This window comes from Mustelus asterias, chromosome 17 (assembly GCF_964213995.1).
Source record: "Mustelus asterias chromosome 17, sMusAst1.hap1.1, whole genome shotgun sequence".
Taxonomy (NCBI): domain Eukaryota; kingdom Metazoa; phylum Chordata; class Chondrichthyes; order Carcharhiniformes; family Triakidae; genus Mustelus; species Mustelus asterias.
In genome coordinates, this window is record NC_135817.1 from 12298393 (window position 1) to 12370481 (window position 72089).

The 72089-nt window shown below is 44.4% G+C and overlaps 2 protein-coding genes across 4 annotated transcripts in view; both read right to left on the bottom strand.

Moving 5' to 3' along the window:
- Positions 1 to 4592: 4592 nt before the first annotated feature.
- LOC144506130 (tumor necrosis factor ligand superfamily member 11-like) lies at positions 4593 to 56158 on the bottom strand. Its single transcript, XM_078231956.1, has 5 exons — positions 55911 to 56158; positions 44089 to 44241; positions 15425 to 15461; positions 8840 to 8932; positions 4593 to 5233 (listed from the first exon to the last, which is right to left on the bottom strand). Exons 1-5 carry the CDS (start codon positions 56055 to 56057, stop codon positions 4812 to 4814), a joined length of 852 nt encoding a protein of 283 aa, XP_078088082.1. The 5' UTR covers positions 56058 to 56158; the 3' UTR covers positions 4593 to 4811.
- Positions 56159 to 70401: 14243 nt separating this feature from the next.
- The window catches only part of akap11 (A kinase (PRKA) anchor protein 11), a 92254-nt gene continuing 90566 nt past the window's right edge, over positions 70402 to 72089 (bottom strand). For all 3 annotated transcript variants that reach the window (XM_078232297.1, XM_078232294.1, XM_078232296.1), the window contains one exon: positions 70402 to 72089. This exon is cut by the window's right edge and continues 1820 nt beyond it. The gene's annotated coding sequence lies outside the window, so the exon portion shown is untranslated.

Consider the following 72089-nt stretch of genomic DNA (forward strand, 5'->3'; position numbering starts at 1 on the left):
CAACCTTTCACTGCCTCTGATTTGTCATGCTGCTTGTCCCATATCTAGTACTGAATTAGCAGAAATTTCCTCCAAAATAAAATATAGGGAAGACCGAAGCCATTGTCTTCAGGCTCTGCTACAAACTCCGTTCCCTGGTGACCGACTGCATCCCTCACCCCAGACACAGTGTCTGGCTGACCAGACTGTTTGTAGCCTGTGTGAACCAGAGATGAGCTTCTGAATCTGTGTCATTTTTGTTATGGTGTTGCACTGAATGATCTTTCTTCAATTACAGCTCAGAATTTGTATTCTCTCCTCCCAGTTTGACGTGTTGGGGGTCTGCGCTGGTATAAAAGTACCATCAAAACCACATGATGTATTCAAAAGTGCAGTTTATTATGTTTTACAACAAACCTTTTGATTATCTCCAAGTTAAAAATATTAAGACATATTCTGAAAAAAAACCCCAAATAATATACAACAGATATTGCAGGGTAACATTGAAAACTCCTCTCAAACAACTTTATACAATGATGAGAACGACATTACACACACTCATTTTCAATAATATTGATAAGGACAAATAGAACATAGAACATTACAGCGCAGTACAGGCCCTTCGGCCCTCGATGTGGCGCCGACCTGTGAAACCAATCTAAAGCCCATCTAACCTACACTATTCCAATATCATCCATATGTTTATCCAATGACCATTTAAATGCCCTTAATGTTGGCGAGTCCACTACTGCTGCAGGCAGGGCATTCCACGCCCTTGCCACTCTCTGAGTGAAGAACCTACCTCTGACATCTGTCCTATATCTATCACCCCTCAATTTAAAGCTATGTCCCCTCATGCTAGCTATCACCACCCGAGGAAAAAGGCTCTCACTATCCACCCTATCTAGTCCTCTGATCATCTTGTATGCCTCTATTAAGTCACCTCTTAACCTTCTTCTCTCCAACGAAAACAACCTCAAGTCCCTCAGCCTTTCCTCATAAGACCTCCCCACCATACCAGGCAACATCCTGGTAAATCTCCTCTGCACCCTTTCCAATGCTTCCGCATCCTTCCTATAATGCGGCGACCAGAACTGGACGCAATACTCCAAGTGCGGCCGCACCAGAGTTTTGTACAGCTGCAACATGACCTCCTGGCTCCGAAACTCAATCCCTCTACCAATAAAAGCTAACGCTCCGTACGCCTTCTTAACAACCCTATCAACCTGGGTGCCAACTTGCAGGGATCTATGCACATGGACACCGCGATCTCTCTGTTCATCCACACTACCAAGTATCTTACCATTAGCCCAGTACTCTGTAATCCTGTTCCTCCTTCCAAAGTGAATCACCTCACACTTTTCCGCATTGAACTCCATTTGCCACCTCTCAGCCCAGCTCTGCAGCTTATCTATGTCCCTCTGTAACCTGCAACAACCTTCTGCACTGTCCACAACTCCACTGACTTTAGTGTCATCCGCAAATTTACAAACCCATCCTTCTACGCCCTCATCCAGGTCATTTATAAAAATGACAAACAGCAGTGGCCCCAAAACAGATCTTTGCGGTACACCACTAGTAACTGAACTCCAGGATGAACATTTCCCATCAACCACCACCCTCTGATCCAAACTGCTAAATCACCCTCAATCCCATGCGTCCGTATTTTCTGCAATAGCTTACCGTGGGGAACCTTATCAAACGCTTTACTGAAATAATCTCAGTAAATAGATAGATTTTTATGTATAACAAGTCTCAACCACAGTTGTGTTGCCATCCCTCTCTTTTCCTATTTTAGTCGGGAGCTGCATTTTCCTCGGCCGACCTTCCATCTCAGGCTGGGTGAGAAATGTGCAGTGTAGCGAATTCCCGAGACCTTCCGTGGAGAGCTCAGAGTCAGACGAAAGAAAGCCACACTCCCTTTCTATGGCACTGACCACCATAAAGCTGTTAAGTGTACAGGTCCCATTTTGAGAAGCCAGGGAAAAGGCAAGTATGGAAGGTAAATGTCTGGGATGGATTTGGTGGGGGGGGCGGGTTTGGGGTGCTGTGAGAGATCAGTCAAGCAAGTTGGGTGGTGAATGGGGGGGGGGGTGTTGAGAGGATTGTCAGGGGAGTGTAGGACAGTCGGGGTTAGAAGGTGGGTGTAGTTAGGGGGTGGGGGATAGTTGGGATCTGGGGGGATGTTGGGGAAATGGGGACGTTACTCAGGGGGTTCCCATTGTGGAGGAGTCTCAATACTATCATTACTCAGTAGTTAGAAGTGGTCTTAGTTCTTCCAGTTTTTCTTGGGTAACTATTCCTGGCCTTGCATAGGGATTTCCAGGGGACCCCCCCCCCCCACCCCGTGAATGGAAATTATGGGCCAATATTAACAATTGTACCATAGAAACCCTACAGTGCAGAAAAAGGCCATTCGGCCCATCGAGTCTGCACCGACAACAATCCCACCCAGGCCCTATCCCCGTATCCCTACATATTTACCTGTTAATCCCTCTAACCCTCATATTTACCCGCTAATCCCTCTAATCTACGCATCCTGGGACACTAAGGGGCAATTTAGCTTGGCCAATCAACCTAACCCGCACATCTTTGGACTGTGGGAGGAAACCGGAGCACCCGGAGGAAACCCACGCAGACACGAGGAGAATGTGCAAACTCCGCACAGACAGTGACCCGAGCTGGGAATCGAACCCAGGTCCCTGGAGCTGTGAAGCAGCAGTGCTAACCACTGTGCTACCGTGCTGACCACTATGCTACCGTGTACACCATAATATTTTTTATATTCATATTTAAATTAACAAAATCTGCTTTGCTGTTTGATACTATATATTTTTATATTATTAATAATAATACTTTTTTGAGTATTGCTGAAGAAAGGATATCATGTTGAAGCTTTTCATCTTGCACTCATCAGGACAGACACAAGAATGCTAAATTTCAAAGGGCGCAACAATATACACTGCATTTAAAAAGGGGTGCAAGTGGGCTGGCAAATCATAGAATCCCTACAGTGCAGAAGGAGGTCATTCAGCCCATCGAGTCTGCACCGACTCTCCAACAGAGCAGTTTACCCAGACCCTATCCCTGTAACCCCACATATCCATTCTGCTAATCCCCCTAACCTGCACATCTTGGGACACCAAAGGGCAATTTAGCATGGCCAATCCACCTAGCCTGTACATCTTTGGACTATGGGAGGAAACAGAGCACCCGGAGGAAACCTCCCCTTCCCCACCCCCACACACACACACGAAGAATGTGCAAACCTGGGTAAGGTACGTCAATGCAGACTTGACGGGCGACTGGCCTTCTTCTGCACTGTAGGGATTCTATGATATTTTGGCTCAGTCAGTGCTGTCTTCATCTTTCAATGATTTCAGGGATAGATCCTTCAAGGAATCATGGAATTGAATTTTTCAGATTGGTAATTAGAACGCTCTCTATCTTCATCCATTGGAGGTGGGAGCTCTACTGAGAATCAGGGACGCCCAGTACACAAGGGGGAGACCAGGATTAAATCCTGAACCAGAAGCAACAGGAGTTAGGCCATTTTCAGATTGGAATGTGGTCAGTTTCAGGTATTGGACGTATCTGTTACTTTAAAAGCCGTACAGGGTCACATGTTAAAGTGCCTGAAACACAACCCATTTCAGTCGACGATTGTGCTTCACAGTCATGCAATTTGTCTTCTGCTCCAAGGGGAAGGAGTGTTTTGTCTCGTTGCTTAAATCTGTGTCTCATCACGAATAAGCTTGTGTTACAACTTCAGTTTAGCTTTGATCCCTAACCTCTTCATCATTTGCAGGACCAGAATTTAAATTAAAAATCCTCCATTGGTGGGTTGGCTAATTGCCCAGAGCGACAAACCAGTAAGACTGGTACCAGGGGAAAACCAACTTAACGTGGATTTTGGTCACCAATTTCAACTGGTATCAGAGCTCTCAAAGCCACAACACTGGTAATGTATGGTTTCCCACCCAGTTAAGACTGGTATAGGCAAGTGGAGATTGTAGGCTTTGAATCATGGCTTTGGGCGGCACGGTAGCACAGTGGTTAGCACTGCTGCTTCACAGCTCCAGAGACCTGGGTTCGATTCCCGCCTTGGGTCACTGTCTGTGTGGAGTTTGCACATTCTCCTCGTGTCTGCGTGGGTTTCCTCCGGGTGCTCCGGTTTCCTCCCACAGTCCAAAGATGTGCGGGTTAGGTTGATTGGCCATGCTAAAATTGCCCCTTAGTGTCCTGAGATGCATAGGTTAGAGGGATTAGCGGGTAAATATGTAGGGATATGGGGGTAGGGCCTGGGTGGGATTGTGGTCGGTGCAGACTTGATGGGCCAGATGGCCTCTTTCTGCACTGTAGGGTTTCTGTGATTTCTATGATTGTATGAATGCTCTCCTCACTGCTTCATTATGCTGGTCATAAGTGCTTCCTTTTTTTGTTGTTTTTACTTTATTTTTTTCTTATTTTATTTTGATTTATTTTGTGTTACATTATTTATGATCAGTCAGATTTCAATATCATGATGATGCTGTTATCTGTGAGTTGAGACTGTCCCGGTTCTGTGGGTGCAGGTACTGAGGCTGAAACATATTGAGGCAGAGGAATGCTTTAGGTTTGAAACATTATCTTTATTAATGAAACAGTGATAGAAGATTCTCAGTCATCAGTCTTAACTGACACACATCCACTATTTTCTTATCCTATTTAAGCAATGGAATGATTGAACTCAGAGCCTTGATGGTGTCAGGATTAAGTTGTTCCCTGCTCACTCTTCGAGTATTCGGAGTGGGGAGGTGTTAAACCTCAACAATGCACAAGTGACACTTAATTCAACCCATTTTGAATGCTCCCAAGTAACTGGATGCCTCATCAACATCTACTAAAGAGACGTTTGACACACTCACAAAGATTTTATCACCGCTGAGTAGATTGAAGACCCCTCCTTGATAGACTGAATACAAGTTATGGTTACCTGAGCACCAAGTGCTGGCACCCCTCAGGATCAAAGTTGGCTTTGGGTATTTGGCCATCTTCCTGTAGACGTACTGAATCAGCTGATACTCTCTTGTGCTCATGGGATGGTCTGCATGATATCGGAATAAAATCTGGGCATAAATATAATACAGGCCTTGGTGCTTGATTCTCAAGGATCCTTGGCTGTAGCGCATCTCTCTGAGATGTGCCAGTCCCACCTTCTCTTCCCAAGATGTTATGAGGGTCCCTTTCAACCCAGGAAAGCTGGTCTGGAGATCTGAATGATAAGACAAGGCAGAAGATTTGAAAGAGACCATTTAACAGGAAGGCATGGCCCGATCTGCTTCGTCCCTCCCCAGCACATTCCACCACCACTTATATTAATCTATTGTTCAGGCAAATTAGAAAATTTTGTAACAAAACATGATGTGACGCTCTCAGTGAGTAAGTGGAGAGAGAATTTATATGAATGTTATTGAGGAAGGGATTGATTGAAAAGAGCATTCCATATTGTGGTTTTATTCTTTAATATGGAAATTTGTGAGAAAGTGAAATTTTAGCAGTAACTTGGTGCTGACTTTGTGATAATTGTAGAACAGAGTGATAATGAGACAGTGAGAATTCAAATAGTGTGTGGCTAGTTATGGAAGTGCTACATCCTAGCTGGAGATGGAAAAGGTGAGGAAGAATTCAGATAGAGCGTTGTTTCAGGTATGGAGAGTGAAGATCCTGGAGGAGAAGTTAATGATGGTTGAGAGGGTTTAGAATAGAGGAGATGCAAAAAGCAACGCCTCATTCAGGGCAGGAATTGTCAACTTTACTTCCAACTATTGATACGAAAAGTTTTCCAGCAAACGAGAGACGGCCGAGAGGGGCAGGGGGAGCTATACCAGGAATGCATAAATTATACAGAAGTGGGAGGCAGCAGTGACCTGGTGACCAAGGTTTGTAGGGCGGGGTTGCGGGGAAGTCAAAGATTCATAAGGCTTGGGGAGGATAAAGGGTAGCATTAAGAAATAAATGAGCGTCATCTATAGAGAAAGGTGGCCAAGAGGAGGGGATAGCTGCAGTTGATGTTTCCACGCTTGTGGAGAACCAGGCTGAATATAGCAGGTTTGGAGGGGAAGTGAAAAAACAAAGGGCGGGATTTTCTGGGACCCACCTGATGTCAATGGACTTTTGGCTTGTCCATCATATTTATCGTCCCATCCACGACGATTCCCACAGTGGGCAGGACCAGAAGATTTAGGCCAGAGTGTGAAAAGAGACTAGTAATTTACGAAAAGGGAATCCCAAAATGTTCTATAGGCATATAAATAAGAAGTGGTAAAAGGAGGGCTGAATAGGGAACAAAAAGGGGGATTTATGCACAGAGCCGGGGTAGTAAATCTGTCTTCATCAAGGAAGAAGATGCTGCACAGATCATGGTGAAATTCAGACATTTGAAAGATTTAAAATTGATAAGGGGGAGGAATTGGGTCGGCTGTCTAGAGTTAAGAGTTGATAAGGAACCAGGACCAGATGAGATGCATCCAAGGATATTGAGGGAAGTGAAAGTGGCAATTGCAGAGTAATTGGCTATCATTATCCAGTCTTACTTAGACTCAGGGGGTGATGATGCCAGAGGATTGGAGAATTATACATCTTACACCCATATTCAAAAAGTTGTACAGGCAGTCCTTGACTCAACATTTGAGTTATGACAAACAGCACTGTGGTAGCATGGCTCCTTTAAGGGACGAGCCATCGTGGGCCACATGATCCGGTGGGCCTATTGCAGCGGAGCATGTGTGGAGCAGGCTGTCCCCTATTTGGAACCCGATGTACTCTATGTCCCATTAATACAGCTTAGGATACTGTTCTGTTCAATGATTTATGCACATATACACCCAGGTCCTTCTGTCCTTTAGAATTACACCCTTTATTTTGTATTGTCTCTCTGTGTTCTTCCTATCAATATGAATCACTTCACATTTCTCTATGTAAATTTCATCTGCCACTTATCCACCCATTCCACTTACTTGTCTATGTCCTTTTGGAGTTCTACATTATCCTTATCATAGTTCACATATTTTTGGGCTTATCTGCAAATGTTAAAACTGTTCCCTGTACATCAAGGTCTAGATCATTAATATATATCATGAAGAGCAACGATCTCAAAGTTAACCGCTGGGAAACTCCACTTGAAACTTTCAACCCAGAAAATATCCATTAACCGTTACTCTGTTTCCTGTCACTCAGCCAATGACCTAGACATTGGTGTAAGAGTCCACTTGGTGTAAGGTTTAAAATCCCTTTATATGGAGGGACCTCCTGGCTGCTGAATGTAGTTTGAGTTGTGTGAGATTAACTGACGGTGTTCACTCAAGTGTTGTAGGAAATGATCAATTGATAATGCAACGTGCAGAGAGTTGTATAATCTCAGCTGGATAATAACAATGATGTCAATTGGGTTATTTTAAAATACGATAGACACCTTATTAATCCGAGGATTATGAGGATTTTAGACCTCAATGCACAAATGACTGTATCAAGTCAAAGTTACACGTTTACTGGCAGATAGGAAGGAAATTTTTCCCCTTAGAGGGATCAATAACCTGGGGTATGGCAAGGGACAGAAGCTTAGAGGGGATTTGAGGAAAAGCTTTTTCACCCAGAGGAGGGTGGGGGTCTGGAATGCGCTGCCTGAAAGGGTGGTAAAGGCAGGAACCCTCACGACATTTAAGAAGCAGTTAGATGAGCACTTGAATCGCCATAGCAAACAAGGCCAAAGACCAAGTGCTGGAAAATGGGATTAGAATAGATAGGTACTTGATGGCTGGCACAGACATGGTGGGCCGAAGGGCCTCTTTTTGTGTTGTAAGCCTCTGTAACTCTGTGACCATCTGCCTCCTTTGCACACATATGCTGCTGTTTCTAACAGGCCCTCATCAAAACGGCATTAGACACTGTCCATATCAGAACTGTACATGTATGGTGCAGATGGCATTTTACATCAAAAACAGCATCTGCAGCATTGAAAAGAGACAACTATGAAGCCAAATTCTGCAACTACAAACTCCACTTGGTACCTCCCTATTATGTGAAGCTCAGATCAGGAAGTGGACGGAGAGGCAGATGATGGAGGGGGAGACGGCAGAGGAGGTGGGGTTGCCAATCTTCTAGGTTTGCCCTGGAGTCTCCAGAAATTAACACTTACGAGTAATCCTGGAAAACGATTCTCCCAATGTTGGAAAGATTCTGTCCTTTGAACACTTTGATCCACTCATTGTAACAATATTGCAGATGAAACAGAATAGGCTGTTTGTCAGTGACCATGTCTAAATAGGATTGATGAACTCCTGTTCCAGATACTATTGAATGGAAGGACACACACAACATACCGTGGGGTGGCATGGTAGCACAGTGGTTAGCACTGCTGCTTCACAGCTCCAGGGACCTGGGTTCGATTCCCAGCTTGGGTCACTGTCTGTGTGGAGTTTGCACGTTCTCCCCATGTCTGCATGGGTTTCCTCCGGGTGCTCCGGTTTCCTCCCGCCGTCCAAAGATGTGAGGGTTAGGTTGATTGGCTGTGCTAAAAATGCCCCTTAGTGTCCTGAGATGAGTAGGTTAGAGGGATTAGCAGGTGGATATGGGGGTAGGGCCTGGGTGGGATTGTGGTCGGTGCAGACTCAATGGGCCGAATGGCCTCTTTCTGCACTGTAGGGTTTCTATGATTTCATTTCTTGTCTAACAACAAGCTGAATATGTTGGAAGATGTTTCAAAGGGAAAATGAAATAGCCCTAGTTTGCATGTAAAAGGGAGGTGGGTTAAATTCCTGCTTCAGCTGTAGTCTCAAGGATTGAACGGGATTCTACTTTATTAATGCTAAATGGAACTTACCAGAGGGATTTTTGGTTGGTTTCTTTACAGTGAGATGAGCATAGGGAGTCAGCCCTGAATTCTTCCTCTTGCGGTTGGACGCTTTCGACAAATCTGAAAAGCAAATGTGTTGCAAGTGAAAACTGCCGACAATAATCCGCTCGTCTGTAGGATCTGAACATGCCAACACTCTCGGCCTAAAGTCAGGATGTGATATACAGCAGGAAGGTCCAACTCTACAGTCTTGGGAGGAGACAAATGAGAGGAAATCTTCCAAAGATATCCAAGGCACTGAGGGCAACTGAACAGTTAATCCAGAGCAATGTGCATGAACCCAAGGCAGGAGAAGTGGGAGGCCAAGGGCACACAGGTAGAAGCTGAGTAGAAGGGTTGATATCAGGAAGCTCTTCCTCACGCTGAAGGGGTAAAATATGAAGTGGTCACAAGATACGAATGGAACTGGAAACTCTGGAGTCTTCTGATAGGCTGTGGAGAATTTGATCATTTTTAATGGGGTGGCAATTCTGCCTCAAAGTGCCAGGGACACGGGTTCAATTCTGGCCTTGGGTGACTGTATGGAGTTTGCAAGTTCTCCCTGTGTCTGTGTGGGATTCCTCCAGGTATTCCATTTTTATCCCCACAGTCCAAAGACGTACAGGTTAAGTGGATTGGCCATGCTAAATTGCCCCTTAATGTCTAATGATGTGTGGGGTAAATGTGTGAGGTTACAGGGATAGGGCAGAGGTGGGCCGAATGGCCTCCTTCTGCACTGGAGGTTTCTAAGATTCTATGACCAAGTGACTTCCGTTATCTTGACCTATCTTCATGAGTATCTGGAGATTTATGAAGGTTAGGCTCCGCCTTTCCTTCATCAAAAGCAAAAAAGCAGTTTGGACCAGTAATCTTATTTTTACATGGAGGGGAATACCAACATGGATAGTTTGGGCCAAATACTCTGTTTTCATGATCTAACTTCTATGTACTTCTAAGCTTGGAAACTCAGTATCATAGAAGCCCTACAGTGCAGAAGAAGGCCATTCGGCCCATCAAGTCTGCACCAACTCTCCGACAGACTGTTTTACCCAGACCCGCCCCTGCCCTATCCCTGTAACCTCACGCATTTACCCCACACATCATTAGACATTAAGGGGCAATTTATCATGGCCAATCCACCTAACCTGTACTTTAGAAGGATGAGGGGGGATCTTATGGAGACTTATAAGATAATGCGGGGGCTGGATAGGGTGGAGGCGGAGAGATTCTTTCCACTTAGTAAGGAAGTTAAAACTAGAGGACACAGCCTCAAAATAAAGGGGGGTCGGTTTAAGACAGAGTTGAGGAGGAACTTCTTCTCCCAGAGGGTGGTGAATCTCTGGAATTCTCTGCCCACTGAGGTGGTGGAGGCTACCTCGCTGAATATGTTTAAAGCGCGGATGGATGGATTCCTGATCGGTAAGGGAATTAAGGGTTATGGGGATCAGGCGGGTAAGTGGTACTGATCCACGTCAGATCAGCCATGATCTTATTGAATGGCGGGGCAGGCTCGAGGGGCTAGATGGCCTACTCCTGCTCCTATTTCTTATGTTCTTATGTTCTTATGTACGTCTTTGGACTGTGGGGAAAAAAACAAGAGTACCTGGAGGAATCCTCCCCCAGGCCCTATCCCCATAACCCCATACATTTACCCCGCTAATCCCTCTAACCTACACAGTACATGGATATAAATTTCTCATTAAGGAACTCAAACTCTCGCTAAATGGTAATCAAATGAAATAACTTGTCTTTTTATTTCATCGTCACAATATCCAAAAACACCTCACAGCTTACTTTTCAAATGTAGTTACTGTTTTAAAGTAAGGAGACATGGCAGCCAATGAGTATACAAAAATGCCCAGAAGCAGCAGGTGATCATCTTTTTAAAATTAATTTAAAGAATGTCACAGACCGGGCTAGCATTTACTCCCGTCCTTAATTGCCCCTTGAACTCTTAAGGTTAATTTGCTGATTGACTTTGTAGTTAGGAAAACAAATAGAGTCATAGAGGTTTACAGCACGGAGACAGGCCCTTCGGCCCAACTTGTCCATGCCACCCTTATTTTTTTAAAAACTCCTAAGTTAATCCCAATTGCCCGCATTTGGCCCACATCCCTCTATACCTATCGTATGCATGTAACTATCTAAATGCTTTTTAAAAGATAAAATTGTACCTGCCTCTACTACTACCTCAGGCAGCTTGTTCCAGACACTCACCACCCTCTGCGTGAAAAAATTGCCCCTCTGGACCCTTTTGTATCTCTCCCCTTAAACCTATGCCCTCTAGTTTTAGACTCCCCTATCTTTGGGAAAATATATTGACTATCTACCTTGTCTATGCCCCTCATTATTTTATAGACTTCTATGAGGTCACCCTTCAGCCTCCTACACTCCAGAGAAAAAAGTCCCAGTCTATTCAGCCTCTCCGTATAACTCAATCCATCAAGTCCTGGTAGCATCCTAGTAAATCTTTTCTGCACTCTTTCTAGTTTAATAATATCCTTTCTATAATAGGGTGACTAGAATTGCACACAGTATTCCAGGTGTGGCCTTACCAATGTCTTGTACAACTTCAACAAGACGTCCCAACTCCTGTATTCAATGTTCTGACCGATGAAACCAAGCATGCCGAATGCCTTCTTCACCACCCGTCCACCTGTGACTCCACTTTCAAGGAGCTATGAACATGTACCCCTGGATCTCTTTGTTCTGTAACTCTCCCCAACGCACTACCATTAACTGAGTAAATCCTGCCCTGGTTCAATCTACCAAAATGCATTACCTCGCATTTGTCTAAATTAAACTCCATCTGCCATTCGTCAGCCCACTGGCCCAATTGATCAAGATCCCGCAGCAATTGGAGATAACCTTCCTCACTGTCCACTATGCCACTAATCTTGGTGTCATCTGCAAACTTACTAACCATGTCCCCTATATTCTCATCCAAATCATTAATATAAATGACAAATAACAGTGGGCCCAGCACCGATCCCTGAGGCACACCGCTGGTCACAGGCCTCCAGTTTGAAAAACAACTCTCTACAACCACCCTCTGGCTTCTGTCAAGAAGCCAATTTTGTATCCATTTAGATCCCTCACCCTGGATCCCATGAGATTTAACTTTATGCAACAACCTACCATGCGGTACCTTGTCAAAGGCCTTGCTAAAGTCCACGTAAACAACATCAACTGCACTGGCTCCGATTTCCTCCACACTCCAAAGATGTATACGTTAGGTGGATTGGCCATGCTCAATTGCCCCTTAGTGTCCAAAATGTGTAGGTTAGGGGGAATTGCTGTGGTAATGTGTGGGATTACTGGGATAGGGTAGAGGGGAGGACCTGTGTAGAATGTTCTTTCGGAGAGTTGGTACAGGCTCAATGGGCTGCCTAGCCTCTTTCTGCACTGTAGAGATTCTATAATTCTATGGATTGGTCCTTAATCGGCCTGATTTAGCACAGAGCTAAGATGGAGAAGGTTTATCTTCACCAAGAATGTGGTGGCCACATTTCTCAATGCTATTGTAAACACAGACAGATCTATGATGGGTAGGAGAGTCAGGGAAAGATCAGGTAGAATGCCTCACCATTTGATGCAGTCTTCGTCCAGACAATATGACATCAGGACTCAACAATCTCAAGTAATATCATCCATCCTACGATGACACAATGATTTCCATCCAGATTCTGTGCCTTTGCTTCCCACCAACGTGACATAAACATGGAACTGTGCTGATTCAGTGATAGGCTCACTAGCTGATCATCAACAAACCCCTTTAGCATTGAATTCAAAATTAATGGGTGGTGGGGAATTTTCCACTCACATTTTTCCTGTAGCAATTGTTCCCCACTCCACACCAATGACATAACGGGAATATCAATGTTCAACGTTGGGATCCCTATTACGGTTCATTTAAATGTAAGTATCAATACTTCTACGCCTGATATTCCCCTCCCCCACCCCCTCCCTGTTAAGGATGGGGGGTGGGGGGGGGGGGAGGGGGGCAAGGTGGCCCATTGGTTAGCACTGCCGCCTCACAACACCAGGGACCTGGGTTTGATTCCCAGCTTGGGTCACTGTCTGTGTGGAGTCTGCACGTTCTCCCCATGTCTGCATGGATTTCCTTCGGGTGCTCTGGTTTCCTTCCACAGTCCAAAAGATTGCTGGTTAGGTACATTGGCCATGATAAATTCTCCCTCAGTGTATCCGAACAGGCGCCGGAGTGTGACGACTAGGGGATTTTCACAGTAACTTTATTGCAATGTTAATGTAAGCCTACTTGTGAAACTAATAAATAAAATTTAGATTGTTTATTCACATCAGCATGAGCACACACCGACATGAATCACAACAGGCCTCCCATGGCTTGCACCTGGTGAGCAGAACACAAGTTGTTCAGGTGAGTGTTTGGCTCAGGAAGAGACGGTCATGCCTAGGGTACTTCCTCCTGGCATTGCCCAGGCAGTGCTCTCCGGAGAAGTAAATTCCAAAGAAATGTTCCCCTGGGAGAATAACTCATCCTCAACTCTCTTAATTGGGAGACCCCTTATTTCTAATCTCCACCCCCTGGTTCTAGATTCCCCCATAAGGGGAAACATCCTCTTGTTACCTACCCTGTCAAGCCCTCTCAGAATCTCATTTGCATCGATAAGATCATCTCCAATGAGTACAGGCCCAACCTGTTCAACCTTTCCACAGAAAACCCCCTTCTTCTCAGTGTAGTGAACCTTCTCTGAACTGCCACCAATGCGAAATAAGGTTCACAGGACTCCAGGTGCAATGTCACCAATGTCCTGTGCAGCTGTAGCAACATTTCCATCCCCTTTGCCTTCCTAATTAGTTGCTATAGCTGGATGCTAACTTTTTGAGATCCAAGTACAAGGACACCCACATCCCACTGTACCACAGCATTCCGCAGCCTCTCTCCACTTCAAAGACTCTGCTTTTCCATTCTGCCTGCTATCTATATTTGACCTATCTATATCCCTTTGCAAAGTTTTAGTGTTCTTCTTGCAACTTTCTCTCCTCCTACCTTTGTAATATCAGCAAATTTGCCTCCAATACATGCTGATTCTTCATACAAGTCATCACAGAAACCCTACAGTACAGAAGGAGGCCATTCAGCCCATCGAGTCTGTACCTACAACACTCCCACCCAGGCCCTATCCCTGCAACCCCACATATTTACCCTGCTAATCCTTCTAACCTACACATTTGGACACTATGGGGCAATTTAACATGGCCAATCAACCTAATTAATAGCAATGGTGAATAGTTGAGGCCTCAGCACTCCATTAGTCACAGGTTACCAACCTGAAAATGACCTATTTATCTGGACTCTCTGTTAGCTAGTTAATCCTCTATCCCAATGTCAATATATCATTCCCCCACACCATGAGCTCCATGTGTTCTAAAGAAAAATGATATTGGACTCAAAATGTTAACTCTGTTTCTCTCTCCACAGATGCTGCCACACCTGCTAAGTTTTTCTCCATCACTTTTTAATTTCAGATACCCAGCATCCGCAGATATTTTGCTTTTATTAACCTGAGCATTTAACTCGGGTGGCACCTTATCAAATGCCTTTTGGAAATCCAAGTACACTACCATTGGAATCTTGCTGCCATTCACGCCGGCGGGATCTTACAATCCTGTCGAAACACACCCCCACCCCAGGCGGCGAGGGGTATGTTCAACAGGAAACCCCATTGAGGACAGCAAGCACCATAAGATCCCACCGCTAGCGAGCTGTGTGCCACTTCCAATAGCCATGAAACATGGCACAGAGGAGGAAGAAAATCCTGCCCTACATCTACTGATTCCCCTTTATCCAGCCTGCTTGTTATATCCTTAAAGAACTCTAATAAATTTCCCTTTCACAAAACTATGTTCATTCTGCCTGATTGTAATATGATTTTCTAACAGTCCTGCTACTACCTCCTTAATAATGGATTCTAACATTGACCCAATGACAGATCTGAGACTCACTGGCCTATAGTTTCCTGCTTTCTGAGTCCCTCCTTTTTTGAAATGTGATATATGGAAAACATGTGGAGTGGACCAGGACTCCTGATTTTTCATTCTAAATTCCAGAATTTTGAGAGGGAAAGAAAGTAAAGAATGGAGAGGAAGAGGGTATGAGTGTGAGAGAGTAATGGGGTTGGGGGTGGGGGTTGGATTATAGGAGCAAGAGACAACGAGAGGAAAAGAAAGTGAGTCAGAGAGTGAGATTGTGTGTAAAGGCAGGTGAGTGTCCAGGTGCAGGGGAGCAAGAGCAAGAAGAGAAAATGAGCTGAAGGCATGGAAGAGATCCAGATCGTGGATAAAGAGGGAAAGAAGCGAAGTGGAAACAATGAGCGTTAGAATGAAAACGGGACTAGGTTTGATTCCTTCAATTACCAATTTACTGGATAATACTCAATATCCTGACTCCATATGGAATGGCCACCTCCAAGCTACTGATCCATTGGAATTATCCCTGCGAGAGGCTCAGATTCTGTGGGGAACACAAACGTCTCACTGAATTAACAAACATTCTTACTCCTCGACCAAAATGCGGTTACAAAGTCTTACCTCTGTGTTGCTGTTTGCCTGCAGCACTGTGAGCCACCTAAATAAAGAGAAGAAACAGTTGATCTTTCTATTTGCATCAAACACAGTCACCTGTTCCAGTGGAATCTGATTGGCTCAGTACACAAACAGGTTTCTTTTCACATATCTTCAAGTCCACACAGGTTTGTCCCTTTGGGGAATAGTGAGAAAGGAGTCCATGCTGATTATCAGCCCGTTGAACTGTATTATGAACGATCCTTCCATGGGCAGCAAGTCCTGGCTTTGGACTTGAACCCGGAACTTCTAGTCCAGAGATAGGGACACTACTGCTGTGCCACAAGACCTCCTACAGACAGGGGGTTGGTGCCTCCTGTTCTAGTGGAATCTGATTGGCTGAGTACGCAGACAAGAGGTAGGTATCACCTGTTCTAGTGGAATCTGATTGGCTCAGTACACAGACAAGTGGTTGATGTCTCCTGTTCTAGTGGAATCTGATTGGCTCAGTACACAGACAAGTGGTTGATGTCTCCTGTTCTAGTGGAATCTGATTGGCTCAGTACACAGACAAGTGGTTGATGTCTCCTGTTCTAGTGGAATCTGATTGGCTCAGTACACAGACAAGGGGCTGGTGCTATCTGGCACTTTGTGTCAATCAGAAAAATTAAGGCGGATTAAGGGATCATGGGAAATTCTTGCTAAGACCGACAGTGACTCCCTACCCCGTATTTTCTCTAGTGAAAACATCAATGAAAGACTTACAGACCGGGAATAGTGAGCATCACAAAACACCTGACACACTCTGTTGGAAAGGGACTGGCTGGGTATATACCAGAGTGAGTACAGTGGGGTCACAATGCCAGTACACAGATTACTGAGGCAGAATGCCGCTCGCTTTAAGGTGACAACATTGCAGTGCTAACTTCCCACACCGCAGGAGCCTGATGATGAGCCTTATCAAAATTGTTTGGCACATGCTGTCTCTAACTTGGAGAAACCGGCCTCGCAGATATTGTTCATGAAAAACTTTGTTTGGCTTATAAAAAAACGATTTTGCTTGCATTGTACCCTTCAAAAATGCAGTCAATTGTCCAGCTAACTCAGCATGCCTTCTGAGTTTTAAGATGTAGTCAAGTTAAAGCTGAGTTAGTTAATTTTTTAAGCTTATCAGAGTTAGTTACACAGGCAGAAATATCTTAAAATGAAGTCTTTGCATAAAGGATGCAAACCATACAGAGGCTCAATACCTTCCGACGGACAAAAAGGGTGGAGAGGCCTGCCTGTCTCTTCTGAAAATCGGCACCTCAGAGAGTGCAGCACTGCCCAGAGGTATGTGCTGCCATTCCATGCTCAAGACCTGGAGTGGGTCTTGAACTCTTGAACTCTTGAGTGGTGAGCGCCGCCCAGTGAGCCAGGGCTGACAGAGAGACAATAATCACAAAAGCAGGAGAAGATCAAAAAATAAATAAAGGGAGGGAATTTCCAATTCCTCCTGCCAGCAGGATCTTCTGCTGGGTAGGCAAACCACCCAAAATGCTGTCAACTTTGGCAGGACCAGAACATTCCACCAGCAGACAATGGCAAACCACCTCCACAGCCAGAAAACACGCCACGGGGGGTGAAAAATGCCGATCAAAGATTAAACATTAAGGATCAATAAATAGAATCAATAAACAGTGGGTCAGATAGGAAAGAAGTAAAACAGGAAGGGAATTAGAAAGTGAATGACAAATTAAACATTAAAAATGAATCAGATGCGGTGAAGAGAAAACAATAAGTTGCAGATTGAAAAACGAGAGTGAGTTCACAGACTGCTGAAATTTCACTCTGAAATTTCATTTCCTGGTTGTGGATGCTCCATCACTGAATATATTTAAGGCTGAGATAGACAGATTTTGGGGCCACATTCTCTGACTTTGCCTGCGGCTGGGATTCTCCAGTCCCGCTGCTCTGAACAGAGATTTGCCAAATTCTCCATTCTGGCTGGCAGTGGTAGCGAGGTGTGTGAGACTGGAGAATTCCGGCCTTGGACTCTCAGGGAATTAAGGGGTATGGGGAAACAGGTGAGAAAATGGAATCATAGAATCCCTACAGCACAGAAGGAGGCCATTCGGCCCATCGAGTCTGCACCGACCACAATCCCACCCAGGCCCTACCCCCATATCCCTACATATTTACCCACTAATCCCTCTAACCTACGCATCTCAGGACACTAAGGGGCAATTTTAGCGTGGCCAATCAACCCAACCCGCACATCTTTGGACTGTGGGAGGAAACCGGAGCACCCGGAGGAAACCCACGCAGACACGAGGAGAATGTGCAAACTCCACACAGACAGTGACCCAAGCCGGGAATTGAACCCAGGTCCCTGGAGCTGTGAAGCAGCAGTGCTAACCACTGTGGAGTTGAAGCCCAAGATTCGTCATGATATTGAATGGTGGAGCAGGTTCAATGGGCCTTGTGGTCTACTCCTGCTTTTATTTCTTATGTTTTGTGCAAAACACAATGAAACTCATTTCTATATTTGACATGTTTGATGGGACAACAATCACCATCCATTAATGGGTTGGGTAAGCTCATTATAATAAGGAGCACAAACCTGCTGACTCACGCATTGGTGATCTGTGGTTATCACAGTCGGGTGTTCAAGCATGAATTCTAACCAGAGTGTGAGCAGAAAAGTGACCGTTTGCTGTAAAGTGTTAACTTCACTGCCTAAGCCACAGCTGTGTGGGTTGGTGCATTCTCATTCTATTGGGCATGTTTAAGTTTTATTAGCTGTGCTGAATGGTAGTGAGGTGTAGCGAGTGGCCAAGAAGTTAAACCCACACAGTTTAAACTCAGGCACCATTTAACTATTTTCACCATCAACCCATATAGAAAGTTCAAATCAGATACTACAGCTGGTTGGATCACAACTGTACAGTTGATCCCTAAATCTGGCTAGGATTATCCTCAATAAACAATATTTATTTAATATTATTTATGTCATTTAATGTTATGTTATCCAAATAGAGATTGTACAACTTTTAAGTACAGAGGGATCTTGGAGTCTGGTACTTAGAATCATAGAATCCCTACAGTGCAGAAGGAGGCTATTCAGCCCCATCGAGTCTGCACCGACCACAGTCCCACCCAGCCCCTATTCCTGTAATCCCACATGTTTACCCTGCTAATCCCCTGACACTAGGATCAATTTAGCATGGCCAATCAAGCTAACCCGCACATCTTTGGACTGTGGGAGGAAACCGGCACCCGGAGGGAACCCACACAGACATGGGGAGAATGTGCAAACTCTACACAGACAGTGACCCGAGGCCAGAATTGAACCTGAGGGTCCCTGGGACTGTGAGGCAGCAGTGCTTGCCACCGTGCCGCCCCATGAATTATGAAAAGTTAGTACTCAGGTAGGGCAAGTGATTAGGAACACAAATGGAATGTTATTGCTTATTGCTAAAGGGAATGGAATATAGAAGTAGGGATATTTTGCTACAGTTGGAAGAGGTATTGGTGAGACCACATCTAGAGTACTGTATACAGTTTTAGTCTCCTTATTAAGGAAGGGTATAAATGCATTAGCAGCAATTAAGAGAAGGTTCACTCAATTAATTCCTGGGATGGGAGGGTAGGGGTATCTTACGAGTGAAGGTTGGACAGGTTGGGCCTATATCCATTGCAGTTTTGAAGACCGAGTGGTGATCTTAACTGAAACATAAGATTATGAGAGGACTTGACTTGGTGGATGCTGACATAGGGGACAGAGTTTAAAATAAGGGGTCACCCATATAAGATGGAGATTAGAAGATTTTTTTTTCTCTCAGAGGCTCATGAACCTTTGGAACTTTCTTCCCCAGTGAGCTGTGGAGGCAGGGTGAATGAATATTTTTAAGGCAGAGATAGTCAGATTCTTGACTAAGAGAGCCAAAGGTCATCGGGGTAGGCAGAATGTGGAGTTGAGGCCACAATCAGATCAGCCGAATAACCTATTCCATATGTTCATATATTCATATATTCACATGTTCATACGAAGCGGTACAGCAAAGGTTCACAAACAGAAAGAAATGTCAATGTACTATTAATCACCCTGTCTGGCAATTATTTTGTCAGGGGAATTGCTACTTCAACATGTAACATCAATTTCCCCATATATAGAGACTGGCTATACCAGACCTGGTATTGTACAATGAGGTTGGGATTGATTAATGATCTCTTAATGAACGCACCCCGAGGTAGCAATAACCACAATCTGATTGAATTTTGCATTAGTTTTGAGGGAGAGAGGAGGGGTCCGAAACTATGTTTTTAAGCTTAAATATGTGCAATTATGAAGGGTATGGAAGCAGAGTTGGCTAAAGTGAACAAGCAAATTAGATAAGGGATAGGTCAATAGAGATGCAGTGGCCGACATTTACTGAAGATTGGAGAGCGGCAAATGTTGTGCCTTTGTTTAAAAAGGGCTGCAGGGAAAAGCCTGGGAACTACAGGCCAATGAGCCTCACATCTATGGTGGGTAGAACATAGAACATAGAACAGTACAGCACAGTACAGGCCCTTTGGCCCTCGATGTTGTGCCGAGCTTTGTCCGAAACCAAGATCAAGCTATCCCACTCCCTATCATTCTGGTGTGCTCCATGTGCCTATCCAATAACCGTTTGAAAGTTCCTAAAGTGTCCGACTCCACTATCACAGCAGGCAGTCCATTCCACACCCCAACCACTCTCTGAGTAAAGAACCTACCTTGGACATCCCTTCTATGGGCGGCACGGTAGCACAGTGGTTAGCACTGTTGCTTCACAGCTCCAGGGTCCCGGGTTCGATTCCTGGCTCGGGTCACTGTCTGTGTGGAGTTTGCACATTCTCCTCGTGTCTGCGTGGGTTTCCTCCGGGTGCTCCGGTTTCCTCCCACAGTCCAAAGATGTGCGGGTTAGGTTGATTGGCCAGGTTAAAAAAATTGCCCCTTAGAGTCCTGGGATGCGTAGGTTAGAGGGATTAGCGGGTAAAATATGTGGGGGTAGGGCCTGGGTGGGATTGTGGTCGGTGCAGACTCGATGGGCCGAATGGCCTTCTTCTGCACTGTAGGGTTTCTATCTTTCTATCTTTCTATATCTCCCACCATGAACCTTATAGTTATGCCCCCTAGTAACAGCTACATTCACCCGAGGAAATAGTCTTTGAACGTCCACTCTATCTATCCCGCTCATCATCTTATCAACCTCTATTAAGTCACCTCTCATCCTCCTCCGCTCTAAAGAGAAAAGCCCTAGCGCCCTCAACCTTTCCTCATAAGACCTACCCTCCAAACCAGGTAGCATCCCGGTAAATCTCCTCTGCACTCTCTCCAATGCTTCCATAGTGAGGTGACCAGAACTGCACACAATATTCCAAATGTGGTCTCACCAAGGTCCTGTACAGTTGCAGCATAACCCCACGGCTCTTAAACTCAAACCCCCTGTGAATAAACGCTAACACACTATAGGCCTTCTTCACGGCTCTATCCACCTGAGTGGCAACCTTCAGAGATCTGTGGATATGAACCCCAAGATCTCTCTGTTCCTCCACATTCCTCAGAACCCTGCCATTGACCCTGTAATCCGCATTCAAATTTGTCCTACCAAAATGAGTCACCTTGCACTTATCAGTGTTAAACTCCATCTGCAATTTTTCGGCCCAGGTCTGCATCCTATCAATGTCTCTTTGCAGCCTACAACAGCCCTCCACCTCACCCACTACTCCACCAATCTTGGTGTCATCAGCAAATTTACTGACCCATCCTTCAGCCCTCTCGTCCAAGTCATTGATAAAAATCACAAATAGCAGAGGACCCAGCACTGATCCCTGTGGTACACCGCTGGTAATTGGTCTCCAGTCTGAAAATTTTCCATCCACCACCACCCTCTGTCTTCTATGAGATACAGTAAGAGTTTTAACAACACCAGGTTAAAGTCCAACAGGTTTATTTGGGTAGCAAATACCATTAGCTTTCGGAGCGCTGCTCCTTCATCAGATGGAGTGGAAATGTACTCTCACATTTCCACTCCATTTGACGAAGGAGCAGCGCTCCGAAAACTAATGGTATTTGCTACCAAATAAACCTGTTGGACTTTAACCTGGTGTTGTTAAAACTCTTACTGTGTTCACCCCAGTCCAACGCCGGCATCTCCACTTCTATGAGATAGCCAGTTACTTATCCAATCGGCCAAATTTCCCTCTATCCCACACCTCCTTACTTTCTTCATGAGCCTACCATGGGGAACCTTATCAAACGCCTTACTAAAATCCATGTATACAACATCAACTGCTCTACCTTCATCTACACACAGGGTAAGTTGTTGGAAGGTATTTTGAGAGACAGGATCTACAGGCATTTAGAGATGCAAGGACTGATTAGGGTCAGTCAGCATGGCTTTGTGAGTGGAAAATCATGTCTCACAAATTTGATTGAGTTTTTTGAAGGGGTAATCAAGAAAGTAGATGAGGGCAGTGCAGTTGATGTTGTCTACATGGACTTTAGTAAGGCCTTTGACAAGGTACCGCATGGTAGGTTGTTGCATAAGGTTATATCTCATGGGATCCAGGGTGGGTTATCTAAATGGATACAAAATTGGCTTCTTGACAGAAGCCAGAGGGTGGTTGTAGAGGGTTGTTTTTCAAACTGGAGGCCTGTGACCAGCGGTGTGCCTCAAGGATCAGTGCTGGGTCCACTGTTATTTGTCATTTATATTAATGATTTGGATGAGAATATAGGTGGCATGGTTAGTAAGTTTGCAGATGACACCAAGATTGGTGGCATAGCGGACAGTGAAGAAAGTTATCTCCGATTGCAATGAGATCTTGATCAATTGGGCCAGTGGGTTGATGAATGGCAGATGAAGTTTAATTTAGACAAATGCGAGGTGATGCATTTTGGTAGATTGAACCAGGGCAGGCCTTACTCAGTTAATGGTAGGGCGTTGGGGAGAGTTACAGAACAAAGAGATGTAGGGATACATGTTCATAGCTCCTTGAAAGTGGAGTCACAGGTGGACAGAGTGGTGAAGAAGGCATTCGGCATGCTTGGTTTCATCGGTCAGAGCATTGAATACAGGAGTTGGACGTCTTGTTGAAGTTGTACAAGACATTGATAAAGCCACACTTGGAATACTGTGTACAATTCTAGTCACCCTATTATAGAAAGGATATTATTAAACTAGAAAGAGTGCAGAAAAGATTTATCAGGATGCTACCAGGACTTGATGGTTTGGGTTATAAGGAGAGGCTGGATAGACTGGGACTTTTTTCTCTGGAGCGTAGGAGGCTGAGGGGTGATCTTATAGAGGTCTATAAAATAATGAGGGGCACAGATCAGCTAGATAGTCAATATCTTTTCCCAAAAGTAGGGGAGTCTAAAACTAGAGGGCATAGATTTAAGATGAGGGGGAGAGATATAAAAGTATCCAGAAGGGCAATTTCTTCACACAAAGGATGGTGAGTGTCTGGAACAAGCTGCCAGAGGTAGTAGTAGAGGCGGGTACAATGTTATCTTTTAAAAAGCATTTAGATAGTTACATGGATAAGATGGTGAAGGGGACAACTTTTATGCTTAATATCATGGACATTTTTATGCGTTTATATCGAATTTATTTTGCCCGGCAATGAATGATGGAAAATATTGTCGGCAGCTCACAGCAATGCGATGACTCATGGAGAGGTTCCTTGCACCCTCTAATCACTACAGACAGTTTTAATCACTTTAGACTCCAGGCAGGGAAACATGGACAATAGCTCAACTGATTAGATTATGCAAGGAGTTCAAATCACAAAGGGAGCTCTCCAGAAAGAGATCGGCCCAGGGGAAATAGGATCACTTCACCATTAGCCACAGACCAACCACACCTATCTATAATGGCTTTTCAATACTTCACTATTGTGTCACCGCTTTGTGTTAATTGCTGATTGTTTTAGTAGATACTGATCACGTCACTTGTAGTAAATGACAATAACCCACGTGGGTCCCATTCATGCTATCAGCAACCGCTTGAATGAGCCCATTACCATATGTTTGGCGCGAAGTTCAAAACCCTATAAATTGTAAAGCGCACAGGGGCCAGGGGAAGCAGTTGGCGAGCAGCTGTCTTCCCCCAGGCCTGTGGTTTGTTATTTTGGACAGGGAATGAAGCTTGTGTTGCCTTTTGTACTGTACTCATGTCTGCTTGTCTTTTATGCTGGTAGGAAGCAAAAACCTCCCCTTACAGATGGGTATAGAGGGATATGGGCCAAATGTGGGCAATTGGGATTAGCTTAGGGGTTTAAAAAAAGGGCGGCATGGACAAGTTGGGCCGAAGGGCCTGTTTCCATGCTGTAAACCTCTATGACTCTGACATTTAAGAGGATATTTCAGAATACACAGTGTAGATATATTCCAATAAGTAAGAAAACATCCAAGGGACGGACAAACCATCAGTGGTTAACTAGAAAGATTGAAGATGGTATCAAACTTATAAAGTTCATAATTGTGCAAAGCTGGAAGGTCAGCTTTTAATTAAAATATATTTTAAATAGCATTAGCGGGCCCGGGACTGAAATCTGTAGGCCTGCTAGCCTCTTCCCCTCCCCCTGCTTGGTTCACTCCAGCAGGGTTTACTCCAACAGGGTTTACTCCAGCAGCTCTCCACATACTGGGAGCTGGCAGAACCGACCCTGCTGGAGTGAAGGGGAGAGGGCAATCGAGGCCCCCCAGAGAGTTGGCCGCCGGGGGTGCCCCCGGGCATTGCCACCTTGGCAATGCCAGCCTGGGCCTCCCTGGCACTGTTCAAGGAGCAAAGTCCCAAAACCCAGGGGGGATCTTGCCACAGCCCATCTGGCGTGGGGCAGTGCCAAGGGGAGCAGGGCCTATGGGGGCAATCGGTGGGGGGGGGGGGTCCCACTGCCACTCTGCACTCAGACTGAGTGACAGGGAGGGAGGCCAGCGATCGGGGCTGACCAACGGGGTGGGGGTGGGGGTGGGGGGGCTGGGGGTCAAGGCTGACCCGGGCTTGTTTGGGGTCCAGCGATCGGGCCATGGGGAGGGCAGCGATGGGGGATCGTGGGGCTGGCCAGAATTTGGGAGGCCGGCGGACAGGGGCCTCTGCGCATGCACTAATCCCAGCGTTGACAGATCAGCACATGCGCAGTTCCCGCTCAGCTCTATGCTGCCAGCCTCTCCAGCATTTTAACATGATTCATGCTCGGGCACTCTGCAGTGCACAGGGTGTGGGAAATTCATTTTTAAATTCCCACTGAAAAAACCAGCAGGATTTACTCCAGTTTTTACACAAATTCAATACATAAAAATGTTTTTGGAGAATCGCCCCCAATATTCTTCTTATCTTGTGTTATACTGCACTTGTTGGATAAATGAATATAAAGTGATGGCACGTGAGGTTGGGTGAAAACAACAACACAGCTTTATTGATAAGTTGTTTGCTGAGGCTTGATCTGGATGAGGCAAAAGCCCATGAAGCAGCCAATGACATCACGAACCATACATGGGACTCGATTCTTTAAGTGACAGCGCAACAACCTAACAACTGCCCCAACTATACAACAAAAGAGAGGCAATCTCATTAAAACCTACAAAAGGTGTGATAACGGATAGGATCTACAAATATTTGGAGAGACAGGGACTTATTAGGGAGAGTCAACATGGCTTTGTGCATGGTAGGTCATGTTTGAACAATCTATTAGAGTTTTTCGAGGAGGTTACCAGGAAAGTGGATGAAGGGAAGGCGGTGGATGTTGTCTACCTGAATTTCAGCAAGGCCTTTGACAAGGTCCCTCATGGGAGGTTAGTTAGGAAGGTTCAGTCGCTGGGTATACATGCAGAGGTAGTAAATTGGATTAGACACTGGCTCAATTGGAAGAAGCCAGAAAGTGGTTGTGGAGGATTGCTTCTCTGAGTGGAGGCCTGTGACTAGTGGTGTGCCGCAGGGATCGGTGTTGGGTCCATTGTTGTTTGTCATCTATATCAATGATCTGGATGATAATGTGGTAAATTGGATCAGCAAATTTGCTGATGATACAAAGATTTCTTGTGTTCTCTCAAAGGACTCAAGGCAGCCAGTCGCTTCTTCATAAGGGAATGAGCTCCAGCCCAACTATTAGACTGCAGTCTGAAATATGTCACAGAACAACAGAATAACAGAACAAAATATAAGTTGCAGCTTTTAAGATTAAATTTTCCAGGGTGAGTGACCAAGTAAATTGGGAAAATAGTTTAGTTACTTTCAAATCACTTTGGGATTTGGGGATAAATTTCATAGAAATGTTCCTCAGGAAATTGAGCAGGGCCATGTTTGGGTCAGAACCAGTGATGATTAACAAAAACCAGAAATTTCCTCAAAGCTGTTAATGATCCTAGTCAGTGAAAGTACCCCACATGGAGGAGAGATCACCAGTAGCCACAATGAACTTCCAGCTGTGGAAGGTGAACACCCAGGAACATCCCGGTCTGAATGTCCTGGGTGTTAGTTACAGGTATTGTTAACTATGCAGGATTGATCTGAAATTTCCAGACACGAGATATGAAGATCCAGGACATCACTGTGATCATGCATAGGAAAGAACTCCATGGGAGAAATCTAACAAACTGTACCTTGGCTTTGAGCACTTGCAGTTCCTGCTTATATAAATATTGGAGATGAAAAAATGGCTTGTCTGACTGATAATCAACAGTTATCCAGCCAAGTAACAAAGGCTTTGATTTTGACTGAGGTGTTTTTTTGTGAGCGGTAGTGACAGAGAATCATAGAATCATAGAAACCCTACAGTACAGAAAGAGGCCATTTTGGCCCATCGAGTCTGCACCGACCACAATCCCACCCAGGCCCTACCCCCATATCCCTACATATTTTACCTGCTAATCCACGCATCCCAGGACACTAAGGGGCAATTTTAGCATGGCCAATCAACCTAACCCGCACATCTTTGGAGAGAAGAACTTAATTTGGGTTTAGACTCCACAGAGTGTGAGTTTTATTTTGCAACTGGATTTCTGCCCGGAATTTCGGCTGGCAGATTGACAAGTTTGGTTCGGTGCCAGACACTAGGCAGATTGCCAGCCGGTAAGATAGTGATAGAATTGGAGGAAGTTCAGATTTTTTGCGGGGGGTGTGGAGTCTGATGAATGGTCACCAATCTCTGTAGGGAGTAGGGCGGCGATCTGATTGCTGGGTGAAGGGTTGACATTGCTGATTTGGGTGAGGGTGTTCCATCCTCCATCTCAATGGGAGTGGGGCAGGAATACAGTTCCCATTTCCCCGGAGTTATTTACATTGCAGTAAATGGATAACTGCGGGGCAGGGAAGCAGGTTAGTTTGTGGGGGGAGGGCTGGAAGGGAAGCATTCCTGCTCCTCTTGGCCTAGCAGCAGTGCTGGAAAGGCATTGAGCTCTCCTGGAAAGCAGTCCTCTCCTTCCTTCATCTGCCTGGTTTCCTGAGGGCCAGAAAATTCAACCCGTGTACGATTTAAATGGGACACCCCACCTTCTGGGAGCAAGTTAGTTTACCAGCTCCCACACCACCCCCATCACGTCTCCTTTCTAAAATTGAAAGTCGGTAGATTAGAGGAGGACTTCACATTTTATAAAGTATTAACATCCTACTCAACGCCAACCTGGCTTTCTTTGAGGTTAGAACGACCTCCAAAGAGTTTGTTCTCTTTCTGCCTCATTTGGGAAGATGCTGTGTCCTAAAGGCAGATGTGTTGGGGTTGGGTTGGGTAGGGGGAGGTAGCGAGGAGATTGGCGCTGGGCAATCATGTGATAAATTCCTGAGCTCTAGGTGCATCTAGCTGTCAGAGCATGAGACATTGTGCTAACAGAGTGAAAAGACAACACACCCATTCTTTATTGTGATTCTCAAAATACTGTTAAACCACAACTGTGAACCTATGTTTAGTGGAATCTACCCAGGCCATATCGAAGCTGATGGTCAAAGTTTAGTGTCAGAGGCGTTTGCTATCCTAAGTGTAAAGCGGATGCTGAGCAGAGATCTGCTGGGGAGATCTGAAGTTTGAACCAAGGTGGTGGAAACCATATTCATTCCATCACACATGGGTGTGAACCATTGCAATCAATTGTGAAACCATTCAAATCAACCACAGTGCTGCTTTCCTTCTTCATTAATCTACCCTTACTTTTGTTTCAAGCGCCTTTCATTCCCCTACTGAAACCAATCACTTTTTGTGGGTGGGCACTTACCATTGCTTAGTGGTTATCTCAGTGACCACTGGATGTATGGAGTCACATGCTGCTTCCTTAAACAATTCTATTTTCAAGGCAGTAGGTTTGCAATCAAAATGTTTAACATATTCCTTTTACTGTACACCTATTTAAGCAGAGAGGTTGATGTCCTGTTTGCACATCAATATAAATGGTGTAGCACATTAACCAGCTGCTAAAGGAAGAATTCAAAGCCAGCTTTTTATCTGCAATTGATTTATTAATAGAGTGAAGCATTACCGATTAATCTCCTGATTCCACTCTACTCTTAATGTGTGCTCAAGTAGCCATCCAATCAATGCCCGCCATTTGTATGTACTTAATTTCAACTGATTTAATTAATAGATCCCGTCTTCCTCTTATCAAGCGCAGATCAAGCCTAAGATGCCTTATCCTGTCAGCTTGGATCTTTTGCGGGAACCATGAATTGGATTCTATTGGAATCTGAATTTATTTTTTGGAGCAAGCAAGGAATGGATTTGGGTTTGCCTTTCCAAAAAAATTCTAAACAGTTCACGTGCTAAAACAATATTTCAAAATCAAGCTGGTCACTGACCATAGTGCACGAAGGACCAGAGGCATGGTAACAAGAGAGACAAGTAATTTACAGCTTGGGACACACTCAGCATCACCACCAGCATCAACCAAGCCTCCCCCAGTACTCCTTACTGTGCCTACCCCCATCCAGCACCGGCAGCTCCATATCATGTCCACCACCGACACCACAAACTGCCGGTTCAAAGTGGAGAGGATCTCCAAGAAGATCGCGCATATCGACACAGACATCAAGTTTCTACAAAGATACAAGAAAGCAGACAAGATACCAAAAGGGCTACAGATCATGAACCTACTCAGGTCAACCTATAGCACAGACTACGCTGAGAGACTTTGCCGTCGCACCTCTCTTACACTCCTCAACCACCTCATACACCAGCTCTACAGCAAACTCCGCAACCTGGAAACCAAGATAGAATCCATATTCTCAACTTGCGCTTAGGACGCAGACCAGCTGCGAAACACTGCCAAGCAGACGAGACAACAGAACTACGCCACCTACATGCACACCAAGAACAGGAAACTTGACAAACTCAGCATCACCACCAGCATCAACCAAGCCTCCCCTGGTACTTCTTACTGCGCATTTCACATCAAGCAAGGGACATGAGCGACCATAGCCAACATGGTTATTGAACTCATGCTGTTGGTGTCTGCACCACAGACTAGCTATCTGAGCTATCTGATCCCAAATTGTAAAGAATAGACATTTTTTTTCATATTCTCAGACACCCAACAATTTCTTAATACAAGAAACTCTTTTCATGAAAAATTGGGTAATTGATGACTTGCATCACCTCAGTTAATCTTGCAGATTTCCTTTCTCTTCAGCAAGGTCTATCCATTTTTTTTCACTCACTTTTTGCCAGCTATTCGGTTTCCCACAAAGAACAATTATCAACACAACTTTCAATAGGAAAATTATCTTCAGTAAACTCTTTGTATATTTTACAAATAGGATCACAGATCCATTGTTTTCTGCAGCTAAAGTACATTTAACAACCCTTTTTATTTTCTTAGCTTCCCAAGTTTAATTTCCCATTTCCATCCACTTAAAAAACTATGAAATCAGCTTCACTCGAATACCCATCATGGAGATTAACATACGAAGCATCACTGAAAATAATTCAATTCATGTTCTTTGGGTCACCCAAGGACTGAAACGTTTATTTGCCCTTAAAACATCCTCGACTTTAAGGTTTCATTGTTGTACTTAATTCCAACACATCAAAGTGAGAATCTAGTCTTGCCTGAGCTCAGGATCAATTTAACTGACCAATCAGTTTTTTGGAACTGCTCTAGGCTGGGATTCTCTGACCTCGTCTGTGGCTGGGATTCTCCAGTCCCACTGCTGTGAATGTAGATTTGGTTGAGTGCCAAATTCTGCACTGTCGGGTTTCTATGATTTCTATGATTTCTCCATTCTCGCTAGCAGCAGTGGCAGAGCATATGGCATCAGAGAATGCTGGCCTTAATATCTCAACCAATATATTTAAAAGCCCCTAAATCCTGACTCCCAATCTGAAATCCCTCTTTAATCCTATTAATAACACATTTCTCAAATTCTGCAATTGATTAGAAATCATCAACATGCATCATAAAGAAACCTATAATTTTCCCTATATGGTATTAATAAAACATTGCAGGATCTGCATTTAGTTGAACACACCATTGAAAAGCATCACACCCTTGAGCCATCATTCAGATCATAAGCGCATTTGTTTAGTTTTCATAATTCCCCATCTACATTGCTTGCCTCTTTAGTTGGTTTCAGAAACGTTTCTCTCTGAAATTTTTCAACATGCAGAAATCTAGTTTTCATGTCAATTGACCCACACTCCCATAAATATGTGGCCAAAAGAACAAAGAAGATTCTCCCTTTATGTAGAACATTCAAATGTGCAGAAAAAGTCAAACTAAGTGTAGAACTTTCTGGAACAGGAGGATCATCACACAGCACAGAAGGCAATCTGGATTTCTCCCATTGACCATTTAACAGAGACTACGTGCTCCAACCATCTGAAGCAAATTCTGTGTGTGTACTGTCCATGCCAGAACAGTTGTCAACTTGCAGTTTGGTTGCTCTTCTAGAATGTTATGCTCATTCATCACCTCATGATTCCAGTCACAGAGTCCTGTGCTGAAAAGACTTTCAGATGTGATATTCATGACCATAAAGTTCATGTCTTCCCATGTCTCTAAACTCATCATTAGCAAATTCCCATTCATTATCTTTCAGAACCTTAGCTGGTGCCCAAAGCCAATTCCATAGCCACAATCACCCCTTTGTCCTTGCCATGCCCTGGAAATATTTCTCAGAGACTCATCTGTCCGTGGAATTCTCTTCCCCATTCTCTGGCTCATTGAATACATTCAAGGCTGAATTGGACTGATTTTTGATTGAGAAGAGAGTCGAGGGTTATGGGGACAGACAGGAAGTAGGGTTGAGGCCGCAATCAGACCAGTCATGATTCTACTGAAAAGTGGAGCAGACTCGAGGGGCTGAATGGCCTATTCCTGTTCCTGGTTCTTCGGTATTAACTGTAGAAAAACTAAATCTGGTGTCCATATCTAAAGCGTAAAATCTAAATATTTCTACCTTTATTGCAAATCTTTGGATCTATGGCAATACCATTAAAGCCATGTACTAATGGAATGTTTACAAGTAGATATGGTGTCCTCCAATACTTTGTATATATTTCACACTTTGCACTAACTTCCTCTCCGAGCCTCATCAATCACACATGCAACTTGTAGCAGAAATTTTAATCTTTGACAAGAAGGATGAGCTAATGGTAATTTTGAAACAATTTGTTTTTTCTCGGAATCTTGTTACCTTATGTCACTATTGCTTCTCTTACAATCAGATTAGTAAAACCTGTTGGGGGAATGAAATAAAGCATTGATTGAACTGCAGATCCACTGACATTTCAGAATCACAGAATTGTTACAGCACAGAAGGAGGCCATTTGGCCCATTGTGTCTGCGCTGGCTCTCCAAATGAGCTTTATGATTTAGTGCCATTCCCCTGCCTGTTCCCCGTACCCCGGAACATTGTTTCTATTCAAATAATCATCTAACCTCCTCATGAATAGCTCAATTGAACCTGCCTCCACTACACTTCCAGACAGTGAATTCCAGACCCAAACAACTTGTGTGAAAAGCATTGTTTTCTCACATCACATTTGCTTCTTTTGCAAATCACTTTAAATCTGTGCCCTCTCGTTCCCAACCCTTTTACGAGCAGGAACAGTTTCTCTCTATCTATACTCTGTCCAGCCCCTGATGATTTTGAACATCTCTGTCAAATCTCTTCCTAGTTTTCTTCCCTCCAAGGAGAACAGTCCCAACTTCTCCAAATTATCCCCATAACCCAGTGGTTCCCAAAGGGTGCGGCGCGCCACACTGGTGCAGCGAGAGAGGATGGCAAGTGTGGCGGGAAGATTCAAGGACAATCAAAGAAACATTTAAACATGGATAGATATTTTTCCAAAGTGATTGTTTTATACTTTCTGAATGTCCCATGATCATGTTATAAAGTAGTTGTGTTCTATGTTATGAATCAAGCACAGCTAGGAGTTGTTTTTTTTTTGTTTTTGAATGTATTTCTTATCAATAAAAAATTTGGTCTGGCGCGAGCAAATTTTTATTCCGAAAGTGCGGCCCAGTGAAAAAAGTTTGGGAACCACTGCCATAACTGAAGTTTCTCATCCCTGGAACCATTCTTGTAAACGTCCTCCGCACTCTCTCCAATTCATTCACATCCTTCCTATAGTGTGGCACCCAGAACTGTACACATACTCCAGCTAAGGTCTAACTTGTGTCTTGCATAAGTTCAGCATAACTTTCTTGCTCTTGAACTCAATGCCCCTATCAAGGCCATAGAATGTAATGAAATAGAGATTACCCAAGGCAAATCTCAGCAAGACTGTGACTAGGCTCTTCAACACCTGGAAAGGTCCTTAAAAGAATCCTTCTAAACCAGCTCATGTTACATCTTATGCGAGGTCTACTTCGGAGAGCCAATGTGATTTCAGAAAAGGTAGGGGAACCATCGACATGGTGTTTGCTGTTCACCAACTGCAGGAGAAGTTGAAGAACAAAATGGTGACCTATACACGACCAAAGCCTTCGACACTGTCAGCTGTGAAGGGCTCTGGAAGATTATGAGAAAGTTAGGGTGTCCAGATAAATTAATTCAGAAGGTTCAATAGTTCCATAATGACATGCAGGATCGCATCCTGGATAACAATGAGACTTCAGCCCCCACCAATGGAATCAAACAGGGCTGCGTACTGGCACCGATCCTCTTCAGCATCATGTTCTCAGTCATGTTCACTGACGTCTTCCAGGATGAGGACTCAGACGTTGAATAGATGGCAAGCTCTTCAACCTGCGACTCTTCCAGGCCAAGACCAAGGTCCTCGTTGATAGACTGCGTGACTTTCTATTTGCTGATGACACTACACAAAACACTGGAAGTGAGGTAAATCTGGACCTGTTTTCCACAACCTGTGAGAACTTCAGTCTCACCATCAGCACAAAGAAGACAAGTCACGCTCCAACCTGCTCCAGAAAAACTCTATCAAGAGCTGGCAGAGTAAATGACCAGAAGTTGAGCACTGTGGATAAATTCACCCACTCAGGCAGGACACTCTTATGCTGTGTTCATAGTGATGAAGAGACCGATGCCAGAATTGCCAAGGCCATTGTAGGAATGTAGAGGGCGAGTCTAAAAACCAAGCTCAAGGTTTACCGGACAGGCATCTGTCCACTCTTCTCTATGTGAGTGAGACCTGAACTGTCTACTAGCGACACACAAAGAAAATCAATGGCTTCCACTTTTGCTGCCTCCGCAAACTCCTCAACATCAAGTGTCAAGACAAAGTTCCAGACACAGAGGTCCTCAGGAGAGCTGACAAGGTCAGCATCATCACAGTGTTATGATAAAAACTGTTCCAATGGTCTGGACATGTCACCAGAATGTCTGACAACTGACTCCCTAAGTGAATCTTCTACGGAGAACTGCAGGTCGCTGCACGATCCCCTGGCGGCCAGAAGAAACGCCTTCAAGGATATCCTGAAAACCTCCCTCAAGGACTTTTAAATTGACACAGCATCATGGGAGACCCTTGTCCAGGATCACTCAGCCTGGAGGAGTGCAATTGCCAAAGACGGATCAGCAAACGAGGAACAATGGGTAGTGTCAGCTCAAACCAAGTGAAAGGAATGTAAAAACCATGAGAACAGTACCCCCAGTTACCTACCAGCCTCACTGTTCTGTCCTTACTGCACCAGAATTTTTTGTGCTAAGATAGGACTCATCAGCCACCTTCGCACCCACACAGCCCAACGATGGGATGACAAACGAAGATGGTTTTCTTCAATACTGAAGGACAAACAACCATCACCAACCACAACCTTTCCACCATGCAGTGAAGCAGAGAGTTTCAGCAGAAACATTTAATACGGGGCAATTATTACACTCCTGTGCTTTGAAGTCCAAAAACTAGAGCAAAGTGTGTTTTCTCAGTGAAGTCACAGTGACAAATCAAAGGGGCTGACAACAGGCCCAGGTTTTCTGATTTGGTGTTTACCACAATACACCCGAAAAGCACAGCTTCCTTCGGTTCGAATCAATAAATTTAACAATGACCTTTTCTGCCAATCAGTTCTTACAGAAGCTAAAAGGAATATTTTAAACTTGTCTCAAGCTGCAAATGCCCACAATAAAATACATCAAAATATCCAAAATGTTGACATTAGAAATAAATCAGACAGGGTACAACCTGAGGTGGGTCCCAATCTTCCCAACCCCTGCATCTTCCACCTCTCCATGTTCTCTTTGAGTTTGGGAATAACTCACCCACCCATATATGGACAGGCATATTACAATGCCACGCAAATGAAGGAATGCATTTCCTGGCATGTCCAGGAGAGGAAGTGGGAATGGGGAGTGGTCGAAGATCAGTCATGATCATATTAAATGGCAAGGCAGATGCAAGAGACCAAATAGTGTACAGCTAGCTGCTCCTATGTCTTATGTGCTTGTGTCGTCTATCATGCCATAAATAATTTTCCCAAGGAGTTTTTGGTTCTTTCTGTCAGAGTAAAAACTAAATTAGTAAAATTACAAATAAATGTCATTGTTAAACTGAGACTTGAGCACATAATCTAGGTTGATTCATCAGTGGAGTATTGAGTGAGTGCTGCACTCTCAGAGGTAATGGCGAGAATGTCAGAAGGGGCTAAGAGCTCCGAAAGCTTGTGTGGCTTTTGCTACCAAATAAACCTGTTGGACTTTAACCTGGTGTTGTTAAACTTCTTACTGTGTTTACCCCAGACCAACGCCGGCATCTCCACATCATGACTCTCAGAGGTGCCAGCTTTCATTTTCAGATGTTAAACCTTAGTCCTGTCCATCCTCTCAGAAAAGATCCTATGGGTATTTCTTTTTAAAAAGCAGGTCGTTCTCTCTGTATCCTGGCCAATACTTCTCCCTCAATAACACGATTAAAAACAATTATCTGGCCATTTAGCCTGTGGTTGTTTGTGAAACATTGCTGTGAATAAAAGATAAAGTCACTATAGTCCCAGAAGACCATAGACTGCTTTCCCCTTTGAGGGGGAGAGCTGACTGGTGGTGATTTAACCTGAGGATTGCCACACCTCAGGCAGGGGGCAAGGTTGAGAAGGCAGAGCTTTTATGAATAGCCTCAGCCGGTTCAGGAATTGAACCCGTGCTGTTGGCATTGATCTGCTTCATGAACCAGCTATCCAGCTAACTGAACTAAACCGACTCCTCAAATACAGTGAATAACAGCATTTCACAACAATTTAAAGTTAGACATTGGCAATGCCCTTTGGGATGTCCTGAGGTTGTGAAAGGCACGATATAAATACAAGCTCATTCTTTCTAAACAATAACTGGGAAAATAGGTGTTTTTTTCCAAAAGGAATAGGTGGAGCCATTGAACATTGATTAGTATTTCAAAAAAGAAACTTGAGGCATCATCCACCAATCATCCTCTCCTCAGACTAGATCAGAGGAGGTAGACTAATCATAAGAACGGAATTCTGCTGGTAAAACCTGGGCAAGTATGATATCTTTTAAAAATGTAATCACAAGATTGCAAATGACTCACAAACTTGAAAAGGCGAGGGTAATCCTCCAGGCATTGACTGATAAACCAGGAGAGATTGGGGATATTTCCCCCAAATGAATTTTCTACTGAGATACGGAAAGAATACAGTTGTAAATAGTTAATGAATGTTTGGAAGTTACTGGATGCCCTATTTTCAATTGTCTCTGAGTCCGGTTCTGACATTACTTCAAGGTGGTCTCCTATGTCTCCTATTTTCTTCAGCGCGCGGGAGGTTTAAAAGCAGGCCGCACTATTCAGCGGGCAGCGTCGTTAGCGGGCAGCGGAGTGAGAAGGGCGCAGAGTGAGAGCTGAAGGGCTTTGGCTCTAAGGGCTTAGGCGGAAAGGACGAGGCGGGGTACGTTTAATTCTTAAGTACGTTTCTCTGTGTTCCTTGAAATAAGAAGGGAAATTATGAGTGTGAGGCCAGTCTGTTGTTCCCAATGTAGGATGTGGGAGGTCCTGGAGGCTCCTGGTCTCCTGGATGTCCATATCTGTGATGGGTGTGTCGAGCTGCGGTTCCTAAGAGACCGTGTTAGAGAACTAGAACTGCAGCTCGAGGATCTTCGTCTTGTTAGGGAAAATGAGGAGGTGATAGACAGGAGCTATCAGCAGGTGGTCACACCAGGGCCACGGGAGGCAGACAAGTGGGTAACGTCCAGGAAGGGGAAAGTTCGGGTGATAGAGAGCACCCGGTGGATGTGCCCCTGAACAATAAGTACTCCTGTCTGAGTACCGCTGTGGGGGACAGCCCACCTGGGGGAAGCAGCAGTGGCCGTGTCTCTGGAGCAGAGTCCAGCCCTGTAACTCAGAGGGCTAAGGAAAGGAGGAGGAAGGCAGTATTAATCGGGGACTCAACAGTAAGGGGGTCGGACAGGCGTTTTTGCGGAGGCAGACGGGAGTCTCGGATGGTCTGCCTCCCTGGTGCCGGGATCTGGGATGTCTCTGATCGCGTCCCAGATATCCTGAGGTGGGAGGGAGAGGAGCCAGAGGTCGTGGTACATATTGGTACCGCTGACATAGGTAGGAAGAGGGAAGGGGTCATGAAAAGAGAATATAGGGAGTTAGGTAGACAGTTGGGAAGGAGGAACGCAAAGGTAGTAATCTCAGAATTGCTGCCTGTGCCACGGGAAAGTGAGAGCAGGACTGGAGAGAGGTAGAGGATGAATGTGTGGCTGAGGGACTGGAGCAGGGGGCAAGGATTCGGGTTCCTGGATCATTGGGACCTCTTTAGGGGAAGGTGTGACCTGTACAAAACAGATGGGTGGCACTTGAATCCCAGGGGGACCAATATCCTGGCAGGAAGGTTGGCTAAGGCTACTGGGGAGACTTTAAACTGGAAAGGTTGGGGGGAGGGAATCATGATGAGGTGACTGAGAGCGAGGAGGTTAGCCCACAAAAAGAGAAGGATTGCAGACAGTGTAAGAGGGAGACTAGACGGATGATGGAGAAGGGGAGAGCTCAGACCAAAGGTTTGAGATGTGTCTATTTTAACGCCAGGAGTGTAGTGAATAAAGTGGATGAGCTTAGAGTGTGGGACGACGCTTGGAAGTGTGATGTGGTGGCCATTACGGAGACTTGGGGACAGGGACAGGACTGGATACTTCAGGTGCCGGGTTTCAGATGTTTCAGAAAGGACAGAGAGGGAGGCAAAAGAGCGGCGGGGGGGGGGGGGGGGGGGGGGGGGGGGGGGGGAGAGTGGCACTGCTGATCAGGGATAGTGTCACAGCTGTAGAGAAGGTGGAAGCCGTGGAGGGATTGTCTACGGAGTCTTTGTGGGTGGAAGTTCGGAGCGGGAAGGGGTCGATAACTTTGCTGGGTGTTTTCTACAGGCTGTCCAATAGTAACAGGGATGTTGAGGAGCAGATAGGGAAACAGATCCTGGAGAGATGTAGGAATAACAGGGTTGTCGTGAGGGGAGACTTTAATTTCCCAAACATCGATTGAAATATCCCTAGGGTAAGGGGTTTGGATGGGGAGGAGTTTGTGAGGTGTGTTCAGGAGGGTTTCCTGACACAGCATGTGGATAAGCCTACAAGAGGAGAGGCTGTATTCGATCTGGTACTGGCTAATGAGCCTGGACAGGTGTCGGATCTCTCAGTGGGGGAGCATCTGGGGGATAGTGATCATAATTCTATCTCCTTTACGCTAGCATTGGAAAGAGATAGGATCAGGCAAGCTAGGAAAGTGTTTATCTGGAGTAAGGGGAAATATGAAGCCATCAGGCAGGAGATTAGAGGCGTAAATTGGACGGAGGCATTCTCAAGGAAAAGTACTGAAGTAAGGTGCCAGATTTTCAAGGAATGTTTGTCTGGAGTTCTGCATGACAACGTTCCAATGAGACAGGGAGGTGTTGGTAGGTTACGGGAACCATGGTGCACGAAAGCAGCGCTGAACCTAGTGAAAAAGAAAAGGAAAGCGTACAAAAGGTTCAGAGAGCTAGGAGATGATAGGGATCTAGATGAGTATACGGCCTGTAGGAAGGGACTTAAGAAAGAAATTAGGAGAGCCAGAAGGGGTCACGAGAAGGCCTTGACAGGTAAGATTAAGGAGAACCCTATGGCGTTCTATAAATATGTGAAGAGTAAAAGAATGAGATGTGAAGGAATAGGACCTATAAAAGGGTGAAGATGAGAAAGTCTGTACAGAACCGGAAGAAATAGCAGAGGCGCTTAATGAATATTTTACCTCAGTGTTCACGGTGGTAAAAGACCTGGGTGGTTGTACTACAGGATTGAGGCGGACTGAAAAGATTGAGTATGTGGACATTAAGAAAGAGGATGTGTTGGAAATTTTGAATAGCATCAAGATAGATAAGTCGCCGGGACCGGATGGGATGTATCCCAGGTTACTGTGGAAGGCGAGGGAAGAGATTGCAGAGCCTCTGGCGATGATCTTTGCGTCGTCGATGGAGACGGGAGAGGTTCCGGAGGATTGGAGGATTGCGGATGTGGTTCCTATATTCAAGAAAGGGAATAAGGATAGCCCAGGAAATTACCGACCGGTGAGTCTAACCTCAGTGGTTGGTAAGTTGATGGCGAAGATCCTGAGGGACAGGATTTATGAACATTTAGAGAAGTTTAGTGTGCTCAAAAGTAGTCAGCACGGCTTTGTCAAAGGCAGATCGTGCCTTACGAGCCTGGTGGAGTTCTTTGGAAATGTGACTAAACACATTGACGAAGGAAAAGCAGTAGATGTGGTTTACATGGACTTCTGCAAGGCGTTCGATAAGGTCCCCCATGCAAGACTTCTCGAGAAAGTGAGAGGGCATGGGATCCAAGGGGCTGTTGCCTTGTGGATTCAGAACTGGCTTGCCTGCAGAAGGCAGAGACTGGTTGTAGACGGGTCTTTTTCTGAATGGAGGTCGGTCACCAGTGGAGTGCCCCAGGGATCTGTTCTGGAACCCTTGCTGTTTGTCATTTTCATAAATGACCTGGATGAGGAAGTGGAGGGATGGGTTGGTAAGTTTGCCGACGACACGAAGGTTGGTGGTGTTGTGGATAGGTTGGGGGGATGTCAGAAGCTGCAGCGTGACATAGATAGGATGCAAGACTGGGCGGAGAAGTGGCAGATGAACTTCAACCCGGATAAATGTGTAGTGGTCCATTTTGGCAGGTCAAATGGGATGAAGGAGTATAATATCAAGGGTAAGACTCTTAGCAGTGTAGAGGATCAGAAGGACCTTGGGGTCCGGGTCCGGCCTCGCAGGTAGAGGAGGTGGTTAAGAAGGCGTATGGTGTGCTGGCCTTTATCAATCGAGGGATTGAGTTTAGGAGTCGGGAGATAATGATGCAGCTTAATAAGACCCTCGTCAGACCCCACTTGGAGTACTGTGCTCAGTTCTGGTCGCCTCATTACAGGAGGGATGTGGAAATGATTGAAAGGGTGCAGAGAAGATTTACAAAGTTGCTGCCTGGATTGGTTGGCATGCCTTATGAGGATAGGCTGAGGGAGCTTGGTCTTTTCTCCTTGGAGAGACAAAGGATGAGAGGTGACCTGATAGAGGTGTACAAGATGTTGAGAGGTATAGATCAGGTGGATTCTCGGAGGCTTTTTCCCAGAGCTGAAATGGCTGCTACGAGAGGACACAGGTTTAAGGTGCTGGCAAGTAGGTACAGAGGAGATGTCAGGGGTACATTTTTCACTCAGAGGGTGGTGGGTGAGTGGAATCGGCTGCCGTCAATGGTGGTGGATGCAAACTCGATAGGGTCTTTTAAGAGAATTCTGGATGAGTACATGGGACTTAATAGGATTGAGGGTTACAGGTAAGCCTATATATAAGCCTAGGAGGTAGGGACATGACTGGCGCAACTTGTGGGCCAAAGGGCCTGTTTGTGCTGTATTTTTTCTATGTTCTATGTTCTATGTCCATCAGAAAATCCCCCTGCAGCTATCTGTGAACATCTCCGTATTCACTGGGAAAGCCTGAAAGTGGCAAGGATCTTATGCACAGTGGTTCTTGCAGATAACAGTGAGCAGGCTCTCAAACATTAATTGTTTCAAATACAAATACAAATGGCTAAATGTGAAGGAGATTTTCTCTTTTATACTACAAGCTGGAGATTATATTTAATGACTTAGGGGAGTTATTCTGTCAAACTTGCAGGCCGTATGTGTACACGGTGTGGCCAGTGGGAAGGAAATTTCTGCTGTGTTGGGATCACTTTGTCGAACTATCTCTGCAATGACCAAACTCAGATACAGACCAAAACATCACCCTTCACCACCTTTGAATGTTCAGAGCAGGGATCTCAAATTTGGCAGAACAGGTTCTTGGCTTGGACCCTTAAAAACATCCCTAACATTGAATCTGTACCTAAACTAGTAAACAGAGCACAGTGCAAACGGTTCCTTTTGTCAACCAAATGTCTGGAAATACTTTGATGTTTAAGAGTTTCGAAAACAAGCTATCAAACTTGGTTCTGTGCAGCTTAAGAATTTCTGCTGGAAAAGTATGAATGTCACATTCTACTCTGCGCCCAAGTCCAGACTTTTAGGTCCAGATTAGGTATAGGTACTGAACCAACAGTTAGCATCCTAAGCCAAGTCAACCCACCCACAAACCCCATTCCCACACTCTCAAGGTACAAAGGGCTAGCGTCAAAGGTTAACTTGGTAAAACCACATCATGTTGAGCATACCGCTGACATTCCCACTGCAGATCCACCTGGAATTCCCCAGACAACACGGTTGCCAAGTGGGTAGAATACCAGGCCTCACAACCTAACTGATCTACCCAGTTTCTGCTGGTGCGCCAGGGTACGGTCAAAAATACCCAGGCGGGGAAGGGCCCTGCGTAGCTCAGGTGATTATTGAAGCTGACACAGAGAGTTGAGTTCACAGGTATGTCAGCTTGAAAGACGTAAAAGAATGAAGTGAACATAATGAGTGCCATGATCAGATCACTTTTCATTTTCCTATCAGTCGTACAGGATTATATAGAATTTACAGGACAGAAACAGGGCATCCAGCACAACAGATCTATAGCTCCATATGAACTTCCTCCACGGTAGCACGGTGGTTAGCACTGCTGCTTCACAGCTCCAGGGTCCTGGGTTCGATTCCCGGCTCAGGTCACTGTCTGTGTGGAGTTTGCACATTCTCCTCGTGTCTGCGTGGGTTTCCTCCGGGTGCTCTGGTTTCCTCCCACAGTTCAAAGGTGTGCGGGTTAGGTTGATTGGCCAGGTTAAAAATTGCCCCTTAGAGTCCTGAGATGCGTAGGTTAGTGGGTAAATATGTGGGGGTAGGGCCTGGGTGGGATTGTGGTCGGTGCAGACTCGATGGGCCGAATGGCCTCCTTCTGCACTGTAGGGTTTCTATGATTCTATGATTCTTCATTTAATTTCTTCACTGTAAACTTCCAACTAATAAAACACAATAGTTAATCTTAGCAGGACCCAACTCCGATATGTGTCTTCACTCCCTTCTCCAACTCTAATCCTTGATGTACGTACACCAAGAACTGAAAAAGATTCACATTTTATGGGCCGGGATTTTCCCCCAAAAATTCTAAATTCCCAACCTGCGGGAAAATGGGAGTAAATCCCGCTTTTTTTTTCATTCAGAGTGAATCTCCAACACTTTGTGCATCACAGAGTGCCCTAGCGTGATTCACTCTGGATATGTGAAGGCGAGGCCTATTCTCGCCCACGAGGCCAGCAGCATAGCACTGAGCTGGCCACTGCACACGCACCAATCTGTCAGCGCGATCGCTGACCTTCCGGATTGCTGGTCAGCCCCGCAACTCTTCATCGCTGGCCTTCTGACCCCCCCCACCCCCCAATCGCTGGCCTCTCGGATCTCCCCAGCTCCGCAGGCCAGCCCCCACCCCATCCCCCCCCCCCCCCCCGACAATGCAGGCCCGACCTCCCTCCCCCACCGATCGCCTGGCTAGGCCCCGCCCCCTCTGGCACCACCCCTTAGCAGTGCCCAGTGGGTAGTGCCAATGTGCCCCTTGATCATTGCCAGTTTGCCCCTTGGGCAGTGCCAGGGTGCAGGCTGACATTGCCCAAAGGGCACCTCCCCCTTAACCCTGACCTCCCGGGGGGGTCTCAAAGGCCCGTCTCCCCACCAGTGTGGTCAGGACGCTTGTTCCCCAATTAGTGGGGAGCAGTAGTAAACGCCCCTGGAGGGAACCACTCCCGATGGGGAAGAGATGCCAGCGGACCCGGATAATCAATTTGAATGACGTTTCCATGTGATAATCAGCTCTATGCTGATTTCTGGTACAGAGCTGATGACATCAAAAACATATGTTTGGAGACGCATAGAGGCCACGACATCCAGCGGAAATCCCACAGAACGACCACCGCTGATGTCTCCCAGCCTGCTGCGCTACTCAGGATGTGGAGATGCCGGACTGGGGTAAACACAGTAAGAAGTCTCACAACACCAGGTTAAAGTCCAACAGGTTTATTTGGTCGCAAAAGCCAATCACTTGGTGCTACCCAAGCAGCACAGCGGGTTGGGAGAATCACCCCCATGGTGGTTCTCATGACCCAAAGCATTTCACAGCCAGTGAAATACACCTTTGGTCACTGCTGTAATGTAGGAAACACAGCAGTCAATTTGTGCAGAGCAAGCTCCCTCAAACAAAGATTATTACTGGATAACCTGTTTTAGCAATGTTAATTAAGGGATAAATATTGACCCAGGACTTATTTGCTCTCTTACAGCAGCTTTTACATCAATTTGAGAATACTGCAGCACTTGGTGTGTCAGACTGGATGACTGTGAAGTTATTAAGCTAAAAATACAAAGAGAATCCAGATATGAATATGAAGTTAGAAGATTATGAAGAGTGATTCTCTGATGAAGTAGGGATTAAAAATTAAAAACAGAGTTCATCTGCTGGACAAAGGTTTAGAAATAACCCTGGGCATATTTATATAGAATAGGATGTGCCCCACATATTCTGATTTTGGGGGGCATGGTGGCACAGTGATTAACACTGTTGCCTCACGGCGCCAGGGACTCGGGTGACTGTCTGTATGGAGTTTGCACATTCTCCCCGTGTGGGTTTCCTCCGGGCACTCTGGTTTCCTCCCACAGTCCAAAGGTGTGCAGGTTAGGTGGATTGGCCATGCTAAATTGCCCCTTCGTGTCCCAAGGTGTGTAGGTGAGGGAGATTAGCAGGGTAAATACGTGGGGGGTTACAGGGATAGGGCCCGAGTGGGATTGTGGTCGGTGCAGGCTCGATAGGCCGAATGGCCTCCTGCTGCACTGTAGGGATTCTATTTAGAAACCACGGAGTGACACAGCTCGGTAACAATACATATGGAATACAGGAGCCAGACTCGTCCTCCCATCCCAAAACAGTGAAGAGATCAGTGGCCCTGCTGTCGGCAGTCTGCAATTGCAATTTTTCACTGAGGCAAATGAACCATTAAACCAGCGATACATACAAGAAGGAGCTCAAACCTGGAGCACCGGTAGAGTTTCTTTTGACAGGTGAATCTATACTTCACGTGGGCAACAACATCCTGTAGCATAGAATATGGTATGTCATTGAACACAAGGCAGTTTTGACAAAACAGGAACTGGCCTCTACATCACCTCAGAAAATTATTGACAAATTGTACTTACTTTTCCTAAAACTATCAATGTTGCAATTACAATCAAAAGTGAAGAGCATTGTCAGTTCTTTAATTGTTTTGGACAATATATTGCCTCATATAACCTTCTGTATCCAAAAAACCATCTCTGTACACTCTGTAGTAGAGAACTACATTGGTGAGGAGAGATGCCTGGACTCTTACAATGTCTAGATTGTTATTAGCTTGTTAAAACTGGTTAGAAAGGCTATCTGGTGGATGGTGGTAGTCTCTGTTGGTTTCTTTCCTTCAGAAAGAGTTGGATCAGTTCTTCAGACCCATTTAAATGTCTGTGAAGCTTATCTTTCTCAACCTTAAGTGAGAATGATGATCCGACGAGAATGCCTGTTGCGGATAAGTCTCAGAGGAGCTAGGATTATAACCTACTTCATGATCTCCTCCTATATCTGGAACTGGAGAATGTTCCCCACAATATTGTGCCCACAGAGCAATAACTGACACAGCCAGATAAAGAACAAACAGAATACAGGAGCTAGACTCATTCTCCCATCCCAAAACAACGAGAAGATCAATGGCCCTGTTGCCAGCAGTTTGCAATTGCATTTTTTTACTGAGGCAAATGAACCATTAAACCAGCTATACAAGAAGGAGCTCAGAAACTGGGAGCACTGGTAGAATGACAGGCGAACCTACACTTCTCACCTGGTTAAGAGGTTGCTTCAGTCCTTTCAGTGGCTGTAAACAAGACTCTGAGATTTTCTGGATTTTCAGCTCTGAGCATTCAGGCTTACTAATGTTATCATTGCACAACAGTCTGAGGCACTCCAAGAACTCAGAGATCCCACCAACATCTTTCTGTAAAGAGGACAGAGAATGTTAAGCAGTGGTGTGTTACAGGTGGAAAAACCTACTGCAAACACAGCTTTCAAAGTCAATACTAAACAAATTGACAGATTTTAACAGTGAGAAAGATACACCAAAGAATGCACAGATCTTCCATGATATTACTTGTAACAAGTTAGAGAAAGCTCCATTTTGATAGCAAATATACCAAAAAAGACAGAAGTTCCAGACAGAAGGATCAACAGAGAAAGCCCAGAATAATCTGGAAGATGCCAAACCTGGTTATAATTCAGAGAGTGACTAAAATTCTATTTCTTGTTAATAAGTTAATTATTTATCTAAACAGCATACCATTAGATCCATGTTTTATTCGGTTTGTTAATAGTTTAGTTAACTTGTTCACTGTTAGATAAATAAATTGTTACTTGTTGACTTTGGAGAAAGTGTCAGGGAGTTATTTTGATTTAACCACTAAAAGTTGCTGAAACGCAGCTTGTACTATTTCACACACACTTTAACAGATTATGAGGCGAGGTACTCCTCTTTGAGTGGTTAGGTGTTAGTTCTCGGGGGTGGGGGGGGGTTCCACCTCCACTTCATAACAAAAGGAACACATGACCCTAGTCTAGAGGGCAATCTGGAACTGGGCAGAGACGTGTGTAGAGGCAAGCATGGAGACAGCACCTAGCTTAGACCCTATACTGTATATATGTACATAGTTACTAGAGGTTAATAAACACTTACTGTCAAACTTTGGGGGACCTAGCCAACTACAACATCTTACAAAATGGTGGCAGCTATCGGAAGAACCTGGAGAAAGGCAGGAGCTGGAACAGAAATTTAAAATCTGGAATATTGAAAAGAGCAGGATTCTGACCTCACAACAAGCACCAGAAACAAAGGAGCAGAAGGGAATCACCAGAGAAAAGCTCAAAAACAGAACTGGAAGCGGAAGGCAGGAATAAAATCCCACATTGCAGCAGAAAACTCCAATGTATCCTGTGGACGTTCAGTTTCAATACTAAGAGAGCGCAGAGTTGGAAGATTGAACACCCGTGAACCAAAGGTTCTTAGCCAGAAGGAATTTTTAAAAGTTTTAAGTCAGCAGCAGACAAAGTTGCCATTTTAATATGGACCACAAACAACCCGAGTCCTGAGTTGGCACCTGAACACATAGCAGCCAAGCTCGCTCCAATCCAGAAGAATTTATACATAAATTTTAAAAATAATCAACCATTGAAAAAACCAGCAAAAGCCAGGAATCGATTGTTTCATGACCCAAAAATACTTAGATAGTACGGGGAAGAGTCAAAAAAGGTCGATCCAGGGAGTTTGTGCTGAAAATGTTAAAACACCTTCGAACAAAGGCTTATGGAGAAGGTGCTCGAAGATCACATTGTACAGTCAACGTCTTGCTCATTTTCCACATTCCAGCCAAGAATTTACCAAATGAATACTGATGCTACCTCATCACATAGGCCTGATATTTCTCTAAGAAATCTCCCTCCATCATCACTGAGCAATCTCATCCTTTCTTTAACATGTTTATAAAGACACTTACTATTGCAATTGATAATATCGCAGAGCTTTTGGTTATTTTCCATTTAGGTCCATCTTACCTTCCCCGAATTGCAAGGTAAAAATGTTGACCTTTTCGATGAGGTGTTAAACTGAGGGCCTGTCTGCTCACTCAGCTCCCATGACATTATTGTGAAGGTGAGCAAGGGATTCTGACCAATGACCTGACCAATATTTATCCCTCAATCTCCATCACAAAAATAGATTGACCAATTATATAATATTGCTGTTTGGGGGAATTTACTCTGTGCAACTCTTATAGCAGGGATTACAATTCAAAGGTACTCCATTGCACTCTGAGACATACTGAGGTCGTTAAAGGTGCTATATAAATTCACAACTTTTTGTTCCTCCTCCCCACGGAACTTTCTATGTTCACCATGATCATCTCTAGTATTGTTAACCCTAACTTTACCATATTTCTCCGTTATAAATTCCAATTTAGCTTCAATCTCTTTATTTATCCATTCCACAGAACTCCATCCTTTGATCTTTTCCTTAGGTGATATATGTATCTGTCTATCTTGTATTTTTTTAAATTCCCATTGCTAATCTGTTATCCTTTCTTTGCCCCATTAAATTAGGCCAGGTCTTTTCTCCTATACAAACCTTGACCACAGATAGCCACTACCACAAGCAATCCCCTTTGGGTCATTTTAGCAGCAATACCATGTCTACATTAGGAGTCTCCACTAATCCCCACCCAAAATTTACATTGCAAATCAGAATAATCCAAACAAAACTCCTGGGATATATCACATCCCACATGAATGCTTCCACAGTTCCAGTTTTGTTTGGAGTATCCTATACATTCACATACTGGCCACTCAGTCCAGACTGTGTTTTTTTTTTGGGGGGGGGGGGGAGGAGTTAAATTTGACTCTTCCTCCTTTGCAGGCTTGCTCCATTCATTTTAGCTGTGACTTGATGGATTGCATTTTTCACCTCTGCCAGTAGTTCCATACAAAACATGTGCACAAAATTCTACACGGATAGCTCAGTGTGTTACTGAAGGAATAATGTAGTACTGTTGGTATTGTACATGGAAGAGTACTTCCTCAGTCCAGACACACTGTTGTTATCGTGGCTATAATAATTAATTCATTCTGTCTTTATCGACCTTTACAGCTGTCTAGAGCTCTATGGTCCTCTTGGTGCCAGTCTAGAGTATCATTGATGAAGGTGTCTAGCTGTGGCCCTTCCCATTGGAATTTCGCATTGTTCACTACTGGCTTTCCAATAGGATTGAGTTGTGAACTGTTCCTGACCAGTCCAGATAGATCTCTTATTGTGAGGGTATTCTATTGCAAAGAGAACCTTTGAGATCCTTTTATCCCTGGGACTGACGATACATCACATGCTGCACAAAAGGAAGCAGTTTCCATTCACTAAGTTCACTTGTAAACAAGAAAGCATTCCTTTCCAGAACCAATTCCTTTAATTTCTTTAGGAAAGATCTGAAGGCATTAGAGAGAGCACAGAAAAAAAAATCACAAGAATGTTTACAGGGATGAGCAACTTCAGATATGAAGATTGGAGAAGTTGGGACTGTTTTGCTTTGAGAAGAGATGGTTGAGGGGAGATTTGATAGAGAAGTTCAAAATCATGAGTGTTCTGGACAAAGTAAATAGGGAGAAACTTTTCCCATTGGTGGAAGGACCGAGAAGTAGGGAGCACAGATTTAAGCTAACGGGCAAAAGAAACAACAGCGACGTGAGGTAAAACATTTTCACGCAGCGAGTCATTGGGATTGGGAAGGTCTGTTATGTTTTGTTAGCCACTCTCTCAATATATCCTGCTACCTTCATGGACTGATGCACACACACCTCTGTCCCGGCACATTCTTTAGAAATGTGTCACTGTCTATTTTGACTCTCTCTATCACTTCTGCTGCAATGTATTGCCTCACACTTCTCTGTATTAAACTGAGCTGATGTTCTTGGAAGATGCAAGATGGAATACTGGCTAGGAATGCACAGTCGATACTCAGCCTGAAAATGTAGCATTGCCTGAGAGTGTGGTGGGGGCGGGTTCAATCAAGGCTTTCAAAAGGGAATTGGATCATTATCTGAAAAGGAAGAATGTGCAGGGTTATGGGGAGAAGGTGGGGAGAGGTGCTAGGTAAATTGCTCCTTCAGAGGGACAGCACAGATAGGATGGATCAAATAGCTTCCATCTGTGCTGTAACTGTTCTGTGATTCTGATCCTAATCATTAAGCTGGGCATGTCTGATAACTTCAAGATTCTTGGGTTTCCTTCCACTGTTTGCCTGGAATGGCATGTGATTGATGAAATCCCCAGTGGTTTTTATATAGTTTCGCTCTGATGCAAGGACATAATGTCGCGGTTTTCTCATTTCATACTAAGTACACCCACCCATTTACTTTGCAATATCAAGTGTCAGTTTAACCCACGCCTCATATCAAACTGACTGCATCAAGTAGAACACTGCACAAATCCATCAATGTGCAGTTCCGCTTGCAAACCAATCTGCTTCTGGATGTTTTTACAAATAATGTAGCAGCCATCATTTAGCTCTTAGAAATAGGACATTGCATGTTCAATGCGAGATTAGTCATTTCTTTATGAAACTTTGTCCATTCAGACTTCTCTTCCTGCCTTCGCTGAGTGTTCCTGTACACACAGTTTGCAAATAACCCTCCAATTGTCTTTGATCAAGCTGCACTCATCTATATTGCTTTGTGGATACTGAGCACTCTGCTTTCTCTGCTACACTTTCAGGCTAAGTATCGTCTGTGCGTTCCTAGTCAGTATTCCATCTTGCATCCTCCAAGAACATCAGCTCAGTTTAATACAGAGAAGTGCGAGGCAATATATTTCAGCAGAAGCGATAGGGAGAGGCAAAATAGACATAGTGACATATTTCTAAAGAATGTGCAGGGACAGAGGTGTGGTGTATTCATCAGTCCATGAAGGTAGCAGGATAGATTGAGAGAGTGGCTAACAAAGCATATCAGACTTTAAGCTTCATAAATAGAGACATTTGAGATTTTATGACCTCACTCGGGCGAGGCTAGTAAAATCCTGCCCGAGGCCAATGGAGAATTTTGTTCTGTGAGCCTCATCTGCCCCGAATCCAGGATGGGCAAGGCGATAAAATTCCAGCCATTGAGTACAAAAGCAGGGGGAGTTATGCTAAACCTTCATAAAACCCTGGTTAGGTCACAACTAAAGTACAGTGTTCAATTTTGGTCAACTCACTTTCGGAAGGATGAGAGGGTGTGGAGGGGATTTACCAGAATGGCTCCAGGGTTGAGGGATTTTAACTATAAGGTTAGGCTGGAGAAGTTGGGATTGTTCTCCTTGAAGCAAAGGAGATTGAGGGGAGATTTAACAGAGGTACAAGATAAGGTAGACAAAGAAAAGCTGTTCCCATTGGCTGGTAGCGGGTGGCAAAGTGGTTCGATTCCTGGCTTGGGTCACTGTCTGTGCGGAGTCTGCATGTTCTCCCCGTGCCTGCATGGGTTTCCTCCGGGTGCTCCGGTTTCCTCCCACAGTCCGAAAGACGTGCTGGTTAGGTGCATTAGTCATGCTAAATTCTCCCTTAGTGTACCCGAACAAGCACCAGGGTGTGGCGACTAGGGGATTTTCACAGTAGCTTCATTGCAGTGTTAATGTAAGCCTACTTGTGACACTAATAAATAAACTTTAAACTTGGAAGGATTAGGGGACATAGATTTAAGGTTTTGGACAAGAGATACAGGGGAAAAGTGAGGAAGAACATTTTTATGCAGCAAGTGGTAATGAGCTGGAACTCGCTGCCCATGAGGAAGACAAAAGTGGAAACAATCGATGATTTCAAAGGAAATTGGTTGGCCACATGAAGGAGATAAACCTGGAGGGCCACGGGGATGTAGTGTGGAGCGTTGGCATTATCACAAAGAGCTGAATAGCCTCCTTCTGTGTTGTGAATTACTAAATAACTCGATGGTTTATCCAAAACTCTGCCATCCTAATCCTTACCTGTACAAAGTCCCGTTTATCCGGCTAATCACAGCTCAATTTTAAAATGTTCATCTTTGTTCCCCTCCAATTCGATTTTCAAGTTTGCTGACGACGCCACCGTTGTGGGTCGAATCTCAAACAATGATGAAACAGAGTACAGGAATGAGATAAAGAATGTGGTGAACTGGTGTAGCAACAATAATCTCTCCATCAATGTCAACAAAACAAAAGAGATTGTCATCGACTTCAGGAAGCATAAAGGAGAACATGCCCCTGTCTATCTCAACCATCGTAAGAGTTTTAACAACACCAGGTTAAAGTCCAAGTCCAACACCAGGTTGGCTGTAGAGATTCGCATTCTAATCAGTATTCTGTAACTTGATTTTGTGTGTGCCTTGTTTGAGAGCAGATTTCCACTCTGTCTGACGAAGGAGCAGCACTCCGAAAGCTAATGGCATTTGCTACCAAATAAACCTGTTGGACTTTAACCTATGATGACACTATAGTTAAGAAAGCCCACGACGCCTCTACTTTCTCAGAAGACTAAAGAAATTTGGCATGTCAGCTACGACTCTCACCAACTTTTACTGATGCACCATAGAAAGCATTCTTTCTGGTTGTATCACAGCTTGGTATGGCTCCTGCTCTGCCCAAGACCGCAAGGAACTACAAAACGTGAATGTAGTCCAATTCATCACGCAAACCAACCTCCCATCCATTGACTCTGTCTACACTTCCCTCTGCCTCGGCAAAGCAGCCAGCATAATTAAGGACTCCACGCACCCGGACATTCTCTCTTCCACCTTCTTCTGTCAGGAAAAAAATAAGAAAGTCTGAGGTCACGTACCAACCGACTCAAGAACAGCTTCTTCCCTGCTGCTGTCAGACATTTAAATGGACTTACCTTGCATTAAGTTGATCTTTCTCTTCACCCTAGCTATAACTGTAACACTACATTCTGCACTCTCTTGTTTCCTTCTCTATGAATGATATGCTTTGCCTGTTTGGCGCGCAAGAAACAATACTTTTCACTGTATGTTAATACATGTGACAATAATAAATCAAATCAAAAATCAAATCAAATCTCTCCATTGCTTCACCCCCTCCCCAACCCCTGAAACCCCCACTCCCAACCCCACTATCACCACTGTATGTCACTAGCATCCTCTATAACCTTGTTCTCCAAATCTGGTTTTCACCACTCTGGAATGGGCTCTAAACTCAGGTATTCCCTTGCTACACCTCTCCACCTTAAAACATAGCTTCTTCACCAAGTCTAATTTGTAACTCAGCATCAGATTCTGCTTGATTTTTGTTTTGTTTGTTCATAGAATGTGGGTGTTGCTGACTGGGCCAACAATGATTGCCCATCCCTAAGGACAGTTAGGAGTCAACCACATTGTTGTGGGTCTGGAGTCATATGGAGGCCAGACCAGGTAAGGATGACAGATTTCCTTCCCTAAAGGACAAGATGGAGTTATACAACAATCAATAATGGTTTCTTTATTAGACTTTTAATTCCAGATTTTTATCAAATTCAAATTTCACCATTTGCCCTGGTGGGATTTGAACCCCTGTTCCCAGAGTGTTACCTGGAATTACTAACCTACTGACAATAACACTACGCCACCACCTGCCACTCCCTTCCTAAGCACATTGAAATGTGAACAATGATATTGAAATGGAAGTTGTTGCTGTTGTAGCGCACTCATCACATTCACCTTTTCCCTGTTGGTCTGAACCTACATTGGCATTTCATTTGGCAGATCGTGTCATGAAGTGAAGATACTTTGAATGTCAGTAGTTGAGGAAGAAACGTCAACCATTCCAACCAGAAACTCCTCGACTGTAGCTGAAAGTCCACTGCAGTACTGAGATTGCCCTGTCAAAAGCGTCATCTTTCTGATGAGAATAACCTGTCAGTTGGACGTAAAAGACTCCATGGCACTATAACAAAGAACAGCAGGAGTGTTGTTGGTGTCTCCATTCCATATTTATTCCTCAGCACTGTGGGTGTACCTACACCACAAAGACTGAAGTGATTCGGGAAAGTGGCTCACCACCACCTTCTCAAGGGCAATTAGGGGCGGGTCTCCAATTCTGGCCTTGCTTATAATACCCACATTCATGAAAGAATTTAAAAATCCAGATGATGTAGTCATTGTCACATTGCTGTTTGGGGCACCTTGCTATAAGCACATTGGTTATTGTCTTTCTTCCATTATAACAGCGACTGCATCTCACAATTCAGTGATTGCATCTCATTGTGTTCTGAGGTCATAGAAAGTGCTGTAAAATGCCAAGTCCTTTCTTTATTTCCCAGCACTTGGTGTTACTGGGGCACAAGTGACAAGAAATCTGTAATGTGCTGCATTTCCCACATTAATGATTCCTGGCTGATAGCTCAGTTCTGAGCCAGTGCTGAACATTACAAGTTAAACCAAGGTCCTATCTGCCTCTTTCAGGTAAAGGCAAATGATCCCATGCCATTATACCAAGAGAAGAGAATCTTCCCTGTTTCCTGACCAATATATCCCAAAAACAGCACCAGCAAAACAAACAAAATCCCTTAATAGATTATAACCTCACAAACTAGGATTATATTCTTAGAAGTGTAGACAGTAAAGAGATGATTGATTCAAAGTTTCCAATATTGTTAAGGGGAACAGATAGAGTAGTCAGAAATAAATTATTTTCCCTAGTTGGGAAGTCTAGGTCGAGGGAGCCTCACCCTAACTTTATCACAGTGAAATTAGGAAACAATTCTGTACACAAAGGGTGGTAGAAGTTTGGACCTCTCCTGCAAAAAGCACCTGATGCTAGATGTTTGTTTTGATGATTTGTTAACAAAGTTTGAGATTGACAGATTTTTGTTAACCAAAGATGTGAAAGGAAATGGAGCAAAGTTGAAGTTAGGTCAGAAATCAGCAAGAATCTCATTGAATAATGGAACTGATTTGGGGGGTTAAATGATCTCCTCTGTTCCTGTCAAATAGCTTGAGGGGCTGAATGGCCTCCTCCTGTCCCTCTTGCTGACTGTGGGATTTTTCTGTGCACAATTTAGCCATGCTCTTTTACTATAATAGTGACGACAATTCAAGATAATTCATTAGTAGTGAAGGACATTCTGAAGTAACAAATAAATGCAAGTTCTTTCTTGCTGTAGTGACGTAACATAATTACACAAGATCAGCGTTTGCTGGAGCAGGGATACACACTTAGTTAGATTTCACTTTCTCACCCCTCAGCATATCCTCTCTGATCTTATACACCAGCAGTGGCGGATTAACTACCACCTCCCCCGGACCCCTAGGCTGAGCTTTAGTCAGGCCCCCTGACCCTGCCCCCTGCCCCACCCTTCGTTGAATAGAATAAAGTGACATTAAGTGAATTTAGATAACTTATATCATTGTACTATGTATAATGTACTACATGTATAATATCACAAAGTTATAGGAATCAATTACAACCCTTTTATTCATTTATTTTTCATTTTCTTTACATTTGTCCTTTAAAAAGCTTCCGTGTTTTTTGGTTTACAAAAGTGTCGATAACAGCATGTAAATCAACAGATCGAAGCATGTCTGATTCAATGTGCATGAGTGCCAGATGACTAAGTTTCTCATCGCTCATTGTTGAGCGCAAATAGATTTTGATCCTCTTCAGTGCCGAAAATGAACGCTCACCTGAACAGTTAGTGATCATTAAGGACAGATAAATTCTAAAGCAAATGTATGTATTTGGATACACCTCGTGCAGTCGGTCTCTTGCCAGAGCTCGATACATCCCAGTGACAGTGACATCATCATCGGATTGTCCTTGAATGTACTTCTGAAAGTGGACGAGCTCTTCCACAAAGGCCAAGTCAAAGTCTGGATAAACTTGTATGAGGGTATTCGCTGCCTTTTTAAGTGCGTCGACATCAATATTGCAAATATGAGAAAGAAATCCAAATTGATTGGACCCATCTATATGCTTCAGTGCGTTTTTTAAGCTCTGCTAATATTGCTGATTATTTTGTATTATTTCTGCTGATTATTTTGTATTATTTCTGCTGATTATTTTGTATTTATTTGCATGTAGTACAAGTCCGGGGGTGAAGCTCCTCTATTTATAGGTATTTGTTATATTAATTCACCCACGGGGTATAGTTATGAAAATTTATTCACCCTTAAAAGGGTTAAACCAATTTTGTTTTGCTCTCAGGCCCCCCTCCCTTCCGGGCCCCTACGCTTAAGCCAACTCAGCCTAATGGTTAATCCGGGCTGCAACCAATAGAGGAAAGTATTCCATATGTCTTGACTACCTGTCCTGATGTCCTTTAGGGTTCTCAGCAAATATACTCTAAGGTCCCTCTGCCCCTCAGTCTCACCATTTATTATGTATTCCCTTGACTTGTTTGCCCTTTTCTATCCACCTGACCAATCCATCAATATCTTCCTGCAAACGACGGCTTTCTTCCTCATCATTAACCGTGGACAAGTTTTGCATCATCTGTAAAGTCCTTATTCATTTCCCTACATTTAAATCCAAGTCATTGATACGAAGGACAAACACCAAGGAAGCTCTGTGGAACCCTACTGGACACAGTCTTCCAGTCACAGAAACACCTGTTGACCAAGACCTTCTACTTCCTGTGACTGAGCCACGTTTGAATATAATTTACCACTTTTGACAAGTCTGCCTGCCTGGCAAAAATCCAGGTAGACAACAAATATCCTCATCAACTCTCTTCACCATCTCCTCAATAAATTCAATCAAGGTCATTAGGCATAACTTTCATTTAAAAAATCCATGCTGACAGTCCCTGGTTAATCCAATTAATTTTTAAAAATCCCAACATCCTTCCTCCACAGGGCCATCTGTCCCTTGTTCTTATGCTTTGCTTTCATAGAGTCCTGACCCTTTTCCTGCTGTTAAAATATTCTGCTATCTGACCTTTATGCCACTATTAGTTCCTTCTTTAGTCTTTAACATTGTAATTACTGCTCCCTCTGCCTTGTGTCCATGACATCTTTGCCTAATCTCTTGTGAGCTTCCAACAATGCCTGAGCTTCGATTTCCACCCCCTCTCCATTATATTTCTCCAAAGCCTTCCAGCTCCTGCCAGACCTACCAAGTTTTTCCAACATTTCAATTTTTATTCCCAATTAATCGCCTTTCTAAATGACAATTGATACTGTCCCTTAGAATTTTTCCAATAATTTGCCCACCACCATGTTCAGGCTCTTCCTCCTTTTGGGAACAATGTTTACACACTGCCAATTCTCCAGTCCTCTGGCACCAGCTCTGGATTAGGAAATGATGCCTCACAACATTTAAGGGTCACGAGCATGAAATGCCTTAGCATAAAATGCACTGACTAAATGCTGGAAAATTGAATTAGAATAGATAGGTGCTGGATGGCTGGCACAGATGGGCCGAAGGGCCTCTCTCTCTACTGTAAAGCGCTCTGACTTAGAAAAGTTGACTGGACACAGCTACTTGAAGGTAATTGCATGTCAGGGCAGTTAAGAGGCAGTCAAGGAGGAGATAGAAAGGATTACACTTTTCCCAATCCCCTAATCCATTCACAAATATCGTCCCAAAGCAAAAAAATGTGGCTCGCCCAAATTGACTCTCCCTCACCCCGATACCGCTGTCAAACAGCACAAGGAGCAGGGAAAGGCAAACGTTCTACAAAAGCAAAATACAGCCAAAGGTCTGACATAAAGCCAGAAGTGCTGGAAAACCTCTATGAAGAGAGAATTGGAGTTAGGGTCCCCTCTCCAGCTCTGATGGAGGGTCATGTTGGACAGAAATACTAACTCTCTCTCTCTCTCGCTACCAGAACGGCCGAGGTTTTTATTTCTCCAGCACTTTCAGTTCAGGTAAAACTTCTGTCAGATATTGAGAGCTCAATCTGGCAGAGAGTCCAGACTGGTGAGCAAGACAGTGCAAATTCAAGAGGCAATTAAAGGAAATCAAAGTTAAATAAAGGTCAAGGGAAGAACTCTAGTCCCTGCTGCAGTTTAATGTGCCCACACTATTCCTCTCCACACTACACCAGTGTGCTGGCAAATTGCAGCCAAATTCCTGATATGGGAAACTCTGTCAGATGTTGGGAAGCTCAACTCCCTGCTGGATCAGACACTTACTTGCAGCCATTGGTTCTGGGCGTAGCAGATGAAGCCGATGGTGAGAGCCAGTTGCAGGAAGCTGACACACAGCACGGGAGCCAGCAGGGCGCAGATACGGGGAGCCGGGGAGCCGCGGCTGGCCAGCTCCGGCTCTCTGTCGGGCATTGCTGGGCAAGGCAAGTGAGTGAGTGTGGGCACAGCCCAAGAGGCAGAGGTGACAGGTTGAGCCCTCGCTCGCTCCCTGCAGCTCCGGGGAGGAAAGCGCCTCCCTGTGGCTCTGTGGTGATGCACTGAGCCTCTCGCCTAGCCAGCCCCAGAGCTCAGCTTCTGCCTCCTCTGCCCCTCAGCTCTATCGGACCACAGCTGGAAAGATGGGCTGAGAGGTTGAAACAACGGATTCTGCAGCCAGGGATCTCAGCACCCTGATCCCCCATCAGCCTGCTGACCCCAACAACGTCAGAGCCCAGTGCCAAAAAAAATAAAACCTCTGCAGCTCTGGATCTAATCATATTCAAATAAATACAGCTGTGTGTGGGGGGGATTGTCATAAAGTCATTACAGTACAGAATGAGGCTGTCTCAGTGCCCTTCGGCCCCTCTATTCCCAGAGCCCTGCAGCTCTGTTCCCTCCCAAGTGCCTAATGAAATCAGTGACTATCTCCTCTGTCTGCACCCGCTCGACAATCACCTGGCAAGACTGTTCTCTTCCTGTTGGGGAGCACTTCAGCGGTCACGGGCATTCGGCCTCTGATATTCGGGTAAGCGTTCTCCAAGGCGGCCTTCGCGACACACGACAGCGCAGAGTCGCTGAGCAGAAACTGATAGCCAAGTTCCGCACACACGAGGACGGCCTCAACCGGGATATTGGGTTCATGTCACACTATTTGTAACCCCCACAGTTGCGTGGACCTGCAGAGTTTCACTGGCTGTCTTGTCTGGAGACAATACACATCTTTTTAGCCTGTCTTGATGCTCTCTCCACTCACATTGTTTTGTTTCTTAAAGACTTGATTAGTTGTAAGTATTCGCATTCCAACCATTATTCATGTAAATTGAGTCTGTGTCTTTATAAGCTCTGTTTGTGAACAGAATTCCCACTCACCTGAAGAAGGGGCTTGGAGCTCCGAAAGCTTGTGTGGCTTTTGCTACCAAATAAACCTGTTGGACTTTAACCTGGTGTTGTTAAACTTCTTACTGTGTGCACCCTGGTGGGCAGTGAGTTCCAGGTTATCACTACTCTCCGTGTACAACAACTTCCTCTTCACCTTCCCTCGCATGTCTGAGGTAAAATCTTCACTCTTTGACAACACCTTCCAAACCCACAACCTCTACTACCTAGAAGGACAGGGGCAGCAGATACATGGGAAGACCACCACCTTTAAGTTCCACTCCAGGCCACACACCATCCTGACTTGGAAATATATCTCCATTCCTTCACTGTCATTGGGTCAAAATCCTTGAACTCTCACCCTAACAGCACTTTGGGTGTATCTGCACCTCATGAACTGCAGCGATTCAAGAAGGCAGTTCATCACCACCTTCTCAAGGGCAATTAGGGATGGGCAATAAATGCTGAACTAGCCAGTGATGTCCATATTCCATAGAAACATAAAAAGGCCCCGTTACCCCCAGCCCCGTGTCCTGACAAGACCCGACACTACACCCTGAGGCTCAACCCTACCCCCCACCATCCCTACCCCACAGGCCTAATCCAACATCCCCCCCCACCCCCAAGGCCCAACTGCTCCCCGTCACAACCCACCGAGGCAGGACCCTCCCACTGCCAAGGCTTGACTTCGCCCGACAACCTCCCAAAACGCCCCACCCAATCCAATCTGTATGGGAAGCACAAGTATTTTACCCAATGTGAACTCAATGCTGTGACCACACGAGATCACCAATGCACCAATCATGGAAAAAGAGGTAAATAATAATCGCAGTGAGTCAATTCATGTCCCACCACAGGTCTGCCTAGAGATTCAACATGATAGGAAATTTCAGAGGTGATGCTTTACTACACCTCGTAGAAGATGCAATTCCACTGATCAACCATCCTAGAAAGTGCAGTGCACACATACAGAAGAAGCTAAAAAGTGATTCAGACGACATGGTGCTTAACAACATTATCTGTAATGGACATCAGCACAGCTGGTACAGCTTTCTCAGCCTATGCTGAATAATGATGGCAGAATCCAAGTGTGTTTGGACCCAAGACATCCAATCTTGCTCTAAAGAGATGCCCACACTAATTCCCAACATTAGAGGAATTGAATCCCAAATTCACAGGAACAAAGTATTTCTCCTTTGGCCTCCTACCTGCTCTTGATCTTTTCATTGAGAACTGTCAGTGTGACATCGACCATCTTAATTTCTCTGCTCCTCTCACCCACTCGAACTTGTCTCCCTCTGAACTTGCTGCACTCCATTCCCTTAGGTCCAACCCTGACTTTGTTATCAAACCTGCCGACAAGGGTGGTGCTGCTGTTGTCTGGGTAGTGACCTTGTGGAGACTGAGCACCAACTCTCAGACCCTTCCTCCTACCTCCCCCTGGACCATGACCCCATCACCAAACATCAAACCATTGTTTCCAGGCTTGTCACTGACCTCATCGCTTCTGGTGATCTTCCCCCCACAGCTTTCAACATCATTGACCCACAACCCCACTTCTACCTCCTTCCCAAAATCCACAAACAGGACTGGCCTGGTAGTCTCATCATATCAGCCTGTTCCTGCCCCATGGAACACATTTCTTCCTATCTTGACTCCATCCTCTCTCTCCCCTTGCCCAGTCTCTTTCTACCTACATTCGTCATTCCTCTGATGTCCTACGTCGTAACAGCAATTTCCAGATTTCAGGCCCTAACTGGCTCCTCTTCACTCTGGATGTCCAATCTACACATCCATCCCCCACCAGGATGGTCCGAGGAATCTCCAATTCTTCCTTGAGCAGAGACTAAAAAAATCCCCTTCCACACTGCTCTCCTCGCCTGGCTGAACTTGTTCTCTCACTCAATAATTTCTCCTTTAACTTGTCTCACTTCCTGCAAATAAAAGGTGTGGTTATAGGCCCCAGTTATGACTGTCTTTTGTGGATTATGTGGAACATTCCTTGTTCCAATCCTACTCAGGCCCGCTCCCATAACCCTTTATCCATTTTATCAATGACTGTATCGGTGCCGCTTCATACTCTTGTCTGGCTCTGAAATTTTAAAATCAATTTTGCTCCCAATTTCCACCCCTCTCTCACGTTTACATTGTCCTTCTCTAACACTTCCCTTCCTTGACCTCTCTGTCTCCATTTCTGGTGATAGGCTGATCACCGATATTCATTACAAACCCACTGACTCTCATAGCTACCTCAACGACAGTTCCTCACACCCCACTCCCTGTAAAGACTCCATCCTATTCTCCCAGTTTCCCCACCTCCAGCACATCAGTTCTGCTGATGCCACCTTCCAAAGTGGCAATTGTCTTCCTTCCTCCTGAACCAAGGATTCTCCCCCATTGTGGTTAACAGGATGCTTTATCGTGTCTGACCCATCTCCCAAACCTCTACCCTCACCCCTTTCCCTCCTTCCTGGAAGCATGAGAGGGTTCCCCTGGTTCTCACTTTTACTCCACCAGCCTCCGCATTCAAAGGATCATCTTCTGCCAACTCCAGCATGATACCACCACTAAATACATTTTCCCCTCCCCTCCTCCAATCAGCATTCCGCAGGGACCGCTCCCTCTGTGACACCCTGGTCCACTCCTCCATCATCCCCAACTCCCCAACCCTTTCCCAGGGCACCTTCCCTTGCAATCGCAAAATGTACAACACCTGCCCCTTTTACTTCCTCTCTCCTCACCATCCCAGGTCCCATTTTACTTGCACCTCCTTCAATTTGGTCTACTGTATTCACTGCTCCCAATGCGGTCTCCTCTACACTGGGGAGATGAAATGCAGACTGGGTGACAACTTTGCAGAACACCTTTGCTCAGTCCACAAGTGTGACCCCGATCTTCCTATCGCTTGCTATTTTAACTCAGCACCTTGCTCTCATGCCCACATATCCATCCTTGGCTTGCTGCAGTGTTCCAGTGAAGCCCAGTGCAAACTGGAGGAACAGTTACTCATCTTCCGATTAGGCACTTAACAGCTTTCTGGACTTATTGTTGAATCCAACAACTTCAGAGTATAAAGTTGATCTTTTCTGTTCTGCACAACCACCCCCCCCCTCCCCCACCCCCCCCCCCCCCCCCCCACCTCCCACTGGGCTATTTATCACTTGCTCCATTTTTCCTACATTTTGCTTTCACTGACCTCCTATTAATACACTCTGCTATCTTACCCTTATTAAGGAGTCTAACAACACCAGGTTAAAGTCCAACAGGTTTATTTGGTAGCAAACGCCACAAGCTTTCGGAGCGCTGCTCCTTCGTCAGGTGAGTGGGAGCATCTTACCCTTATGCCACTATCAGGACCTTCTTCAATCTTTATCACTTCCACGAACATCCCTTTTGTCTTGTATCCATGACATGTTTGTGCAATCTCTCCTAACTCCCACCTATCCCTGACCTTCTGTTTGGCTCCACCTGCTCAATAAGCAGAGGGATCTCAACAATCCACTACTCTCTGGGAACAAGTTGGAGGATAGCGCTTCCAGAGATCCACCAGACAGGATCTGTTCCCTGCATATGGACACAATTACAGAAAGTGTTCCTGGGTGCATATGCATTCCTGATGATATTGCAGCAAAGGACAAAATCCAAGAAGAGGATGACTGAGATTTACACTCATTGATGGCAGCAGCTTTGGATCCTTCAACTTCTTAGTGCCATACATAGTGCCATAGTGCTTCACCAATAGAGCATCATCACTGAGAGAGCTGTTAAAGATATTCCATTTGGTCGACAGGAGGAGCATCAGCACGTGTTCAAGTCACTTAAACAAACATTGCCAGAGAATATGTAATACAATACTATGACCCAAGAAGAGACATATGAATATCCATATGAATATATAAATTAGGAGCAGGAGTAGGCCATTTGGCTCTTGAGCCTGCTCCACCATTCAATAAGATCATGGTCGATCTGATTGTGGTCTCAACTCCTCATTCCCACCTACCTCTGATACTGTTTGATTCCTTTGTTAGTTAAAATCCTATCTACCACCTCCTTAAAAAAATATTCAATGGCCCTGTCTCCTCTGCTCTCCGGGGAAAGGTTCACGAGCCTCCAAGAGAAAAAAATTATCTTCATCTCTGTCTTAAATGGGAGACCCTTTATAATTTAGTCCCTTAGTGTTAGTCTCTCCCTCAAGGGGAAACATCCTTTCAGCAACCACCTTGTCAAGCCCCCTCAGGATCTTATATGTTTCAATAAGATCACCTCTCATTCTTCTAAACTCCAATGGGTACAGGTCCAGCCTGTCCATTCTTTCCTCAGAAGATAACTTCCTCATCTCAGGAATCAGTCGAGTGAACCTTCTCTGAACTGTTTCTAATGCATTTGTATCCTTCCTTAAATAAGGAAACTGAAACTGTACACAGTTGTCTAGATGTGGTCTCACCAACACTCTATAAAACTGTAGCAAAACATCCCCACTTTTATATTGCAATTAACAACAGTATTCCCATTGTCTTCCTAATCACTTGCTGTACCCATGCACTAATCTTTAAAATAAAGTTTATTTGTTACTCACAAGTAAGGCTTACATTAACACTGCAATGAAGATCCAATCTCTCTCCATTTAAATAAAATGCCACTTTTCTATTCTTCCTGCCAAAGTGGACAGGTTCACATTTTTCTCCATCTCCATTTGCCCAATCACTTAACCTATCCAAATCCTTTTGCAGACTCCTCATGTCCTCTTCACTACTGACTTTCCTACCTTTCTTTGTTTCATCAACTAATTTAGCAAATATAGAACCATAGAACCATAGAAAATTACAGCTCAGAAACAGGCCTTTTGGCCCTTCTTGTCTGTGCCGAACCATTTTATGCCTAGTCCCACTGACCTGCACTTGGACCATATCCCTCCACACCCCTCTCATCCATGAACTGGTCATACCATCACAAGATCTAGGAGGATTAGCAAGTCATTAATACATTATACAGACGCTTAAATCAAGATTTATCTTTTGTGTAAATAGTTCTTACAACCACCCTTCTGTGCATGTATTTTCACTCTTAATGTGGAGTTGCTGGAGTTGGACTGGGGTGGCACAGTAAGTAGTCTCACAAGACCAGGTTCAAGTCCAACAGGTTTATTTGGTAGCATGAGCTTTTGGAGCACTGCTCCTTCATCAGGTGATTTTCACTCTTAATGTAATGTAAAAATGAAAAATCTTCAATTAAAAATAGATATTTTTAAGAAGAATGTAATGTTATTTTGAAAGAAAAGGGGAGATTTGGGAAATCACTTTACGGGAATATGTAAATGAGCGTGATGCCACATCGACATGGTTTACAACTGCATTTACAAAACATGAACCAAGTGCAGGGAAACCGCTGGGCATGGGACACATAGGTAACTATAGCCCCTGGGGGAGAGGGATATGCCTGGACACTACCCTGGCAGTGATCCTGGTGCCAGGTTACCACGCTGCAGGAAAGGATGTCCCGAGGCATGGTACATTGGGGAGACCATGCAGACACTACAACCACGAATGAATGAACACCGCTCGACAATCACCAGGCAGGAGTGTACCCTTCCAGTCGGGGAACACTTCAGCAGTCACGGGCATTTAGCCTCTGATCTTCGGGTAAGCGTTCTCCAAGGCGGCCTTCGCGACACACGACAACACAGAATCACTGAGCAGAAACTGATAGCCAAGTTCCGCACAAATGAGGACGGCCTCAACTGGGATCTTGGATTCATGTCACACTATCTGTAACCCCCACGACTTGCCTGGGCTTGCAAAATCTCACTAACTGTCCTGGCTGGAGACAATACACATCTCTTTAACCTGTGCTTAACCCTCTCTCCACTCACATTGTCTGTACCTTTAAGATGTGATTACCTGTAAAGACTCGCATTCCAACCATTATCTTGTAAATTGAGTTTGTGTCTTTATATTCCGTTTGTGAACACAAGTCCTCACTCATCTGTTGAAGGAGCTTGAGACTCCGAAAGCTAGTACTGCCAAATAAACCTGTTGGACTTTAACCTGGTGTTGTGAGACTTCTTACAGTGCCAGGTGCCCATCTGGGGAGCTCCACTGGGAGGGGGTTTCCCCTTCCCCATGGGGGGAGGGTTGCCTTTGTGCATGTCAGGGTGTTCCCCTTATACGTGGGGCGGGGGGGGGGGGGGCGGGGGGGAAAGAGGGGGAGTTCCCATGTGCGTGTTGAGGGAAGATTCCCCTTATCCATGGGGGGGGGGGGAGATGTATATTTTTAATCACATATCAGTGTACCCTTTAAAAATAGTAAGAAGTCTCACAACACCAGGTTAAAGTCCAACAGGTTTATTTGGTAGCAAAAGCGACTAGCTTTTGGAGCGCTGCCCCTTCGTCAGGTAAGTCAAATAAACCTGTTGGACTTTAACCTGGCGTTGTGAGACTTCTTATTGTGTTTATCCCTTTAAAAATGACAGCCCAATCAGGCCCTGCCAGCACGACAGCATGGATCACCCTGGGAGATTGCTTCTGCAAATCATGCTATGAAATGTGGTGACAAAAGCCAGCTGTGCAGCTTGCGAGATCCACCCCGCTTTACTCACCTCTGCCAGCACTCTGTGCAAAGAATGGAAAATTCCACCTTACATTGAAATATACAAGTCATTTATAAATATCAAAAACACAATGGTCCCAGCACTGACCGTTGGGGAACATCACTGTCTCCCATCTTCCTCTCTGAACAATAACCATTCACTGACCATTTTCCATCCTTAAACTAGCTTTTATCCAATTGGAAATTGACTCTCCGATTCAATGAGTCTCAATTTTGTTAACTGCACTTTTATGTGGTATCCTGTCAAACACTTTCTTAAAATCCATCTAGATAGCATCTACCACATTCTCTTCATCAACCTTCTCTGTTACTTCAACAAAAAAATTGATTAGTCAAGCATGATCTTCCTTTTACAACTTCATGCTGCTTCTCTTTAATTAATTTAACCCTCTCCAAGTGATGGTTATTTATTTCCCTGATTATTAATTTTAAAACCTTAACCCATGACTGATGTAAACCTGATTGCCCTATAGTTATAAGAAATATTCTTTCTTGAACAAGGGTGTCACTTTCCGATTCTCTGGCACACCCCCAGCACCACCACCCTCTTCCTCCACCAGATATAGGGAAGATTGAAAGAAAGGGCAGCACGGTAGCACAGTGGTTAGCACTGCGGCTTCACAGCTCCGGGGACCTGGGGTTCGATTCCCGCTCGGGTCACTGTCTGTGTGGAGTTTGCACATTCTCCTCGTGTCTGCGTGGGTTTCCTCCGGGTGCTCCGGTTTCCTCCCACAGTCCAAAGATGTGCGTGTTAGGTTGATTGGCTGTGCTAAAATTGCCCCTTGGTGTCCTGAGATGAGTAGGTTAGAGGGATTAGCGGGTAAAATATGTAGGGATATGGGGGTAGGGCCTGGGTGGGATTGTTGTCGGTGCAGACTCGATGGGCCGAATGGCCTCTTTCTGCACTGTAGGGTTCTATGATCTATGATTATGACAAGCTCATAAAGACCCAGGGTAATGCTCTGGGATCTGGGTTCAAATCCCACGATGTGGAGATGCCGGCGTTGGACTGGGGTAAACACAGTAAGAAGTTTAACAACACCAGGTTAAAGTCCAACAGGTTTATTTGGTAGCAAAAGCCACACAAGCTTTCGGAGCTCTAAGCCCCTTCAAATCCCACCACAGATTTCAAAATGGCTTTCTGGGTTCTCACCGAAGCCTCATTACGTAATCCTGGCTCAGAGCCCAACCATAGAGTTCTAAAACACCAACGCCCCAGGGAAACATTGCTTGATTGACAGCTCTGGCTCTTTGATCTCTGCTGTCAATTTCACAATGTTTATTACACACAATTAAGAGGTTTCAGGTGGCTGCAGATATGACTATTGATACTTTAAAGCATCTGGATGATTGATACTTTTATGCCTGTCTAGTAAATAAGCCCACCATCATGTGCTGTGTTTGACATTGATGGAAGTCATTGTTGAAAGAAGAGTGAATGTTTCAAAAAAAAAGAGAAAAATGCCTTTAAATATGATAGGCTTTCACCAAGAGGCTGCAGTCTACTTGAAATATTCTGAAAATATTGTCTGTAGATTGTGAAATTGAATTCAATACAAATCTGGGATTAAAAAGTCTAATGATGATCATGAAACCATTGCTGATTGTTGTAAAAACCCATCTGGTTCACGAATGTCCATAGGGGAAGGAAATCTGCCGTCCTTATCTGGTCTGGCCAATATATGACTCCAGTCCCACAACATTGTGGTTAACTCTTAAATGTCCTCTGAACAAGGGCAATCAGGGATGGACAATAAATGCTGGCCTAGCCAACGACACCCACATCCTATGAATGAATTTTTAAAAATCAGAATGTCTAAAAAGTGCTTTAAATAAATGGTCATTCATTGATAATTTACCATTTTCTGAAAATAAATCTGTTTTACTAGAGGGACATCCCTACAGTGTAGGAGGAGGCCATTCGACCCATCGAGTCTGCACTGGCTCACTCAGGCTCTTTCCTGTAACTGCATGTATTTACCCCGCTAATTGCCCTATCCAACATATCTTGGGACACTCAGGGGAAATTTACCATAGCCAACCCTCCTAACCTGCACATCTTTGGACTGTGGGAGGAAATTGGAGCACCCGGAGGAAACCCTCACCGGCACGGGGAGGGTGTGCAAACTCCACATAGTCACCCAAGGCCGGAATTGAACCTGGGTCCCTGGCACTGTAAGGCAGCAGTGCCATAAAAGTATCAATCATCCAGATACTTTAAAAGTATCAATAGCTGAAACTACAGCCACTTGAAATCTCCATTGTGTGTAAGCAGTCATTGTGAAATTGACAGTAGAGATCAAAGAGCCAGAGCTGTAAATCAAGCAATGTTTTCCCTGAGGTTTTGGTCTTAGAACTCTGAAGGGTGACTGGTCTCTGAGCCAGAAATAGATAATGTGGCTTGGCTGGGAACCCAGAAATCCAGTTACTTTTTGAAACATTTGATAAACCAGATCACTTCTCCGCGCCACGCGCCACCCCCCCCCCCGACCACTAAAATTAGTTACCCCCCACCACCATCACTGAAATTAGCTCTCCCCAATTAATTACTTTCACTCTGGGCTGCTGCTTGTCCCTTTGCATTACTATCATCACTATCACATTAATATTGCCCTCCTGACACTTGGCCTACCTCATTCCCCAAAACAAGGTCCAGTAGTGCCTCCAATGCATTGGAATTTACTGATCTAGAAAATTCTTCCAAACACATTTCAGAACCACTTCTCTCTTCATGTCCCGAACTTTATGAGGATGATTAAAGCCCCCTATCCTGTGCTGTGTTTGACACTGATGAAAATCATTGTTGAAAGAAAAGTGAATGTTTCAAAAAAAGAGAATCATGCCTTTAAATATGATAGGCTTTCACTGAGGGGTTGCATGTCTACATGAAATATTCTGAAAGTACTGTCGATAGATGGAAACAGCACTGTTTGCCTTCTGAATTGCCTTTTCCTGAGTTGGACATCATGACCTACTTACAAAGGCTGCAAAGGCTGATGAGAAATATCTCTTTTCATAGGGACTGATTATATCTGAACTTGCAACAGGAAACCAACTGATGACCAGAAATGATTGTGCTAGCAATGTATCACAAACTGATCATATCAGACACATTACTCTGATGATCCTAACCTATTTATTCCAGATCTTTCCCTCTTAACGATCATAAATTTTGCTGTTCAAATGGTCACTTCCATTTGACCTTTGCTCTTGCGATGGAGGCAACTGACAAGTTAGTATTTACCACCATATGTAGTAGCTGCCCTGATTCAACACCTTTTAGTTCAAAAGGCACATTAGCCCAGGTAAAGGTAGCCAGCTTCTTTCAGTAATAGACATCAGCTTCTACCACAATCTACCACTATAGTTAAAAAAGCCCACCAACACCTCTACTTTCTCAGAAAACTAAGGAAATTTGGCATGTTGCTACGACTCTCACCAACTTTTACAAATGCACCATAGAAAGCATTCTTTCTGGTTGTATCACAGCTTGGTATGGCTCCTGCTCTGCCCAAGACTGCAAGAGACTACAAAGGCATGTGAATGAAGCAAAATCCATCACGCAAACCAGCCTCCCATCCATTGACTGTCTACACTTCCCACTGCCTCGGAAAAGCAGTCAGCATAATTAAGGACTCCACGCACCCTGGACATACTTCCATCGAGAAAAAGATACAAAAGTCTGAAGTCGCGTACCAACCGACTCAAGAACAGCTTCTTCCCTGCTGCCATCAGACTTTTGAATGGACCTGCCTCATATTAAGTTGATCTTTCTCTACACCCTAGCTATAACTGTGACACTATATTCTGCACTCTCTCCTGTCCTTCTCTATGAACGGTATGCTTTGTCCGTATAGTGCGCAAGAAGCAATACTTTTCACAGTATACTAATACATGTGACAATGATAAATAAAATAAAATCAAATGGCAGCTTTTGTAATACAAGCAGAAAAATTTGAAAAACTCAGCTGGCCTGGCAGCAGTTGTGGAGAGAAAGAGAGAGAGACTTAACATTTAAAATTCAATACAACTCTTCATCAGAAGAGCTTTTTGAGTTCTTTTTTGGGTGCCTGCCTATAGGCGACCAGATTTATTGAATTCAGTTTCACAAATGGCTTGACGCCATGGCAAGTTGTGAAATTTGTTCTCTGTTTGGATTTGAACTCTCAACTTTCAGATTGCCAGTCCAGGCTCTGTACTGAGCTTTCTTGTGGGAATTGTAGGATCCTCAGTCATACACACGGGCGGCACGGTAGCACAGTGGTTAGCACTGCTGCTTCACAGCTCCAGGGTCCCGGGTTCGATTCCTGGCTCGGGTCACTGTCTGTGTGGAAGTTGCACATTCTCCTCGTGTCTGCGTGGGTTTCCTCCGGGTGCTCCGGTTTCCTCCCACAGTCCAAAGATGTGCGGGTTAGGTTGATTGGCCAGGTTAAAAAAAATTGCCCCTTAAGAGTCCTGGGATGCGTAGGTCAGAGGGATTAGCGGGTAAAATATGTGGGGGTAGGGCCTGGGTGGGATTGTGGTCGGTGCAGACTCGATGGGCCGAATGGCCTCCTTCTGCACTGTAGGGCTTCTATGATTCTATGACATGGACGAAAGACTGCTGTCTTTCTCCTCGGTAGTCATGATGTGGAGATGCCGGCGTTGGACTGGGGTAAACACAGTAAGAAGTTGGTGTTGGTGTTAACCTGGTGTTGTTAAACTTCTTACTGTCTTTCTCCTCGTCCAGCTCAAAAAGCTGGAGAAAATCTGTCAGCAATTCTTCAGATAAAAGCCCCTGGAATCCAGTAATACGCAAGACCTCTCTCAACATTTATCAGTCATGGGAAGGGTCAGTTAGGATATTCAGTAAAGTCTGGAGTGATGCCATTTCTGAAGGTTGAGAGATCCTCACTCATTAGTGTTCCTCACTAACTTGATAACTCTTAGCAAGGTGCTTGCTTAGTGGGGTAGAGCTCCATAGAAACCAACTATCCTCTGGGACCCTATCCAAAGGACCATTATCCATGGAGAACCTCAACATGACAAATACATTCCTGCCAGACAAATGGTTACATACATAAACCAGGATATCTGTCTGAATCATAGCTGTTTGTGGGACCTTATCATGCCATGGTAGTCAACAACTGTTATAAAATCTGCTTAAATGCTATTCTGAAGCAGTAACAAATAAGGTGCCCTCAAGTAGAACAACTTGTTCAAGATACAAAACATGGCAAGAAGCTAGCCATAAAGTACCTCCTGCTCTGAGCTCCATTGTAGTGATGATGATGACAAGTGTGCTTTATTGGAAAAATCAAGATTCACAAGCTGGCCTATCTGGGATCCACAGCTTAATCTGTGGATACTGATTCCGGCAAAAACACTCATCTGTCACCAAAGAACTCACCATGGAAAATGATGTGGAATTCTAATTGGTTGCTTTGATATTGAAGGAAAGAAGATGCTGCCATTTGTCCACATTGCAACTGTAGCTACAGTTTAAAAGTATTTTGGGAAATTCTAAAGATTCAAGAAGTGTTACACAATTTATGGGATGTAGACAGAAGCAGTGCTGACTGACTAAATGCCTTTCTGAGAGGAAAGGAACAGCTTTGACCTCAGCCTATACAATGAAACCAGGATATCTGTCTGAATCATAGCTGTTCGTGGGACCTTGTCATGCCATGGTAATCAACAACAGAGCTATAAAATCTGCTTAAATGCTATTCTGAAGCACTACCAAATAAGGTGCCCTCGAGTAAAACTTGTTCAAGATACAAAACATGGCAAGAAGCTATTGTGCACGAGTTTCCAAAGTGTAACAACTTAGTGCAATAGTTTATTCATTCACTGTGAGCAAATTCCAGATTGAATTCCATTTGTCCATCTCACCCACTCAACCAAACCATTGATATTGTTCTGGAGTCGACAGCTATCTTTTTCGCCATCAACTACATGGACAATTTTTATGTCATCTACAAATTTCTACAGCGTATAATGGTTTTTATTCTGATGAAAAAGCTCCTACAGATTTTACACTGATTATAAGGGGAAAATTTGATTTGTTAAAGTTGCATTTTTCAGGAACATTAAACAAGGAATTACTATATATAAATACGAACACATTACAAATTGGACTGGTCATTGCTAACTTCTTGAATTCAGTGGTGTTGGTCATTCCTTATTTAGTCATTTAACAGTAGTGGACTCGTCAACATTAAGGGCATTTAAAGGGTCATTGGATAAACATATGGATGATATTGGAATAGTGTAGGTTAGATGGGCTTTAGATTCGTTTCACAGGTCGGCGCAACATCGAGGGCCGAAGGGCTTGTACTGCGTTGTAATGTTCTATGCTCCTGCAAGTGGCCAGAGCAACTTTCTTGCATTTAACAAATCTAGCTGTACAACAGTGACAACCTGCAACGGCCACAGTGGAAACTCTCTGTGACCTATCTGGCCAGCCGTGTCCTCTGCACATATATTTTATGTCATCTACAAATTTCTCATATTTCTCTTACTGACATGGAGAAGTGTGATACGTTCTTTATTTTGTATCGTTACATGAATATTAGTTAGAATGCTCAAATTGATTCCCTAGCATATTTCATCTTAATGTGGGATAAAACAATTTATCACGTCAAACCAAGCCTCAACTTATTGGGTGCTATCTATATGTGCCTTAAAATGAAGAAATATATGCACCCTATATAGCCAGAAAACATTACTTCTACGTCTCTAAATTTCATAGTGAAGACACCAGCACATGTTCCTCAGGAATTTAATCCTATTATACAAAACAAAACACACATGTAAACTCAGTAGATGATCTACAGTTTATTTATTTTTTAGTCATTGCTGGAGAAATAAACCAAGACATCAACATAGTGCAACTTGCAGCTTATAATCTGAGAACAGAATGTACACTTGGATTAATAGCTGACACACAAAACTGCTATAAGTTAAATGAACTTCATTGCTCTATTTTTGGCATAATTCATATAGAGATTACAACCAGACATCACACACTTCATATTTACCCCTAGCATGTGAATTACAATGGAATTAACACTGCACAGTAACAAAATAAGTACTATCAAAATCAAGTTCAATTTTAATGCTTCACATTGTCATCAAAATGGCATCACTAAGTACAACTGAGAATAGAGCACAAACAGAGGAACACACACAAAAAATAAAGTGACTAAGTAAACCAGGAATAAACATTCCACTCAGTTAGTTGCATGGTGGTGCAGATATCACTTGGTTAAAAGGTGCTATGTTGAATCAAAGTAGTTGGGGAAAACGCATTCCATACTCCTTATCCATATTTTATCCACTACCAGATAGAAAAATAATCAAAGGCAGGAGCTGGGGATTCCAATGTGTATATAACAGGATCTCTGAAGTGGGAAATCTCAGGCAGTATCTTGTGAATTTTATATAAGCAAAGGATTAAATTTAATCTGCAATGAATTTTATTACTGCTGGCAATAGTGTGATATTCTGGCACCTCATAAGGTTACATGCACGCAGCCCATCATGTGTTCATGGGAGTATGAACACTAATAGAACTCACAATGGCTTTCAACATTTTAGCACATGGCAAAAATAAGTCAGCTGGTAAATTACTGTGCAGATGGTGTAGGGAGCTGATAAAATGATGCAACTAATCCAAACATTAAACTTGCGGGAAATATAACAAATCAGTGCTGGGGAGCTTTGAAGTGTTGGCAGAAAAACACAAATTATTGTCACAATGGGATTGAGGACGTTTGCTTTTGTACATCAGACTGACTCAAGTGTAGGAATGTCCATTAAAATTTTCTTGAAAGACGATGCTTTTGTAAGTCACAACTTGAGTCTCACTGTGCAGTTGCTATACATTACCCCATTCTCACTAGGGGTCTTTGGAATTGTATTATCCTGGCACCCAAATCCTTTTATTCTAAACAGAGCAAAGTTTTCAACTCAGCACATAACATGCAGGCCATAATTTCAGAGCCGTACAGAATCATTCGCTCCCTCCAAGAGGTCAGCTTGTGGGAATGTAACCCCTATGTAACACAACTGACAGTATATAGTGGTAAATATCACCATCTTAAAGATCCATCTGCTCCCAGCATAAACCTAATAGTTAAAAAACCAGAGTTACCTGATCTGTGGGCCCATATCAAAATGGTCTGCTGCCATTTCCAAATGCGTTTTTTTGTAATTTTCTGTTTGTGATCACAATACAAATATATAGCCTCATCTTCCAGAATTTTCTATAGGAGAGATTTGTGTCCCACACTAACAAAAGGCAGTGATCATCGGAAAATCAAAGTTTCAAAGTTTGTTCATTAGCGTCACAAGTAAGCTTATATTAACACTGCAATGAAGTTACTGTGAAAATCCTCTAATCACCATACTCTGGCACCTGTTCGTGTACACTGAGGGAGAATTTAGCATGCACCTAACCAGCATGTCTTTCAGACTGTGGGAGGAAATCGGAGCACCCAG

Bases quoted from the DNA above. Each gene is read 5' to 3' on its own strand.
- LOC144506130 (XM_078231956.1), bottom strand. From the start codon at position 56,057: ATGCCCGACAGAGAGCCGGAGCTGGCCAGCCGCGGCTCCCCGGCTCCC. The intron at 8,933-15,424 runs GTAAGACTTTGT...TTTGCTTTTCAG, and splicing joins AGGCAAACAGCAACACAGAG to ATTTGTCGAAAGCGTCCAAC. The intron at 5,234-8,839 runs GTAAGTTCCATT...CTTATCATTCAG, and splicing joins ACCAACCAAAAATCCCTCTG to ATCTCCAGACCAGCTTTCCT.